Genomic DNA, 70,986 nt, shown 5'->3' with positions numbered 1-70,986 from the left:
AAGTTGTGGAATTATAAACCAATACAATAAATATTACATGACACTTGAAATTTACATAACTCAAAATTGAAAAGAACTGGGAGTGATATTGTCATTCGGGGTATAGCAATTTACGGGACTCCGTTGATGGGGTGGATGTTGGGGTGTATTGTATACATCAGGACGATTGGCAGCTGGATCAAACGTGGCCTGAGGCGGGGTGGAGTATAGTTATTACCGAACATATCAAATGATATCGATGGTTACTCTGGGTGATATAAACTCAAACCGCCCATGTCCGGGTGATATGAACTGCTCTGCTACCCATCATAACAAGCGTCAACCCATTGGTTCAATGTGTTCAAAAGTTAGTCATTAGAGTTGGGCTCCGCCATATGTTGATCCTCTAGCTCCCCCATAGGTTGACTTCCACGTTTGTAGCTGTGATCTGATACTATTATAAGTTGCCAACGACATAAATAAACACGCCATTGAGTCATGTACCACTGCATGTATTCAGCCGAGGGACTAAAGTCAAACATACAGGAGTGCATCTCAGGTCGCCTGTCATACCGAGCATTCCATAGTGCTACATAACATTGATGTTCCACGCTCCAATCTGTTGTATGTTCCCCCTTATGGTCTTACTGTGGACATCAGCAAATTGTTGTGACTCGACTGACATGAATTGTCTACACACAAACTGTCACATAACTCGATCGGCATTATACCACTCAACGGTTGAGAAGTTGAGCACTAGCGTGTTAATGCATCGTACATTAAGTAAACCCTATTAGACGTGTTGTTCGACTTAAGTACCCCCCAATTAGCTGCACAATATAGGCTCGAGCAGCACACATCACCTTGTGTTTAGTGGCGGTGCTCGATAACTCTTTAAAATTTACTCTCAACCATGCCAATGTCAAGCATGTGAAATTCTGTTCCCCATCATTAGGAGACCGTCCAAGCAATCTGTGGCATAGTACTAAAGGTTCCAACACTTTGCTTCGGCCTGTGACCACAGCATTGTCAACTCGTAACCCAAGTTGCATAGCGACATCTTCCAATGTGATAGTGCACTCCCCCAACTGTAACACCCCTAACCCTTATCCGTCGTCGAAACAGGATTACGAAGCATTACCGAAATATACAAATCAAGTAAACATATATTTCATTTTATACAGTATTCATGTCAAAAATCAAACATAAAGTCCCTTATATGAACCCTCGAGGTCCAAAATATGCATTAGAAATGAGTCGGGACTAAACCGGGTGCTCAGAGAATTTTTCGCAAAATCTCAAAAAATTTTCCTAAGTGTAGGGGCCACACGCTCGTGTGGTTCTCACAGCCAAAGAAAACGTACGTGTCTCAGGCCGTGTAACTCTCTGACTTGGGTCACACGGTCAAGCCACATGCCCATGTACTAGGCCGTGTGTAAATACCTGGGCATTTTCTTTTGAAATTTTAAAGATGCATATGACACACAGCCAGGTCACACGCCCATATATTTCATAAAATTCAGAATTTTTTTCCATGAATTTTACATCTTTTCAATTTAGTCCCTAAATCATAATTTCATCAAAATTCTCTTTATAAAAGTTGTTTATCTATCAAGAACCTTTCATTTTCTACCATAAAACTTCATAATTCATCTATGTTCATCCATGGAAAAACCCTAGTTCTTTAATAAATTTACAAATTAGTCCCCGAGATAGCTAGATTAAGCTATTATGATCTCGAAAATATAAAAATCATTAAAAACGGAACAAGAAAACATACCTAATTGGTCAAAGTAAGCTTGCTTGAGCTACTTTCTCTTAGCTAGGGTTTCCATGGAAATAATTTGGGAAAGATGATGAAAAAGATGATATTTTCATTATTTAATTAATTATCATCTTTTATTTTTTTACTTTCCAATTTCATCATCTTCTTTATTTTATTTTCCATAGATGAATCATCATCATTAACCACTAAGCATTTTTAAATGGTCTATTTACCATATAAAGACCTCCACTTTAAAGTTCTATAGTTATTTAATCCCTTTAGCTATTAGAACTTAACTTTTCACTTTGTGCAATTTGGTCATTTATCAAATTAAACATGTAATCGATAAAATTTCTTTACGAAATTTTTATACGATATTACTATCATACTATAGACCATAAAATAATATAAAAATAATTTTTCTTCCGAAATCAGATTTCTGGTCCCGAAACTATTGTTCTGATTTTACCGAAAACGGGCTGTTACAACTCTCCCCATTAAAAATTTTTGTCCTCGAAAATCTTACCAGTAAAGAGATTCAGATATTGCTTTCTCATAGTTTCCTCCGGTTCCCAGGTAGCTTCTTCTATATCGTGTCATTGTCGGAAAACTTTTACTAAAGCTACATTTATTTCTCAGTTCTTTCACTTCAAATGCCAGAATTTTGATCGGTTCTTCATTATAAGTCATGTCAGATTGAATTTTAATATCTATTGGAGAAATAACATGTGATGAATCTGATCGATATCGTCGTAACATAACATATGAAAAACATTATGAATTCTGTCAAATTCTGGCGGTAATGTTAATCTATACGCAACAGGTCCGATCCTTTCAATAATTTCATACTGCCCAATATATCGAGGACTCAATTTGCCTTTATGACCAAACCAGAAAATTTTCTTCTAAGGTGAAACTTTCAAGAATACCTTGTCATTAATTTGAAACTCTATTTATTTTCGTTTTAAATCCACATAGAATTTCTGACGATCAAATACTGCTTTTAAATTGTCTCGGATCACTTTCACCTTTCTTCAGTTTTACGAATCAAATCAACTCCATGTATCTTTTCTCACTGAGTTCAGTCTAATACAATGGAGTTCTACATTTACGACTATACAGAGCCTCGTACAGTGCTATTTTATACTTAACTGATAACTATTATTGTATGTGAATTCGACTAACGGCAATTATTTCTTTTCCAATTGCCTTCGAATTCTAAAACATAGCACCGAAGTATATCTTTAAAAATCTGAATCACACGTTCAGATTGACCATCCGTCTGAGGATGAAATACGATACTAAAATGTAACTGTGTACCTAGAGCTTCTTGTAATTTGTTCCAAAATCAGGATATGAACCGTGAATCTTTATCAGAAATAATAGAAACTGGCACACCATGTAATCTGACAATCTCAGAACCATATAATTCAGACAATCTATTAAGTGGGAAATTCATTCATACTAGGAATAAATATGCAGACTTTGTCAAAAGATCGATGATTACCCAATAGCATATTTCTTTTTCAGAGGTAGGGGTAATCCCGATACAAAATCTATAGTAACTTTATCCTATTTCCATTTCGGTATCGTCACTGACTGTAACAGTCTCAAAGGTATCAGTACCTAATGTTCAACTTTAACTTACTAGCATATCAAACAGTTAAATACAATTTCAGAAATATCACATTTCATTCCGGACTATCAGTACATCTGTTTTAAATCGTTATGCATTTTATTATGCCCCAGATGAACAGATATAGTACCACAGTGAGCATTCGTGTAAAATTTGTTGTACAAGCTATGAATCCTTCAGTACACAGGCTATACCTCGGAATAACAGACAATCATCGGGTCCTATTTGAAATTCTAAATCAGAAGTTAATTCACACTATACTCGTTTAATTTGTAACTCATTATCACTTTTCTAAGCTTCACTGAACTGTTGTAGCAACATCAGTTTAGCTTTAAGCTCAGCTAAAATTGAGCCATTGTCAGACAATTACAATCGGGTATCCATGGCTCGCAAGGCAAACAGAGACTTTCTACTCAGAGTATCTACAACCACATTCACTTTTCCCGAGTGATATTCAATTGTCAAATCATAATATTTCAACAGTTCAAGTCATCTTCGCTATCTCAAATTCAAATCTTTTTGCGACATCAGATAATTTAAACTTTTATGATCAATAAATATATGATATTTTTCACCAAACAGATAATGTCGGCAAATTTTTAGTGCAAATACAATAGTTGCAAATTCTAAACCATGTATCAGGTAATTCTTTTTATGTGGTTTTTAACTGTCTAGAAACACAAGCTATTATTGCCTTCCTGCATCAAAACATCGTCTAAACCATTCAATGATGAATCACTATAAATCACAAATTTCTTACCCGATTCAGGCTGAACCAGAACTAGTGCTTCGGTCAATAGAACTTTCATCTGGTCAAAACTTTACTGACATTTATCAGACCATTCAAATTTTATATCTTTCTGTAATAATTGTACCACTGACGTGGCTATCATAGAAAACACTTTCACGAAAATTAAAAAGGGGTCATTTAATAAAGCTATTTCAATTATTAACACTGAAGCTTTGAATCATTCCAAAGCCACAATCATCAGATAGATTAAAAACCATAGTGCCATAATAAGACCGACGTTTCAACAGTATAGATGGAACAATACTTCAACATCAATAGTACTCTCCAAATAGAAGAGAAAAATCGAAAGTAGTGCCAATAACAACCAGTACAGTAATACAACTTTTATAATATGAGATCCATATTACTGAACTCTCATGATCAAGTCAAGATTTATAACAGTAATAAATGTAATTACCTCCGACCAATGAATATCTTTCACAGATAAATCATGTTTACTATATAAGACTAGACCATAAAAATAACAAGAAAACATAGATAATGAAATCCAAAATATGAAGCTGTATTGAATTTTCGAGAATAAAAACCACATTGAATAATAAAAAATTGATGATATCCCAAAGAAAATCCAGAAGAGTAATATTGCACATACGCACTAGAAACAGCTGTGATAGAAACAATATAAATTGCATATTTGCAATTCAGAGCTTCAACCAGTAGAAGTAGAAAATAGTATCTTATGAATCTTATCATCAAGTCTTCTCTCAAACATAATTGATTAGAAAACCAAAGAAAAATAGAGTAATACCGCTCATAAATCAACCAGGCTTACAATAATTCCGTCTATTGTTATAATTAGTCAATCTTTCTATATGATAAGTGTCGCATCTGAACATGAACAATGTCATATGTCTCTAAGAATAACAGAACATATAGAATACCCAGAGGAGATCGTTGTAAGATACCCGATTATAACAGCTGTATTCAAATATCTTTGCAACTTCATCACTATTCCACTGACTACTAAAGTCATCAATAATCTCACATTATTTATTTCACTGAAGGAACCAATTTAGAAGAAATTTATGGTTAACCCATTCTATAGATACCATATCTGAATAAGTCAATTACTCATGAATAACTTATTCCTTAACAGTGACATTGCGTATCCTGAATAATCTTCAGAATAATTTGATATCTCTTTTAAAACCGCCTTTACTTGCTAACACATTCTCAGTTCTGACCACATTATTAATCATTTAACCACTGAACTCTTCGGTTTCATACTTGTGAATTTAATCAATATAAATATTGTGAATTTCATTGTATAAAACTGTACTGGTGAGGGGATGGAGGTTGTAAAGCCTCAAATTTTGACTTTCATATATACACACTTATAACATGACATTTGTCGTCAACATGTTCATTCCAAACATTTATTCATACCTTTATGAGTCTCTACTCATCATAAACAACCTTTTTAATCAGATACTTAAGTAACAGTTTCAACATTATTGAAATTAGCTCGGTTGGAAAGCATCTAGGTCTATTAGTAAAATAATTTTCATCTGATAACCGACTAAACCGTAACTCTGATACCAATAAATATTACACCCTTAACCTGTATCCGTCGCGAAACAGAGTTACGAAGCATTACCGAAATATATAGATTAAGTAAACAGATATTTCATTTTATACAATATTCATGTCAGAAATCAAACATAAAGTCTCTTATATAAACTCTCGAGGTCCAAAACATACATTAGAAACGAGTCGAGACTAAACCGGGTACTCAGAAAATTTTTCGCAAAATCTCAAAATTTTTCCTAAGTGTAGGGGTCACATGCCCATGTGGTCAGGCCGTGTGGTTCTCACGGCCAAGGGACATGCCCGTGTCTCAGGTTGTGTAACTCTCTGACTTGGGTCACACAGCCAAGCCACACACCCATGTGTAAATATCTGGGCATTCTGTTTTGAAATTTTAAAGATGCAGGGGACACACGGCTAGGTCACACACCCCATATATTTCATAAAATTCAAAAAAAATTTCATGAATTTTACATCTTTTCAATTTAGCCCCTAAATCATAATTTCATCAAAATTTTCATTACAAAAGTTGTTTATCTATCAACAACCTTTAATTTTCTACCATAAAACTTCATAATTCATCTATGTTCATCCATGGAAAACCTGATTTCTTTGATAACTTTACAAATTAGTCCCCGAGATAGCTAGATTAAGCTATTACGGTCTCGGAAATATAAAAATAAATAAAAACAGAACAAGAAAACATACCTAATTGATCAAAGTAAGCTTGCTTGGGCTACTTTCTCTTAGATAGGATTTCAATGGAAATAATTTGGGAAAGATGATGAAAAAGATGATATTTTCATTATTTAATTAATTATCATCTTTTATTTTTTTTTCACTTTTCAATTTCATTATTTTCTTTATTTTATTTTCCATGGATGAATCATCATCCTTAACCACTAAGCATTTTTAAATGATCTATTTACCATATAAGGACCTCCACTTTAAATTTCTATATTTATTTAATCCCTTTAGCTATTAGAACTCAATTTTTGCACTTTGTGCAATTTGGTCCTTTATCAAATTAAACATGTAATTGGTAAAATTTCTTTACGAAATTTTTATACGATATTACTATCATACTATAGACCATAAAATAATATAAAAATAATTTTTCTTTCGAAATCGGATTTGTGGTTCCGAAACCGCTGTTCTAATTTTACCGAAAACGGGCTGTTACACACACGACATAATGAAGGTGTGAGTCTCCGTACACCATCGCTCAACCAAGGTGAATATTAAGTTTGCCATCAAGCCAAACCTTCAGATCAATGCGACGTCCCCAAATCCTGCCAACTATAAGTATGGCATGATTCGCTCGTCCAGATCGTACTTGGGAAAATGAAACTGTGACCTCAAAACCCGATACTCATCCTATATAGTAAAATTTTTATAAAAATATGATAAATCAATTATCTATATAATTTAAACATAAAATTATATATTAAAGAGTAAAACTAAAAGGTTGAGAAAACAAAAACATCACACTTATACTATACCAACGTAGCCATTCTAAGTATTTTTTTATTTAAGTTAAATTAAATGAGTAATAAAATATTAATAGTAGAATGAAGATTTGTCATAAAATATTAATAATAACACGTAGAGATCAAATGTGATAATTATGTCCTAATCATTGTTAAGCATTAAAACAAAAGGCAACTATATAACTACAAAAAGTAAATCAAACAAAAAAAACAATAATGTCCTAAAAGAACATAGGTGGTATGAGTAAATATAAAAATAAAAAGACTTATTCTTTTGAATCGATATCTATAATAATTGATAGAGTTTTATATATAATATAAACCGACATATTCAAATTTGAAAATTTATCTTATATAGGAGAAGTTTTATAACAAACATATATATTCACTCGTTAAAGATAAATTTAATCGTAACTCTAATAATTTCGAGCTTGATTCAATCTGATTTCAACACTTATAATATGATATACAGATTAGTTGAAGCCAAATTAATATATATTCCTAGTTTTCTCGTGTGAATGTGATTTTTAGTTTTTATTTAGGTGGTGTCAATTTAGTGGAAGACAAATGTAACTTTTTTGTACCCCACAAATGGAACCAAGCATAGCAATAATGCAAAATTAAGTAGAAAGGCCGTCATATTAAAAAAGTTAATATATAAATTTATGAATGTGTCATAAATTAAAAAAATTATTATTAACACGTAGAGATCAATTTCATGCAAAAAGGAGTTAAAAAGGGTTAATAACAACTAAATAGAAATCAATTTCATGCAATCAAAACAATTTAAACAAAGTAGCGCTTAGCAAGAAAAAACGAGAAACTAAAACGAATTTTTTATTTAATTTATAATTAATTTTACTATTTTGTTGATCCTCAATGAAGTATGATCCGTATTTGCTCTAGAAGACATTTTGATATCTGCATAATTTTAAAAAATTACATAAATTAAATATAATTAATTATTATATTACAATAACTATAAAATACAAAATACAAACTATAAATAACTTACTAATTTTTTCTCTTTTCTTCCTTCTCTTCTTCTATAAAATATTTTAAGGGGACCAAAACTCTACCTTCTTAAATAGAGACGTTCTTCTTCTCTTTTTTCTTAAAACTAACAAGTCACATCACTGATGTCACTAATGCGATGTGACTAGTCATAATATATATTTTAATTTTTAATATATATTTGAAAAAAAAGCCATAGTTTTTCCTCAAATTTTCAATTTTTTAATCTTTTGGTCCTCCATTTTTATTTCTATAAAAGATGTCCCTTTAATTTTCTTGATTTCACATTAAAAATTATTACAAGCTTTTTTTATAAAACTAACTCAAAAATTAATTAATTACATAAATTACCTATTTTTTGATAAAATATGTAAATAACCTAAAATCTACCATAAATATACAAATATACATAAAATATTATAAGACAAATAATAAAAACAAATAAAAACAAACAAATAAATAAACAGAATAAATAAATAATAAATAAAGGACAAATAAAAAAACTGAAAAAGTAAATAAGGTAAAACAAAAAAAAATGAAAAAGGACAAACAAAAAAAAGAACAAATAAAAAAAAGCAGGGTGATGGAATCTAGTGGCGCCAAAATTATTTGGCTCCACCAGGAGGAAAAGGTAATATTGTTTAAAGCCCTCCATTTTTTTAAAAATCACAGTATTTCTCTAATATTTATACATGTGACGCCATTCTATATATCTCCACCAAAAATTTGATTTTTTTATCCAAATTACTGATGTGGCATGTTGGTAGTGCCAAACACTTTGGCTTTACCAACTTTTATTTTAGATTTTAGGTTATTTTCGTATTTGATTAAAAAATAAATCAGTTAAGTAATTTCTTTTTTTTGGGTTAGTTTTATAAAAAAAAATCTTCTTTTTTTGTTTCTTTCTTCCATTTCTGCCTACCATTGTTTCTTTGCTTTTTTTATAAAACTAGCTTAAAAATTTTAATTAATTATGTAAATGACCCATTTTTTTAATTAAACAAGTAAATAACCTAAAATCTATAGTGAAAGTTGGTGGATCCAAAGAGTTTGGCGCCACCAACATGCCATGTCAACAACCAGGATAAAAAAATTAATTTTTTGGTGGAGTCATATAAAATGAGACTACCTGTATAAATATCAAGAAAATATTATAATTTTTGAAAAACGGAGGGCTTTAAAAACTTTTTCCTTTTTTTAGTGAAGCCAAATAACATGGCGTCACCAATTTCCAAATTGCCTACATCATCCGAAGTTTTTTTTTAAAGTTTTTTTAAAATTTTAAATATATTAAAATTTTAAAATTGATTATATTTAACATTTTTCAACATACTTAAAATTTTAATATATTTAAAATTCTTTAAGTTTTAAAATTTTAAATATATTAAAAATATTTTTATTTTACGTATTAAAATATATTAAATATATTAAAATTTAATATATTTTAAAAATATATTGAATATATTAAAAATTTAATATATTACAATTTGAAAATTTGAAAATTGTTTATGCTTAACATTTTTTAATATATTTAATTTTTAAATATATTAAATATATTAAAATTTATTATACTTAACATTTTTAATATATTTAAATTTTTTAAGTTTTTTAAATTTTAAATATATTAACAAAATCTTTTTTGTCTTTACCTATTCAAAATATATATTAAGTATATTAAAATTTTAAATATGATAAAAATATATTAAAATTTTAAAATTGGTTATACTTAACATTTTTAAATATATTTAAAATTTTAAAAAAAATTTAAAAAAATCACATTGCAAAAAAGGATGACGAACAACTTTAAAACTGGTTGCATCAATTTATTTGGCTCCACAAGAAAAATGAATTTTTTTAAAGTCCCTCATTTTTTCATAAATTGTAGTATTTTTTTATATTTATACATGTGATACCATTCTACATGGTTCCACTAAAAAATTAATTTTTTATCTCGGTTACTGAGGTGGCATGTTGATGGTGCTAAACTCTTTGGCTCCACATGCCACCAACTTTTATTATAGATTTTAGATCATTTGTGTGTTTAATAAAAAAAAGGTCATTTACGTAATTAATTAAATTTTTTGAGTTAATTTTATAAAAAAAACCTTGGTTCTTTTCTGTAAATTCCACTTTCAGCAAATTTTAAAAACAGCATTGACAGCTTTGTGCTTTTATTAAGACAAGCTTTCCACATCTCCTTTCATGAGATAATTTTTTTACAATATAGGGTGGGTTTGGATGGACGATTGGATGCGGTGCGGTGTATTTAGCTTACTTTTTGTCTCACAGTATAGTATCGTTATAGTATTTAATCTCACCGCCACCGCCGTTTTTACACTAATCGCAACTAAACGCACCGCCATCCAAACTCCCTTATAGATTATAATAATAAGTTCAGTGTCAACGTGACTGAGCTACCACAAAATTACCCATAATATATAAACATACAAGAAGTAATCTCAGTTCACTACTGCCAGTGATTGAATCATTGAAATCAATGGAAAAAGCTTGCAACTCCCATTACCATAATCAATCTCTCCTGCTTCTTCCACTGTTCCTTTCATTGCTTGTTGCAGGTCTGGCATATCCAACCCAAGATGAGCAATCCCAAATCATATCGAGATTCCAACAATACCTTCAAATCAACACAACCCAACCTTCCCCAGACTATCAAAGCTCGACCCAGTTCCTTCTATCCCAAGCCAATTCCCTTTCTTTAGAATCCCAAGTCATAGAATTCGTCAAAGGCAAACCAGTAATTCTCCTCAAATGGCCAGGCTCCGACCTTTCCCTTCCTTCTATCCTCTTAAACTCTCACACGGACGTGGTTCCATTCGAACCTTCGAAATGGACCCATCCGCCTCTTGGGGCTTACATCGATGAAGGAGGTAATATTTTTGGTAGAGGCTCACAGGATATGAAAAGCGTTGGGATGCAATACCTTGAGGCCATTCGTAGGTTGAAGCTTTCTGGGTTTCAGCCAAAACGGTCTCTTTACTTATCGTTTGTACCTGATGAAGAGATTGGTGGCTATGATGGTGCTAAGAAGCTAGCTTACTCTGATGTTTTCAAGGATATGAATGTTGAAATAGTGCTTGATGAAGGTAATGAATGGATAATAAATTGGAAAATATATAATAGTTGGGTCTTTGAAGCTTATGTGTTTGATAATATGTGTTTTTGAAAAACAGGACTACCTTCTACCGACGAGAATTATAGGCTATTCTATGCGGAGATGGCTCCATGGTGGCTGGTGATAAAGAGTAACGGCGCCCCTGGACATGGGGCAAAGCTCTATGACAATAGTGCAATGGAGAACCTTTTGAAGAGCATTGAGAGCATAAGGAGGTTCCGGGCTTCACAATTCGATTTGCTTAAGGCTGGTTTGAAGTCTAAAGGGGATGTCATTTCGGTTAACATGGTCTTTCTCAAGGCTGGCACACCTTCTCCCACTGTAAGTCCACAAGTTTGGATCATCAGTTGCTGAAGGAACCTTTATAAGATTATGTTTTTCAGTCAGAATATATTGCTGTGTGCTCAAGCTAGAGTTTTTTTCCTTGATAGTTTAGCTTCGTATTTCGGTTTCGCAACCGCATATTGTTGTAGTGAAATCCATAACTGGAATCGCAAGTTTTCTGAGTAGAGCTGGTTTTGGTACATTAAAACCTTAATAACTGTGATGATTTACAAAGCTGAAGCTTGTATTGTTTCATCGATGATATCTTACAATGTGCACTACTAACCTTTGTCTGATAGTCCCTCAGAGCACTGGACTTGCTAAAGGAAAGAATCAAACTTTTATGCTAAAAATGCTCAATCATTTAAAGAATTGTCTGTTGGGCCTTTTCGCCTGTATTTCTTTCACACCATTGTGATCTTTCTGTCGATCTTGTGTGTCATGATGAGCCATACATACTCTTTAATTACATCCTCTAACTTGTACATATTCTTTATTATCGGTCTGCTAGGGTTTCGTCATGAACTTGCAGCCATCTGAAGCAGAAGCTGGTTTTGATATTCGAGCACCACCAACAGCTGACATAGAATCCTTGGAGAAACGGATAGAAGAGGAATGGGCACCTGCTTCAAGAAACATGACATTTGAGGTAGAGACACTGAAACATTTGTCTCTTGGAAAAACAAACCGGTATTGGGCAATAATATCTGTTAGTGTAAAACTTAATGGGATACTGCCCCCCTTTGAACAGAAGTAGAGACACTGATCCATTTTTATCAATGTGACATCTTATTTGCCGCTGTCTAAATCCTATTGGTGCATTCCTTTAGAAACAGAGGTGATAAAAAAAAGTTTAGGACAAGAAAAGGATTACAAAGCTAACCACTTTTACTAGTGTCACATGGTGGTTTGCCATTTGCATTGCATGAAGTTGTTTTCTGAACTAATTATTACTGTTTCCAGTTTAAGCAAAAGGTTACTCCACATGATGATCTTGGAAGGCCACTCATAACTGCCACTGATGATTCTAATCCATGGTGGACTCTAATAGAAGAAGCTATCAATAAAGCTAATGGAAAGATTGGGAAGCCGGAGATTCTTTCCGGTGCAACAGATGCTCGCTATTTCCGGCAACTAGGCCTTACAGCTATTGGCTTTTCACCAATGACCAACACCCCTTTTTTGCTTCACGACCATAATGAGGTCCATCTTTTAATATTATTGTCATATGCTGATGATGTGTATGCTTGTATGCATATGCCTTTTGCTTTCTGATGCTTGTTTTCTTTCTCTCTTTTCTTTTGAGTGTGGGTTAAGACTTAGGAGTGCTGTATCATAGAAAATTGATTTGGCTGAATGATGCATGTATTACAATTGCAAATAGGATTGAACCTGAAGTAGTGGTAGCCACGAATGGTTCTTTGTCAAGAATTCTAAAAGATATGCAATTGGAACTTTGTTGCATTGTGTTACTCAGACTTGGGTGTATGCCAAATACGAGTACGTGTTGGAGATGAACATATTCAATTCAGTTTAAGATTTTTCATGTACTTGGAAGGTCCTTAGAGGGTCATATCTCATTATTCATGTTTAGGTATGCATCAAACATAAGTATCGGAGAGGAGTATTTTCAAGAAAAAGAGTAGCCAACATAACTTCCATTTTATTATTCTGATTAGTGGAGCATTGTCTTTGATCTTCTGCCAGGCATGTGAATATGATGAATATGCCCTTTGGCAACTTAGGATGCTAATGCTAGGAAATTGCAGCTTTGTAATCTGATTGTTGTGTTTTCTACCTTATTGCAGTTTCTAAACAAAGCGGAGTACTTTAAAGGAATTAATGTTTACGAGTCCATTATTGAAGCTTATACATCATATATCCCACCTGGAAGAGATGGAGTTTCGAGAGATGAGTTGTAAGGAGCCAAAGAGGCACATCTTCACGTTCTTAGCTTCCCTTGCTTCCTTGTTTGTACCATTTCACAGAGGAGGTTGAGGATGTTCCCAGTAATGTATCAATAAAGGAAGCACTTTCACCACTTATCTATGCTGAAGAGAGCTGACTCATCATGTAACTGCTTGGATTACCAGGTAATTGAATGAGCCTTACTGTTATGCGTTCATGTTTCCTTCTTGTCATAGTATATAATTTTCCTAGTTCTAAATTGTCGAAGTTCTGCTCGGTGGTTAAACAATGTCTATGATGAAATGACATTTAATAAATCACTAGAATACGATCTTAGAAGAGCATTTGATGTTTGATCCTCATAATATTCTTCATTCTTTTGCATAGTTGAAGCTCAATAGCTACATTGAAGATTACAAACAAAAAAGAATGCTAGTAATTCTTGTGATCAAGTTACAAAGACTCTTAACTATTTCACTCTTTGGATGCTCCATTGCTCTTCTTCCCCTTCCCCTCCCCTTTTCCTTTCTTTTCGTTTTTACTGTGAAGGATTACTCTATGCTTTCAAGAAAGCGTATACCGATAAACAAACCGTAACTGGAGAATCTTCCTTAAAAGGAAACTTGTCCCTGTATTTGTAGTTTGAACGAAATTCGAACTCATGACCGTATGGCATCACTTGCTACCAATAGTCGCCACAGGAACATACTCCGTTCTGAAAATGATGGTAACGAATAGGATCTCTGATGACGATAACTCGACATTCCATCTTTGCGACAAGTTTTGCGAAGGTATGACAGTCTCCGCAGATTCTAAGGTTTTTCCTAATCCTAATAACACTGCCACTTGACAAACTCATTAAACCAAATACAATTGCCAACTTCTCACTATGATACCAAAGTGAGTCATCTCTTTGTTCCCCCTCAAGATCTTGCAGAACAAAATTAGTGTCTGGAACATAACCGATTCCCATTAGTTTGTGAATCAACTGATTTAGCCGCCTGTTGATTTCGTTAATCTTCGGATGAGCAGTATCCCCCACAATAAAAGCATGAATTTGTTTATTCACTTCAATCCAGCTGCAACCTGGCTCCTTTGTAATGCCTTTCTCTCTCATTTGCCTCCTAATTTCAGAGACATCTTCCCATCTCTGAGAATTTGCATAAATATTGGACAACAATACATACGTCCCTGCATCTTCAGGATCGAGTTTTAGAACTTGTTTACCTGCGTATATCGCTAAATCCACATTATGGTGAACCCTGCATGCACCAAGCAAAGTTCTCCATGTCACAGCATCTGGTTCACATTCCATTTCCTGAACCAATCTCACTGCTTCATCAACCTTACCGGCCCTTCCAAGAAGATCAATAATGCAACCATAGTGTTCCCTTCCAGGATCAATCCCATAAAGTCTCTTCATTGATCGAAAATAATACAACCCATCATCCACAAGTCCGGCATGACTACAAGCAAAAAGAACCCCAAGGATGGTGATATAATTTGGTTTGATACCTGAAGCTTTCATTAAATCAAAGAGCTTTAATGCCTCTTGGCTGAACCCATTTTGAGCTAACCCTGCAATCATTGTACTCCATGAAATCACATCCTTATGAACCATCCGTTCGAAAACCGACTTGGCATCCTCTAGGCTACCACTCTTACAATACATATCCAAAAGTGCATTATTGAGTATCAAATCCACATCAAACTTCAACACATGAACATGGACTTGCCTCCCTACTTCTAAAAGAGCTAAACCAGTACATGCTCTCAAAACGCTTGTTAGTGTCGCTTGATCAGCTGTAAAGCCAGCTCTTTTCATCCTCTTAAACTGATCCAAAGCTTCATCCCCATCATTATTCTGCGCCAACCCTCCAATAATGGAGTTCCAAACAACCAAGTCCTTAGTTTCCATTTCATTGAATACGCAAATTGCATCTTTTAACTCATCTAACTTTGAATAAACATCAATAAGAGCACTCCTAACAAAAACATCAGATTCTAACCCAAGCTTAATCATACCACAATGAAGCTGCCTAACGTTGAATAGCCCATTACAGGCTCTCAAAACCGAGGAGAAAGTAAACATATTAGGCAACACCCCTTCTCTAAGCATTAAAACGAAGAATTCCAACGCCTTGTCACTTAGCTTGGCATTAGCATAAGCAGATATCATCGTCGTCCACGAAACAACATTTCTTTCAGGCATTTGGTCGAACAATGCCTGCGCTTCATCTAATAATTTAAACTTAACATACATACCGATCAGAATGTTGACGAGAAACGTTTTTGGCTGATACCCATTTGAGAAAACGTGCTTGTGAACGAGTTTCCCTTGTTCAACAGCGTTGCGAGCTAGGCAGCACTTGATCAACTCAGAGTAGGTGATAGAATCAGCATAAATCCCGTGTCTTTCCATGGCAGCCATGGCATTCATAGCCTTAGGAAGGTCCCTTTGGTAGCAGAAGTTCACGAATTCATTTAGAAGAGTCGGTGAAGGCGGGTTTCTGGGTTTACCATGGGAGGAGGCAAGAGGAGTTAGAGAATAAGGACGTGATGATGAAGAAAGCGAAGTTCCTATGTGTTTTAGCTTTGCTGATACGGTTCTCATTGCTTTGTTTTAGCAGTTTCCCATTCTCTTTCTTCAAGAATTTCGATGGCTAACATACACGTTGAAATTCCTTTGGTGTCTCCATGTATTTCCTCAGCCCTGCAAATGACGAGAAATACAAGAGCAAAGAGAGGACTGAGAGCCTCTATGAAGAAGGAATCAATGGCGGGCTGTGTTCTAATAATTTTCTGAACATTTTATACTAGTTCAAAATGGGCCGGGGTTTGACGGTTTCGGCAGCCATATTTATTATTTAAAACTGGTTAAATTCTGCCAGTAGTCCTTGTACTTTTTAAATTTTAAATTTTCATATCTCATCAAAGAGTATCTATTAAATTCAACTATTCTAAAGTTCGATGTGTTAAACATATTATCATATGTGTAATACCATGTTAGCTTATTATTTCCACATATTACTCACTAAAATCCAATTAATTGATTAAAGATTGTCATTTTGCATTAAGATTGAAATTTCAAAATTGAAAAGTATAGAAACTTAGAATGATCCAATTGGAGAAAATGGACTAAATCTATAATTGCACACATAGTACAAGACTAGTAATTGAATTTAACCAAATAGATCTATTGTCACTGTTTGGGTTAGGACTAAATTTTAAATTTTGAAAAGTACAGCAACTAAAAGTGATCAATTCAAAAGCATAAAGACTAAAATTGATCAAATAAAAGTATAGAGACTAAATTTACAATTTTGCAAAGTACAAGGACTAATATTATAATTTAACCTTTAAAAGTTAATAAAATAGAATTTACTTTTTAAAGAAATTTGATGCAAAATACACTAATTTTTATAATTTGAAAAATATTCATTTATCCACTCGCCTTTCAAGAAAATCACATAAACCCGTTCACTTTCTAAAATATAATTATATTATTTATTTATTTATTTTATTTAATTCCATTTTTCTCAGTTTTACCTTGTTATTTATTTTATTTAAAAGTAAATATTTACAACATGATAAAAAAAGGTTTTTTATTTAAATAATAGAAAAAAATTAATTACTAAAATGGAATTGCCTTGCTATTATTTAGGCAGAAGTAACTGTGATACCACAGTGCCGTTTGAGCAATCGGCGACACCACACTTCCCTAGCAGCAATCATTTACACAATGATTAGATCTAAAATATATACATATTTTTGGTGCCGTATGAGCAATTGGCGGCACCGGTATGTTATTACCAAAAAAAATACGTGTATTTTATATTGTTGGACCCAAAAAAGATAAATTAGTTTATATTTTTTATTTTTAATCATCACTTAATAAATAAACAATATAAAAATAACGAAAATTACAAAATAAAAGAGAGATGAATTAAAATAAAAATTTGAAAATAATATATTTATTAATTAAAATATTAATTAAAAATAATAAAAAGCTTGAAATAACATGAAATAAAATTTATATATATAAATGCTTATAAGAAGAATCAAACTTAGAACTCAAGGATATAATCACAAATATTTAATCATCTAACCAAAAGAGATAATGTGGTAAAAAAATATTAATTAAAAATAATAAAAGCTTAAAACAACATGAAATAAAAAAAAGACAAATGTGAGTAGGAGAGGAATCAAACTCGGGACTCAAAGACAAAAACGCTAACATTTAACCATCTGACCAAAATAGTTAAGTTGTCAATATTTAGTGAAAGCGTGGTTGAAAGCGCTCCTTATGGGACGTGTTTTCACTAGCACGACGGTGAAAACACATCTTACTTTCCTTTCTCTCTCTAGAAACAGCATACATCAATAAATTTTAAAAATTCCAGCACACTTCCTCAATTTTTTTTTTAGCATATACATATAAACCACCCTATTTTAATACTGTAAAATTAATATATATTATTTTCCGACCACATATTTTATAATCATGGGTGAAGCCAAAAAATTTTTTTAGCAAGGTCAAAATTAAATTGTATATTTTTAAGGTAGTAAAAATGCAATTTCACCATTTTAATATTTATATCTTTATAATTTTAATAGATTAAATCAAATTTTTATCATTTGTAGTAGAGTCAAAGTGCAATTTTACCTTTACTAATTTAAATTTTTATAAATTTTAAAGATAACTAAATGGAGAATTTTCCATTTTAAGAGGGTCGGCCCTGCCTACCTCAGCTACACTCGTGTTTATAATCTAGATCAAATATATTCTAGTTATTATTTCAAAGATGCATTATAATAATTAATTCTAATTATAGTTATTCAAGGCTAATGTTTATGATTCTACTCATATACTCAAAATTAGGGGTGAGTAAAATCGGATTTGATTCAAAAAACTCGATAAGAAAATTTAAATTTTGAAATAAATAGTTCGAGTTATTGGAATTAATCGGATCAAATCGAATAAAAAATCAAAATTTTCAGTTAACTCGAATATGAATTACACAATTCGAGTTATCCGAAAATCTGAATAAGGAAAGACAAAACTATGTCATTTTGATAAATATTTTCATTTTGTGAAGTTAGAAGGAAAAGCTACTTCGTTTGGGATCTTCGAAAAGTTGATTATTATGAGCGTTACGATGAATTTGATGATTGGGAAATCCAACAGCAAAAAGAAGGAGATTCATTAGCTCGTTATTTAGTCTGAATCAGTGAAATGACAGAATCTATAAAAATAATTCAACAGGCCCTGGAAGGAATTCCGGGTGGTCCCTATGAGAATTTAGAAATCCGATGCTTTGATCAAGAAAGGGATTCAGAATGGAATGATTTTGTTTTGATAAATGTTTACCCATTAACTTAAAAGGCAAAACTATTATATTGTTTATGTATTAAATAATATATACTTTGTCTACTAGTTAAATAATTGGTGCATGTAAACGTAACATTGAGTATAAATAATAAGATTCGTCAATTTGACTTGACTTGACTCGAAATTTTTTTATTGGATACGATTCGACTTGACTCGATTGAATGCTCACCCCTCTCAAAATAATAATAACAAAGTATTTAAAACGAAATTACGAGGAATTTTTATTATAAGCAAAGGGACATTGGGCAGCAAATTTTGTGAGCATAGAAAAATAAAAAAAGCTTAAAAAGAGGAAGAAATCAAAGTTGAAGATCAGTTTTTCTTGGTGGGATAAGAAGCCATTTTGTTGATACCACAAAGGCCTTCAGCTTTGCCGGTGTTCCTCTTCATCCGTATGAACCCTTTTTCTCCCCATTTGGCTCCCCACGAGTTCTTCACTATTATGTAATCTGACCCCTTTGTTGTTCCGTACCCTACGGCTGCCACCCCATGATCCAGCTCTGTTCCACATGGCCCGTTGAATACACCCTAACATTTTTGTCAATAAAAAGGTCAATTTCTTGTTTTGGTCCCTCTCTTAGGACAATAGTTTTTATGTATTTTTCTTAAAAACACATTTTTTTTAAACCATGTTCATCGTATGATTTTTCTTTTCTTTTTTATTTTGTTGTTGGGATGAGCGAAGGTTTTATTCATGATTTCACCTCTGAAATATATTTGTTTTCCTATTTTAGTACTTGACGAAAACAATACTTCAAAGTAATAAAGTGAGACAAAAAAAAATTTTAAAGTACCGAAATCAGAAAACATGTATAATTTAGAAGCCAAAATCGTGAGATAACCATCAAATTATGCCAAATTAAAGTATAAAAATTAAATTTCAAATTTAACCAAAATTTAGGGACTAAAACTGCAATTTGACCTTGATAAAAATAAAAGGTGAATAAATAAGTATTTAACTTACCCCACTGTAGAACTGGAAATCTCTGCCGGAAGCTTCAATGGCGACACTGAGCGGTTGATGAGCCAAAGCTTTCAACAGACTTTGCTCGTCGTTTTCAGGGACGTCATGGTAACCAGTGATGGTCACCACTTCCATTTCTTCCTTCTTTTCTTCGCAGGTGCCTTCTTCCATTAGGTAAGGGTAGTCTTGTTCTTTATGGAGTCCGCCATTGGCGATGATGAACTGGAATGCGTAATCCATCAGACCTCCGTTGCACCCATTGTTGAACGATGTGTCGCAGTCGATCAGCTCTTGCTCCGATAACGACGTTAAGTTGCCGGTCACAATCTTGTTTATGCCCTCCACTGCTGCTACTGTTGAAAATGCCCAACAGCTACCTGCATATTCATGCTTTCCAATGTTACCATCAATTTTTCCAACTCCATAAATATATATATTAGATTGACGGTAAAAGAAATTATATAATAAATTTATAAAAATATATAAAATTCAAATATTATTTGCTATTCTCTTTTATATTATAGAGATACGTGGAATCGATACTATTTTTTTTATATTCTTGACTAATTATATTTTAATAAAAGTATGGTAAATTATATATTTTAAACCCTTGAAAATTTTAAAATTAAAATTTAATCCTTAAAACCAAAACTTTGATAATTTTATATTTTCATGCATGCATACCGCAAGAGCCTTGGTTCTTGACCGGAGTGACAGCTCCTTTATTTCGCCAATCAACGGATTTGGGCAACTCAACCACATCGCCATAACTAAAGTCTTTAGTCGACTGGGATTTTCGTCTAACATCTGGTCTGAGTCCCAAATACATTTTCTTGAACTCATCATGACTCAAATCAGCGAACTCATTCAACCCCAGCCAGTAGCTACTGATTTCCTTGTTCCTCTTATCGATGTGTTTAAGATTATCCTTAAAAACCTCGAACCTCATTAGCTTCTCCTCGATGGACTCGTAGATTTTTCCGTGCTTCGATATCCATGACTCGAAGAGCTCGATGAGTTTATCGGCAGAACCCAAATCTTCCGGCGAATAGCCCACGATGGAGAAATCGTGACCCAGAGCTGAAACTACGAAAATGGACGCAATGAGTAGGGTTTGAGTAGAGAACTTGGAAAGCAAAGAGATAGCCATTGTTGATGAGCACTGGAAGAAGAAGAAGAAGAAGAGATGGGTGGATGTTGAGGAGGGGGCATTGGGGTTATTTATATATGGATTTGTTTATGTTTTTTAAAGCTTTGAATGTTGCTTTCAAGTGAAGGTGGAGAAAATGAACAATGGAGGGGTAGAAAACTGAGTCTTTACGATTGGATCTTTATTGACTGACTTTTGTTCTAAGCATACTCATTAGGGTTTAAGTTTCTTCCAAGATTACATTATTCTTTTTATCATATTAATTTAATGTAAAAAAAATTCTAAGAATTTGTTTTTACCTGTTGAGTATAAAAGTAGTTATTGTTATGATGACTTCTATGCTCAGTTTTAATCCAAGTTTTTTGTTTTCTGACTCTCTTTGAGGTAAAAAATAAAAATTTGAGACTAAAATCGAATATAGATACTTCAAAGTAAATAACATTTGGAGTCGACCCCAAAAAAAAACAATCTTTCCTATCAAAAGAAGTAATTTTATTTTCAAACCTCAAACCAATCTAATATAGGAGATACATTTAGTCAGAAAACTGGGGCAAAGAAGCAATTATTGCATATACATGTGCCATTTCAAAAGTTTGTATATATTTCAATAGAAAGACAAAATGATGGCTTTTCAATTGATATTTTAGATTTATACAAGGAGGTGATTATTTGTCTAAATTAAAAACTATGATTTCACGTCATCAATAGGAGAATGACAATTTCATATAATCTCTTCTCTATATATATCTGGTAATTTTGAGAAAGGGTATACAAAATTTAAGATATAAACATAATCAAAACTTGTTATAGTATAATATCGATAACAAAAACTATTGATTTTGGTTGAGAGCTATAAGTAATATATCTCAAGGTTTTGGTTTCAACTTTGAGTACCTGAATAAAAGAAATCATGACCGCTGAAAAACTGTGTAAGAGATTAGAATCTATGATGTCTAAAATACATAGGTCAAGTGGGTAAATGTAGTATTACTTGCCGGTTGGGGCAAATCATTTAGTATAGATTTTGTAAAATTACATAAGTGAATTTACAAAAAATTTATAATTTATTTTTAGTTTTTTAACATAAGTTTCTAGCTTCTATCCCTATTCGGAGGCTTCAATTGCATTGTCGTTCACTAGATCCGTAATATTGAGCATTCTTGTCAACATTTAAAAAAAGAATATATATTATTATCAATGCCACCAAATTTGAGAGTATAAAAAATACAGACCACATTGTCTCTAGACTTGAGTATGAGTTGGATCGATGTTAAATTGTATATTCGTTTTTTAGGTTCAGATTTGACCCAAAAAAATGAGTTTAAAATTTTGTCTAAGTTCAGTCAAGATAAAAAAATGCTAAACTCGAGTCTAATCTGATCTACCCATATTAAATTTTTTTATATTATAAAATTAAAAATATAATACATCAAATACACTAAAAATATTAAAATAGTTGTTTTCCACCAAATTAAAAATACATTAAAAAATCTTTATACAGCATTAAGATGGTTGCAACTTAGCAAGCAAATGCCTCTAAAATAATAGTAAAAATTAACAAAACAAAAGTTATATAATATCCAAACAATAACAACAAAATAGTAACAATATAATAGCAAAAACAACAGCAAAACGGCAACAAACAACAATAAAAAAAAATTTTAGACAAATTCAATCCAAACTCGAACTAAAAATTCTTACTCAAGACCCGGCGTTTAAAAAATAAACCTTACACTTTTGTTCAAATCCTCCAATTTTTTATACTTACTAAACCTCCAACATTTCAAACGGGTGGCTAACGATCAAGTCTAATTGTCTCTTTAAATACTCACCTCATTGCTTTAACAAAAACCATTCTGATATACAATATATTAGTATTATTCTTTTATAATATATAATTTATTTTATATAAATTTAGATATATAACAATTCGAATAAACATTAACAAATATGTTAAATTATTTATGGGCTATTTCGTCGTCTGTTTATGTTTAAGAACTTAATAAATATATAATTATTATAAATAAATAAAAACAATATTTTAAAAATTAAAAACATAATCAGACAAAATATGTTCAGATTATTTATAAATATAAACGAATCTTAAATGAATTAAAGTATATATATTAACTTAAAAGATTTAAATGATGTTCTCAATACTATCAAATCATAATCATTTAAAATATCTTTAATATGTCAATAATTTATATTAATATAAATGACTAAAGATCATTAATTTTACAAATAATTATAAAAGTTCTAAACACCAGCTTAAACCCCTCAACTATGTAACTGCTGAAAAATAAATAAAGGTTAAACAATGAATAGAAAATCTGGGTACTTACCACCTTTAACAATGTTGAACTAAATGAACCATAATTTCAACAAAACTTATCTATGACTATTTCCACTTTGGCTATGAGATTATAAGGTAATAATATAACTATGTTGCTCGGATTCTTGCTTGAAGTAACTGCACCCGACCCATGTTAAGCACATATCTATATCCAGCATTCACACTCGAGTCCAAGTAGCATAGTGATTGAAGAAGTGGGAACAAATATGAAATGAAATAACCTCAGTGCACAAGACTTTACAATGTCAGCCCAACATAGCGCAGGAAGTCACTATCTTTGCAGCTTCCCGGCAGAGTGCAAGTATACTGATACCGATACAACACTGCAACAACAAGAGAAATACAGAAATTATACATAATTGCTACATGTTTTGATCCAGACGAAATGCTATACTCCCTATATGTATGTGCAGGACCAATTATCAAGCGGTGATGCTCTGAATTATGCTAGATGCCAGATTTGAAGCTTGAATACAAGAGAGACTATCTATTGTATGGATATTAAAATGTGGCCAGAGATAACTTACGTAGCACCGAGGAAGAAAGCAAGGGTAAGATTGAAGCCGAACAGAAGCACTGAAACAACGGCAGTGAGAAGCATTGCCACTGAAGTAGAATAGACCTGCACCACATTGAACAGACAATGGAACTTCAACTAAAGGATTCAAAATGGTTACTAATATGCTATGAATGTACCAATTGATCCCTTTTATCACTTCTCTGAATAGGCTGACGTTTACTTTATGCTAAAAAGTTAATTTGCATAAGGTTTGATCCATCGAAATAATTTTAGTTTCAAGTGTGGTTAAATAATTCACTGGACACTTGGAGTATATCATTAGGAAGCCACAAAGTCATTCCTTGGCTTCAATTTCTTTCGAGGAGGCTTCTAGTATGCAGCTAAAGATTCTTAACATATTATTAAACCGCATTCCACGTAGCTTGGGTTGCAGCAACGTTGTAAATAGTATAATCAAAAGACAGAAGATGACATTCTTGCTCATTAAAATAAAGCACCATACTTAGAGGTTTCAGCAGCAAGAAAACTGGATATTACATATAGTGCAAGCAGAGGAATAAACAAGTAACCCAATCAACTTAAGAAAGACAAGCAACCTCCTTCGTTATGCCATGCAAATGCATGAACATTACTGATAACCATGACATGCCTAACAAGTTTCTTTAAAAAATCAGAGAGATGGATGTAAATGCAGACAAATCAATGATTGACTAACATGAAATTTTGGGTCATATCTTACCTTCACAATATTGTCTGCAAATTTCATTACCATTGATACAGCAATTCCACTGCAAATGAAACAAATATAAGCATATTTCAGAAAGCAAAATATGGAAATTAAAAGGTCTTTAAAATAGTACGTCACTAGGAAAAGGAAAATTATCATACAAATCTAAGCTCTCATTGCAAAATGAAGATATACTTTGGCAGAAACCAGAGATTCTTCTTAGATCTACCTATAGTTAATTTGTTGAACATCAGAACTTCCATTTCTTGAAATATTGAAGGGGCAGATCAGAAGCGAAGAGTTAGTCACCCCTTGATTGCTAGTAGTGTAGCTCATTGCCTATTAAATATATTATTCCGAGTTCTGATAGTTATAAAATTGCAATCTGAACATTTTCTTGAGGTTCACAGTGTTCTCCAATAACAAACAAACTTTAATTCCATATATCGATCTGAAAAGATTGCAATATCTTCCTAAATACAATGTCAACAGCAAAACCGGAAATGGAGTCAGAAACTAGCTGCTAGCAAGCTTCCTTGAGCCAGAAAGGAGAATGTAATACCTTAGTGCATGATTAAGGATCATGAGAGTGGTAATTATCGAGTATCCATGGAAGAAGCCCCTGAGCAAACAAAACAAATTTCAAAATATAACTGAAAGAACTACCACGGAACTATGAAGTTATTAAAACAGAAGTCTATTTTAAGATGATTGTTCATTTTGTAAGACATATATCATATGCATCTACAAGTAATGAGTCGCATACAAGCACATGCACGATGACATGCAGAGTAAATAATAATGTTACTAAGATAAGAGACAGCAACAAATTTAAAGGCTCAGATTACTTGTTCATGACAGCATCAAAATCTTGTATCAGTATTGCTATAGCATTGAAGGCCATTCCGAAAATATACAACCAGAAATTCTGCACATTTATATTCCTTGATGGGCGCTTCTTAATTATAGCCTGCCAGCAGAAGTAAATAATCAACATGAATTTCTATGTCACAGTCAAGAATTTTGCTAGTTGAACTCAGCAGAAACTCTGTATGTTTTTAATTGAATTAAGACTTTTTCATTGATAGAGAAGAATTATAAATCAATTAATTCAACCAGAATCAGAACGGTCAACATTGGCAAAACACCTTAACTATCATCCAAAAACAATTTTCAGCTTAGAAAAGAAGAAATGGAACAAGTATCTAAAAAAGCTTACCTCGGTGTACACTCCAGCAAATCCACTCAAAAGGGCCATCACCTGCAAAGGAAATAAAGATAAATGATTAACAATTTTGATTCTGAAGCAATAAATCAGTTTCACTTTTATCCTTTATTGGACTAAAAGACAAATATTTTGGCAACTTACAATTGCCATTATCCAACCTGGCAGAGATGTTTGAAGTACATGATCAGAACTGCAAAATGTAATGCAAATTGAATAAGGCACGGCCAAGTGATAAATCTTATAAATATTTCAAATTGAGAACAGCATGTCCCCATTTCAAATACTCTACTCATAACCATATAAAGTATACAAGAACAAATGGTTCAATCATTAGAAAGCAATTTTAGGCATTCATCGTCCACGTAAACCATCAGAAAACAGCAGTAAGACAATCTCCAAGGGCAATAAGTTTCCATCAAAGTAACAAGCATGTGCTCAGAAAAAAACTGTGGATCCATCCAATCAAGGGAACAATTAGAAAGGTTTTATGATTCTTACCGAGAATTCAGTTGTGCTGTGGTGCAGCCAGCACATAGAAGAATAAAAGCTGCCCATTGAATATCACTTAACCTGAATCAAAGTAAATAAGAGCAAAATGAATGGAATCCAAAATGTTCAGAATATATGTTTAGTTAAGCATATTTTCCACTTGAATGTATATTGAGGTTTATTTCATAGAACTTATCATAACTGAGAAGTTCCATTGCCATGCTAAGCTATACTGAACAATCAGCAGATGTTATCCATCAACTCTTTTCTATGAAAAACATCAACATGCATGGTTTTAAGAAACTTACTTTTTCTTAAGGATGATACGATACAAAACACCAGTACTGATAATATTCAGGTTCTTTAGTATCTGATAACCCGGTGCATCAACATAGGCAAAGATATAATACTGCAACATAAAATTGAAAAGCACATACAATTACAATGTGGAAAATAAGAACTTCGTAACATTACTCGCAAGAAAAACAAACAATAAAAGAAATCCACCTGCAGCAAATTCTTGACAAGATAAAGTAAAGCAGGAATGGGATAAACAATAACTTCATCAAGGGTTGTACTCAACCTGGTTCAATGAAAATGAAGGAAAAAAAATATGTCAATCATCTCCATAGTCCATATTAATAAAAAAAATAGATTTAAGCAATCTCAAGTAAACTTACCTGTTATCTTCTGTAACACCTTCACTTTTCCATATTCTTGCCAGGGCTGCAAGTGACAAAGCACATTTCAAAGTCTCCACCTGTTTCCCAAAATAAAAGTTGAAGGTCAATCCCATGAGCATCATGTCAAGTGGAAACACAAGATGACCATTCCACTCACCAAAAAGTTGGCTGTGGTAACACTGTACTCGTACTTCCCAGCTCTCTTTGACCAGACAATAAGTATTGCTTGTGAACTTGTAAGAAAAGTCAATGCAACTGTAACAACTGTCCTACTCAAGAGAAAAAAGAAACCATCAGAACTTATATTTTCTGTTTACTTGTTTTTTCTTGCTTGAAGCTAATATTAGTAAAAACAAAATAGATAAGCAGATCTTACTTGCGTTTCCACTTGGCCTGTTCCCTTGGAGGAACATTACTTACAGAAGCTGCATATCAGTGGAAATCATAACAGAAACGAAAAAACAAAGTCAGGATAAAATTCGTAAAATTGAAATTGCACAGCAATCGAATTGCACTTTAACCAAAACATACCAACCCCCGAAAACCCTATGCCTCGTAGATTCTCAATGTCATTACTTACTGTTCCTCCATCATTATCCTACAAGTCAAAATTCATTCAAAATCATAATAAAAGATCGGATTAAGCCTCTTAATCTTGAACAAATTCCACATATCAGCAAGTAAACAAAATTTCTTTATTTTTACGAGATCAAAAATTAACGAGATCGAAAAACTAAATTTACTATAATCGGAAACACTTTAAATTAACATTTCTACACTCCAGTAAACAAAACAAAACAATCACATCAAAATTTTGAGGAATTCAAGGAGAAAAATAGCCACTAGATTCACATAATAAACTAAAGGAAAAAATAAAGTATAATGCCGTTAAATAAAACAAACTAGAATTGTAGCCAAAATCAACCTAAAAATATCAGTGACGACGGATTCAATTTGGCATCCAGATATGATAATGAAGAACGTTGCAAGGTATGATTGATGAGAAAAAAAATATAAAGAAAAAAAAGAATACCTCATCTTTGATTTTGCGATACTCCATTTTCGAATCAGCTCGTAGCAGATCTCACTGTTTTTTTTTTTTTTTGCTAAAGACTGTTTTGTTTTTGGGTGAAGGGAAACTATGGAAAAGAACAATGGCCAGATTTGAACCGTACTTTGAGTTCAGTTCATGGGCTTTTTTGATTTGTATTCCAAAGGCAAATGATGAGATTCAGCCCATTATTTTCAGCCCATTATTTAAGGGTGCTTCTGGATAAACGATGGTTATGATGCGGTAAAATAATTTACCTTACAATTATAGTAATTAATTTTACTATTATTATTATTTTTAGTCTTGCCGGAGATAAACATACCGTCCATCCAAAGGCTACCTGAAATAACATCGAGCTGCAATTGAGTACTTTTGAAAATAAAGCTGGATTAAGGGGCAGTTGTGAAAAATCAAAGCTATTTGAGGCTATTGTTTGGCAGCTCCTTTTTAGAAAATTATTTTAGTGAAATATTTGATATTTTGTGTATAAAATCTCATGTAATAATTAAAGGTGAATAATGCTTTAAAAAATTTAAAGGTGTATAATTGATTTATTTGGTCGATTGAACCGATTTTTAATACATAACCAACCGACCTACCGACCTTCAACAATAGTTAGGTCAACTCATCTTGGTTTTAATTGATTTAACTAAACTACATTGACATTAATCAAGTGTATCAGTGAAATTATCTATACTATACTTAAAACCTTTTATTAAATTAGTTTAATGAGTTATTCGAAAATCATACTTTTTTATATATATAAAATGGGTAAAAATCCTTGCATAGTAAAAATATCATGATTTTCTTAATCAAAATTTCATTTGGTTTTACATAAATTTTAATAGATATAAATTATGAATATATTAAAATAAATTAAATTTATAAATATAATTCAAAAATTTTAATCAAAGACATTGCTAATAATAACTTGGTAGTATAATTTACAAAGTTTACGATTGGTCATGCTATAATTTATATTAAACCAATAGCATTTCAGTAAAAATGTTCAACACAGAACTTTGAATAACCATCAATTTCTTGTGGGTCAGAAAAAAGTCCCTCAACACCATAGCCTAGTTTGCTTCAAAGCTTTATCACCAACCATCTTCTTCTTTGCTTTGCTGTACAATCTGCCAAACACCAAGCAAAACCTTCAGTTTTCTGGATTGGGTTATTACCTATTAGCAAATGGTTAAAAACTCCAGCTACCAAATACGAGGAAAAAATTTGACAACCCTACGGATTTATAGTTGCCAGTGTGATGGTATCTAAATGCACAGCTATATAATGCAACACTAACACGAAAATATCGAATCGGTTCATTATCATTCTATACAAGTTATCGACTTCTCTATTTGTGTATTACTCCGATCTATATCGTATATAGATTAAACCGCAAGCTGTTTCTTTTACTTGAGCTTCAACTATCCGGAAACAGAAAAAAAAATGATGCTTCTGGAAACCAGAAAGAGGATATAACGAGACAGTTCGAAGATACCTGTACATGATGTGCGTGGCTGGAAATTATTGAGAATCGTGTGAATTTCTCATGCTAATATTCAGACTGTTTCGCATGGTTTGTCTACCGATCCATCCATTGCCTTTTTTCATCATGTCAACAAATTCACCATAATCAATTCTTCCGTCCTGAAATAAGGCAGAAAGTCGTAAAATTTGACACTTCGTCAACAAAATTTGCACAAACACCACTTTTTAGGCTAATGTAAACAAAGATCAATGAATAAATTAGCTATGCCAATCCAGTCATGCTGGCGAAATGACATACATTATCTTGATCAACTTCTCTAATAATATCCTCAAAGAAAACATCTGTCAAGTTATACTCAGCCCAAGCTTGTTGAAGCTCATCAACCGTAATATAGCCGCTTCTATCCTTGTCGAAGTATTGGAACGCAGCAACGAGATGTTCCTCATGCTCTAGTTTATTAAGGTGAACTGTTGCAGCTATAAATTCTCCGTAATCAATGGTCCCACTATTGTCGATATCAGCCTGAGAACAAATAAAACAAGCTCAGATTGTTAGTAACTTATGGCAAAAGAACATAAAACTAATATTTAGATATCTGCTTCATAACAAACTTACGGCATCCATAAGGGCCCTTATCTCTGCATCTTTCAAGGTTGAACCATATCTTCGCAAACCAGCTTTGAGTTCATCGAATGTGATTGCACCACTGTTATCAGTATCCATTGATTTAAACATTTCTCTCAAACCAGCAATCTCCTCCTCTGATAGACTTTCGGCTATTACCTGATTGCACAGATACATTAACTCTAAACCCCAGCATGTTTAAATCGAATATGAAGCTCAATGTGTTTGAAACTAAACTCTTATGATATTAAGTGCAAAGATGAGCCAGAAATATAAAGAAAACGCCATTGTACACAGATGCAGCCTTGAGAATCTTACCCGTAAAGCCAGCTTCTTTAGTTTATTCATCGCCGAGAATTGTTTAAGACGAGAAAGTATAGCTGGATCCAGTGCCTTATCGGGGGCAACCCCATTTTCACAAATCCAAGGATGACCTAATCAAATAAAAGGAGGCAAAAGATATCACAATTTGATCTTTTATTTATTTATCAAGTATGAAATGATACTACGTACATAATACTTTGTGAGCAGTGAGCCGCTCTGAAGGTTGAGAGCATAACATCTTCCGGATTAGGTCCTTTGCACTATCAGATATTAGGGGCCATGGTTCTGAATCGAAGTCAATAAACCCTTTCAACACGGCATCGAATATTCCTTGCTGTGTTTCTGAAGAACATAAGAAGAAAAACTTATAAGTATAGATTTCCTTGAAAACTCGTAATAATACAATACCACGAAACATCATAAATACCGCCCCAAAATGGTGGAATGCCACTTAGCAATATATAGAGTATAACTCCTGCAGTCCATACGTCAGCTTCTGGTCCATAATGTTTTTGGAGTACTTCAGGAGCGACATAATATGGGCTTCCGACCACATCAGTAAAAACTTGTCCTAAAGTAGCAAATAACACATTATGTCAATCAACTCGATTCTAGCTAAAGGGGCTTAATTACTCCATGTTAATCAACACATTGTGTTTAACAGGCGTTCACAATATAGAATATACCGCATAATGTCGTACTTGTATGCATTCAGTAGAAATATAAGATTGCAAAACTCAGAATATTTCATTTCGTACCTGGTTTAAAGAATACAGAGAGTCCGAAATCAATCGCCTTGAGAGAGAAATCATCGTCCTTGTTAACTAACAAGAAATTCTCCGGCTTTAAATCCCTATGCATAACCCCGAGGGAATGACAAGCCTCAACGACCCCAACAATGATCCTAGTCAATTCAGCTGCCTTCCTCTCGGTGTAATGCCCCCTCTGGATAATCCGGTCAAACAACTCCCCTCCAGAGCAAAGCTCCATCACGATATGCACATACAAGGAATCCTCGTACGTGCCTTTAATCGTCACAATATTATTATGACCGGCTAAATGATACATTATCTGAATCTCCCTCCTAACATCATCCAAATCCTCTTTGGCAACCAACTTCCTCTTCGATATCGACTTACAAGCGTACTCGATCCCCGTGGAAAGCTCGGTACACAAATACGTAGTCCCGAACTGTCCTTGTCCTAACTTAGGACCTAAAGTGTAAAGGTCACGAATGTTGGGAGTCTTATGACCCATAACAAAATAGGTCTGGTTATCATTACCAAGTTTCATGATGCTTTCTTGTTCGCTGGCACTAATAGAAGCCGAATGATTATCGTTTTCGCCGGTTTCTTCGCCGGATTCTCGGGGAATTAATGGCTTAGAAGGGGGATTATTATTATTGTTATTAGAACTAGAGCGATGTGAAGAAGTGTTGTAACCCTTATAAAGATTCCCCTTGGAAGGTCCACGGCATGTATTGCCCATCAAACAAACAAAGTTTCCCCCACAACAACACTGTTTTCCTCATCCAAGCATATATATATATATAAATAATCATCAAAATCCCACACTGCAACAATAAAAATGGAATATAAAATAAGAAAATTTGGGACGAACCCATCATTGGGAACTTCATTACCATCATAAAAAATGAGCTTTAAATCTAAACATTGAAACAATCCCACATCGGATCAGAGCTTCAAACATGCAAAGTTACCATCTTTCTAACATAACATCAATCAAAAAGGAAAAATAAGAACAGAAATCCAGAAAAAGAAAATATGAAAGAGAAAATCAAGCTAGAAACATGTAAAAACACAACACAAGAATCAAAATTAAAAAGAAAAGGAAAAAAAGAATCCAGAGATAGGAAGAATTACCAGTTTGGAGTAAAAGAAAAAGAGAAAAAGAGATGACAGAAGGAGAGACGAAGAAGGAAATGGCTATGGTGGGGTGATGGATTGCTTTTAATGTTTGAATTTTGATTCCGTTTTTCATGTTTGTTTATTTTTGGGTTGCTGTTTTAAGAAACATCGGTTCAGCTGACTGACTGGATGTGTAGTTTTATTTTTTATTTTTATGTTTAGACATTAATTCAATATATAAAAAAAATTAATATTTTGTTTTTGTGGAATTTCTTTTAGGTAAAAGTACCTTCTCGGTCCCTCTTAATCTTGATATTAAGCAAATTGGTTCCCTTTAAAAAAATTAGAACAATTTAATCTATGTCAATTTCAAAACGAGTAATTAAAGACAATTGATCACAACATTATTGTTTTCCATATAATTTTGGTTGGTATAATAATAAATTTAGCTCTCGATTTTTATATATTTTTGCGTAAATTAGAGGTAATATCCATTCGATTTGGTCGGATTTTTGGATTTTATGAACCATCTATCGTAATTTGGTTCAGTTTGGTTTGATTCTCAGTTTTTTCATATTAATTTTTGGTTTAAGATTTTTAGACTTATTTTGAAAAATTGAGTTTTATTTTATGGCTTTTAATATTATTTGACAAAATTTCAAAATATTTTTCAAAATATTTCTAAAAAACCAAAAATTTTTCAAGAACTCTTAAATTATTTTCACTATTTTAAATAAAATATTTATTTCTATATCATAAAAATTAAAATTAATTATATATTAAATAAAAATAGAATTCAATTTGGTTTCGAGTAACCGTAGTTTTTAACTTGTATTCTATAAGTCGTCCAAACACCTCAATTTGAATCAATTTTCAATTTTCCTTACTTAACCCTAGCATAAATATTGACAAAACGTATAGATGTTGCGAATTAAATTTTAAATGCCTGTTAAAATATGTAAAAAGCTTAATATTTTTAATGAATATAAAATAAATAAATATTTGTATTTGTAGGTTTAATCTTTTTTCCTTTTTCTTTTTAATGTGATTTATATTGGTTTGGTTTTACTTTATAATTATCTAGATTTGTATTTGCAATTATATTATACTTATATTTATAATATTAAAATTTTCAAGAAAAATAACTAATATATATATATATATATTTTTTTTTGGTGAATAAAACCTAACCTAACTTCCTAACACTAACATATAGCTACCCTACCATTCCAATAATTACTTAAGGAGCACCCATAATCAAAATTACGTTCTCTATTTTGATCTCAGTCATGTGCTATACTGTATTGTATCGACTAACATACGAATGTCTTAATAGCTTCTAAAAAGCTCCAAGATAGACTTTGAAAAATTTAAAAAAAATTCTATTTTTCCATATGTGACAAGCCATCTGACCAAAAAGAGCAGGCTAAAGAACCCCATTATTCACTATCCACCTTGAATTCCTCAAATTTATCCTAATCCAGTTTGAGAGATTCCCTAAGTACTTCCAAACATTTTTAACAATCGGATAATTTCTAAGGACATGCAAAATAACTTCTGTCTCATGGTGGCAGGTTGGGTATGACATATTTTATCCAATACCCCTACGTACACTTTCCAGATACATGCATACTATACCAACTATGATAACAATGAAGTTTTCTTTATTTATAAATGAATAAAAAAATTATCTCATGATTAATTTTTTTACATTTTTAAATACAAAAATATATGACAATTTATACTTATTTATATCTCATAATAATTAAAAATTTAAAAAATCTCATAATAATTAACTTGTATATTGTATCATGTTTATATATAATTTTTTATATAGTTAATAATATTTATTATATTTTTGTACTTTACATAATAAAATATATGTTATTATGATAAAAAATACAAAAATACGATTTTATTTAAGTTTACTTTTTGGTCATTCAACTTCAAAATGTTACAAAATGGTCATTGAATTATTCGAAAGTTTTATTTAAGTTACTAAACTATTAGACAGCTTTTATCAAAATCACTGGGTTGTTAAGATTTTTTTTTTAAGTTTGGCTAGGGAGCTCTAATCAACGATTTGACGATTGGTATAGTGGATCAATACCATTGGCGAGTAAAACAACATACCTTAGATCTAAGTCAATTTGACAGTTAATGTCAAAGACCATATAAGAAATATGTTTAGATTTTAGTTCACAAATTCAAGGCGTTCAAAGTTATTTTCATGAAAAAAGATTTCACTGTAGAAGAGAAGATGAATAAGAGCTTTTAATTAGTGCAGACGGAGCATGCAAAGGCCACACAATAATGATTTTAAGATCCTGACGATTTAAAAGAAAACGGTTGAATAATTCAATTACTATTTTATAACTTTTTAAAGTTAAATGACCAAAACGTAAATTTACTAATAGTTTAGTGACTTTAGATGCAGTTTACCCTAAAAATAAAACCTATAACTAAAATTATTTTTAAAAAAACACTAACCTTAATAAAGTTACGTGGATTTTGATCGATCTTATCAGTTTAGACCGTTGACTCGTATATCCTTGCTAAATCTACAAATGAAGTTTCCTTGCAACGACAACTTGTGGTTGACTAATAGATCCTCTTTATTCTACTCATTGTTTCGTTGACTATAACCCATGCTGCCCAAACGATATATATTGACATCAATTTCCAACATCTCTTTTCAGGTTTCTAAGCATTTCCCTTCAAAAAAGTCAACGGCTCAAAATCTTCACTAACATAAAAGAAAAGTAATTTACTAATAATATTAAATAAGTAATTTAATTTTTATTCCCAATTGTGTAATCAATAATATATATTTATGTTTAAGTGTTAGAGAAATAAAGCTAGATTGATCATGAAGTGTTTGGGTTAAAATTTGATCTGAACTTTGGATAGATTTGCGAGAGGAAAGTGAACAATGGGAGCGAGAGTTGGCATTCCAAATCGCTCTCAATGTATAAATGAGTGAGGGCTCAAGAACAATAGAGGATGATTTGGTGAAATAAAGTTGAATAATGACTAAATGAAAAAGGTAATGAGAAGAGGAAATACCTAATATTATACCTGTGGGAGCTAACCAGGGCGCAACCCTAAAATGAAAAATTGAAACTTTAGCCCTCAAAATTCATAAAATCTTAAGGTAATATATGATAAAATTATAGTCTGGTCTCCTAAAAATGCTAGAATTTCAAATGTGTCCTTTTGAAAACCGTAAAGATATAAGTTAATACAATAATAAAATTACATTTTAACTCTCATAACAATACATAACTTAATCTCACCCCCCTAAACAAAAATTTTGCTTCGCCCCCAAAACTTAACCTAAGGTCCAAGGAAGTATGGGAATTGGTTAATTTCTTTTGGACACCTAAGGAGGAGAATGTGCGCTCCTGACACTACAGGCTAGTTTAACATTGCTTCTTAGAACACTTTTGGGCCAAAAACCACTTTTGAGATAAAATCATTACTACACATAATGCTTTTGAGCTTTTAAAACTGCTTTTGAGACCCAAAAAAAAAAGATTTGTAAAAGCACTTTTTTGGCCAAAAGTAAAAAATTTTAACTTTTGCTCAAAAGTATTTTTTGGCCCAAAAGTACTTCTGAGGAACAATACTGAGCTGACTCTACGTCAATCATTAATGTAAACTTCTAAAACCTTCAATGAACATGGGGATTGGCTAATTCCTTTTTGTCTTTAGTTAACTTCCATGACATGTCAATATCATAGGCTTCCACTTCGATTCTATACACATATTATGATCTCTTCATTTAATCTTCTTGTTGATACACGAGATTACCTTCTCTGTGTGGAGCTCCTTCATTAGCTTAAATCACATCCAACTTACTTATGAAAGTCTTGACACTTTCATCTCGTATTTCAAAGAAACATCTTAGCTTTTAAGGGTTAAGAAATACTTTAATACCAGTGACACCTTTATCCAGACCATCTCTTACTTGAAAGGCCTTAGCTTTGAATGAGGTGATTGTTACGGTGTTCAACTACCATAGACTTGTTCTAGGACCCATTGTCAGTGACAATAAACTAATGTTTTTAGAATCGGATCGGTGGTTAAATTGGGCAAGTCTTCAATTCATCGATTCAAGAAAAAAATAAAAGATGAGCTCAATTTTCATGATCAATTTCAAACTGAATTATATATACTTAAACCTATATTCAAGTTCATATTAATTAAAATAAAAATTTTTAATTAACTTTACAAGTTACTTAAATATTTAAATTTAATTAACTCAAACTCGACTCGATAATAACAAAAACCGAATAATGTGGGTGTATCCTCATGTAAATTGCACCAATTAAAGGGAAAATGTAAGCCTCCCTTCGTATTGGGCTTTGGATTTCTCCTGTAAATTGAGCTTTCCTTGTTAGCCTAGGCCCAACTATATTTTTGGTACGTTTTCTTTATGTAATGTTTTTTTTTTCTTTGTATAATAATTAATAGTCTAGGCCTACTTTGATCAATGGTGGCTGTGGTGTGCAAGCTTCGCTTTTGGGTTGTTTGAGAGTACAATTGTCCAAAGTCTAGGGTCGGAAGAGATTTTAAAAAAATAATTTTTTAACTTTTAATATGGGGAAAAAATATTTTCGGACTAAAATTAATTAATTAAATGCATAGGCCTTTCAATTTTTTATCATAAATACTTCATCTATTGGGACCCCAAAATTCTTTTAGTGTTTATTATATTACATTTTATAATTCTTTTAAAAGGGCTTCAATTTATTATTTCTTCTTGGGTTTAAAAATGTCAAGAATGAACTTCATGGTGCGGTGGAATATTTTATCTAATTTCATCGTTATCGTTGTTTTTAACCTTACCAGAAGTAAACACACCGCCATCTGAACTAAGCCTAAGTAATTATTTGTGTATATTTCCTCTTATATCAGCTAATTATATTTAAGTAGTTTAATACTTTTATAATTTTTTATATGTTCATAATTTGTGTAACATAAATTTTAGTACGTTTGTGTATTTATATCATATTTATATAATTTTTGTCCTTTTCGTATAATGTTTTTAGTTTCTTAGGCATAATTATAAACTTCAATATTTACAATTTTTTATTTTAATTCTTATTAATTTTTAAGTTAAATTTCATCGTTAATCTTAAAAAAATTAAATTATTTTTTAATATAAATATTTATTAAAATATTACTCTAGTAAAGATTGTGTGGCAACTCATATGGCAGTCCACGGGTATTTTTATGCTGCCATGACAATATTTATTTTATATGCCGCTACATCAAAAAATAATTTAAAAATAAATTTAAAATTACAAAAATTATAAAATTATAAAAAAGAAAAGAAAAGAATAAGAGCACATGCAAAATGCCATGTGAGCTACCATGTTAAAAAATTTAACGTTTTAGTTCACATTTCCGTTAAAAAAATAGTTTAAATTTCTTTTTGAAATTCTGATGGTAAAATTCAACTCATTTTAAAATATTGAGACCCAAATTTAACTTAAAAAATTCTTATCATATCTACTCTTTTTGATACAATACATATAACCATCCATAGCTCATCTACAACCTTTAAATATCCTCACTCGAACCCACATCCTTCTGCACTGAAAATAATATCAATATTAATCGAGATAACCCAATCGACATATAATATTTCTTTTTTACCCATCATAACAATTATAATTAAACATAATTTTTAAATTTAGTTCAATTAAATCATACAAATATTTATAAAATGTTACATTCATAATAAATTACCATAAATTTTATTTTTGTTTAAAATTATATTTCATTTATCTCTAACCCCACCATAATCCTTTTGCCCTTTACTATATAATCAATGATTAATCTAAAAGCCTAATGACACACCAACAACTGGGCGATACCTTTAAGCTTTTTATTTGATTCTAAATTATCAATGAAAAGACTACTTACGTGTTTTTTGGCTAAGAAATAGTAAATTTCACTTTCAAAAATAGGTTTAACTACTAAAATTAATTCGAAAATCATTTGATTTTTAGTTTAAAAAATGCAATCAATCGAATCCTTAATTCAAATAATAATAATTAATTGGGTCCTCTGAATTATTATTTTCGTTAAGATCTTTGATGGACTGTTAAGTGCTTATATGGCGGGTGATATTGAGGTTGAAATAAAAATTTTGATGATGTGATGTCTGACATGAAAAAATGTTGATTTTGGGGATTTAAATTAATTTTTTTATTATTTTACAAGGGCTTAATAATTTTAATAATTTTTATAGAATCGCTAAAAAACAATTAAACCCTCGTAAAATTTAAAAAAAATTAAACCCTCATGTCAGCTGTTATATTATCAAAATTTTTAAGTCATCCGTCGCGTTAGCACTTAATTGTTCATTAGGAGTCTTAACAGAAGTGACGATTCAGAGCATCCAATTGATTGTAATTTTTAGATTAAGGACCCAATTCATTGCACTTTTCAACTAGGGGCTCAATTGATTTTCGAATTATTTTCAAGATTCATCTAGAGGCCTTAAAAATATTTCATGTTTGGATCATGCAATCTCATTTTGAGAATATATTATCTTTGAATAAACCTGATTAAGAGCAATCTCATTTAAGTAAACTCGAATATTTGAGTACGATGATAAGGCACATTGTACTCTCAAAGAGAGAATATAAATTCAAACTTTAAAGACGATATTGTTAAAGAGGTAACCCTAAACATTAAAAATGAATCATAAAACAACATAAAAGATACTAAAAAACCCAAATTAGTAGATACCTGGGCCGACTCTCTTTTGAGAGAAATTTTTAAAGTGTTGTCTACTAGAGGTGTTCATGGGCCGGGTGACCCGGCCCGGCCCGACGGCCCGCCCGAAATATGGGAGGGTTTGGGTAAAAATATAGGCCCGAAATATGGGCTTGGGCAAAAAAATAAGGCCCGATTAAAAAATGGGCCGGGCCTCGGGCACCACTTTTTTGGCCCGGGCCCGGCCCGGCCCGGCCCGGCCCGAATAATAAATATTTTTATTTTTTTAATTTTAAAATACTTTTAAAATATTTTTTTTAATTTTTTTAATTTTAAAATTTTTTTAAAATACTTTTTTTAATTTTTTTAATTTTAAAATATTTTTAAAATACTTTTTTTATTTTTATTTTAATTTTTAAAATAAAGTTTTGGTATTTATTTAAAAAACGGGCCGGGCCTGGCCTGGGCTTATGAATTTTTTCCGGGCCGGGCCTGGGCAAAATTCTAGGCCCATATTTCGGGCTGGGCCGGTCCTAGGACCCGGGCCAAAATTTTTTCCCGAACCCGGCCCGGCCCGACCCATGAACACCTCTATTGTCTACCGAGCAGCCAATTAAACCCTTAAATAGTGGGGTTATTATATCCAAAATTTATCGTTTAATTTCGAAAAGAGCTCAAATGGGTACATAGCTACGATAGCTTCACCATATAAAAATCTAATCGTTTACTCAACATACGATATTTCAAAAACTTTTTCCGAGAAAGAATCAATCCCTCAATTAAAAAGAAGCAGCTATTATGAGATTTTATAGTGACAAATGATCATAATAAGCAATTAAGCATTGTAAGGTCATAGTGGATGGCTGGGTGCAATCATTAGTAATAGAATTATTCTTTCTTTTTATTATTTTATTATCATCATCATTATTATTATTATTAAGTTGAAGGTTCTTTTTCCTTAAAATTATTATTCACAATTTTCAATCAAAGATTAAAATTAAAATTAGTACCAATATTTTTTATAATTAATAATAATTAATATGTAATTTATTAAACGAAATTAATATAATGAAATATAATTAATAATAAATAAGTGTATGAATTAAACTAAGAAAAGGGATTGTATAAAGCGTAATTCCACGTCATTCTTATATTTTTCTAATAGAAGAATGACAAATCGATTTAGAAAGAAAAATCTAATTTATCATTCTCCTATTAAAAAGGATAAAAATGACGTAAAATCACAATTTCATATAATTATTTTTCGATAAACTAAAGCTACTTTTATGTTATTCCAAAACAATTTAGAAGTTTTAAATATTATAGTACAAATATAAGAAGCTAAAGCTTCTTTGAGGCCAGTCTAGTTTCCCATTAAAGGAAGCTTTAATTGTGTCCTCAGTTTCTATTCTCCTTAAATATTTTAATTTTAATTCTTTTGTATTTAATTTTAGGAATTTATAAATTCTCTCTATTTATGTGATTTAATAATTAAATAATTTTATTTTGAAATAATGTTATATCAACTAGACTTTTGAATACTAAAATGTTATTTTTAAATAAAGAAGCAGATAAACTAAGTTACTAAAAATAAAATAAAAGGAACTAAGGTTATGTTTGGTTTATGAAAATATTTTTTTAATTTTAAAAATATTTTTATTTTATTTTTAAAAATATTAAAAATATATGTTAAATTGGCAAAATATTTTCTTTTTTCACTTTTTAAGAAATATTTTATATTTATTTTTTAATTTTAGAAAGAATTTTAAGGAAAGCAATTATTTTTTAATTTTCACCCTTTCATTTTATTTTCTAAAATAAGTTTTAAAATTTTAACCAAATTTGTTTCCTATGTATTTTCCACTTAAAAAAAAAAACTAAAATGAAAGTTATCTTATTTTTTTTAACGATCTCATTAAAATTCTAATCATATCTGTTCTTTTTGACACAATGTCTAGAACTACTCAAAATCCCCCCCCAAACCCATAAGTAGGAGGAAAATGTGCTTCAATGCACTCAAAACCCACGTCCTCTTGCATTAGCATCAACGCCTTTGCTAACTCAATTGGCAAGTCATCTTATTTTTTAAACTAAGTAAATTTTAAAAATAAAAAAAAAGTAAAATGATAAATAATCACGGTTAAATTAGCCAAATATGCTGAAAAAAAATATTAATTGGAAAATAGGATGATTTTTTCGAATTTTAGAGAAATAGGTCGTTTTTAGAGAGAGTGTGTGAAAGAGTGTCTAGCTTAGCGAGCTTTCTTGCTAACATGTCAGGAAAAGCACACCTAATTAGACGTGTTTTCTTCGTAATTATAGAAAAACGCATCTAGTTGGTACATGTCAGTAAAAAAGCTCGCCCAGCTAGATACGTTTTCACACACACTCTAAAAAAACAACCTATTTCCCTAAATTTAAAAAAATCAATTTATTTTATCAATTAATATTTCTTTTTCAAATATACTCAGTCAACAAATACAACTAAAAGAACCTCTAAAAAGTTGAAAACCAGTGAAACAACTCTAGAATAAAATAGAAAAATGGTGGTGATTTTTTTTCCTTGAAGGAAGAAAGCATCAAACTTTCAATTTTCAAACTCAGTGACCTCTCTATTTGTCTTGTTCGTAATGAAATTTGCATAATGACGGCAAATCAGATCAAGACAATTAGTTCGTAAAAACTAATATTATTTATTTATTTATTTATTTATTATGTGAAAACGCCAGAAGATTCCCATGTTTAATGTCTTTTTCGACTCTTCCCCATTATTCTTCATCAAGTAAACAATTTCTATATAACTACGACTATGGGTTCCATCTAGGTTTCTCCTCCACTTATTGCTGGTAAATATATTGTGCGTTAAATTATATTTTGTTTTCTTTATTCGAAAATAGATAAATTAATATTAGATTTAAAAAGAGATTCAGTCTTTCTGTTAAAATTTTTATCTATTTGTACTGTTAAAAACTGGCATAACTAATAAAATAACTAGAAAATGATACGTGACGTATTACGTATACCTCATGTTGATGTACAATAACCAATTTTTAACTAAAAAAATAGATGGAATTTTTAACTGGAGGGCAAGTTTGCTTTTTGATTTAATGTACAATGGCAAAACTGTCTGTTCTTTAGTAAAGGGAGGCAAAATGCAATTTTACTCCCAGTGAAGCACCAATTTTTAATTGGAGGACAAGTTTATACTTTGATTTGATGTACAACGAAAAATTTGTCCATTTTTAATAGAGGGGGACAAAATGCAAGCCTACTCCTAGTATAATGTTTTTACCATTGGTTATTTGTTTGTATCAAGTTATAAAGTAAAAATTGAAGTTTAAAATAGAGTCTATGCCCCTTTACATTTTATACATTTGGAATTTAGTCCTCTATTTTATTTTTGAAACTTAATTACTCTATTTAATGGATTTAAAATTCAGGTTCAATTGTCATTCTTGTTCAAAATTTTCTATTAAATCTATTGATTTGATTTTTAAAATTTTTAAAAAATTATTCAAGAATCATGTAACGAAAGAAACGTTGAAAAGATTGATGTGGATTTTTCTTAAAAAACCCATTTGAACTCGTCATTATAATTTTTTTGTTGGAACAATATTTTAAGACGTCAACATTTTGATCCAAATAATTAATAATATTAATTATTTAGACTAACTAATTACATTATAAAAATAGAAATCAAATTACGTCAAGAATTAAAATATATTGATTAATTGTATATATATAAACGCAGTGTTTTAATGACAAAGTTAACTTATTAAATAATTAAGTTAATTAATATATTTTAAAATATATGGATGAAATTATGCGAAGAAATAAAATATAGATATTAAATCTTAGATGAAAATTTAATTATTTTTATATGTAAAAGAAAAGGAGAATATGATGATACATGTGTCAATACAAAAAAAAAAAACCTTTCGAACTTTCTTTTACACGTAATTATATTATATTTTAATTCATAACATATTTCATATAATTTATTATATTAATTTATTTTAAAATTAACGTATTTATATTTGTTATGTGCTCAAAATATCATAAATTTATATTTCATCTCGTTTATTTAAAATTAAATAATATCGCGTGAATTAAGTTTTAGCTCGATTGACATGAGCATTGTTGCTAATGTAAAAGGACGTGGATTCAAGTGGACTGAAGCACATTATCCTCCTACTTATGGGTTGGGGAGAGACTATGGGTAGTTCTAAATATTATATTAAAAAAACATATATAATCAGTACAGTTAAAAAAATTAAATAATGCGATATACATTAATATAATTAATATAAATATTATATTTATATTCAAAATATTCTATTCTAGTTCCATTTAGTATCTTCTTGTATATTGACATGATGCCAAATGGCAAACCAGCATTTGACCTAAATACTTTTTAATTACAATTATTTAGCCACATAGGGTTAATCACTTGAAAACATAGATTTTATAAAATATTTTTAGTGGGTTTTATAAGATTTAAAATTGTAAATAGTTAATTGCAATGGTAGGTGAAATGCTTACTATTTGAAAAGTGTTTTATACTTTTTAAATTAAGGTTTGAGCTTGAAAAAGAAAAGAAAAGAAAAATCTAAAAGGAAGATTAAAGTCATTTTAAAAAATAATTTTAAAAATACATTGTATACGTCAATTGAGTTTTAGTTAGGTTGACATCAACTTTGTTATATCGGTGTAATAGAACATAATTTACACTCGCTCAAGTATATTTTATCCTACTATTTAAGAGTTAGGGAAATATATGTCATATAAAATTTAAATAAGAATAAAATTTTATGAAAAAATTAGTTTCATATGAAAATTAGTTACATGAAGTTTAATTTGGTGCAATTATATACAAGAAAATTTGATTTTAGTTCTATTATATACATAAAATTTTAATTTTGATTCGACTGTATACGTTTAAAAAGTAAATATATCAATTTATTTTTATGTTGGATAAATATAATAATTTGTATATGCAATATGCAAACGTAAAATAGTACCACGTCGATAATGAAGATGTTAGTAATTTGTGAAAATTGAATCAAATCAAATATTATGTATACAATTGCACAAAATAAAAGTTTATGTATCATATTGCACATTAATCTAAATTTTATACACAATTTTAAATTTGATCCCTTGAATTATAAAAAAGAACTCCTATTTTTAAAAATTTATCTACACAATAATATTTTTAAAAAGAAAGAGCTACCAACAAGTGGTTGTGTGCAATGATAAGACACATTGCACTCCAAAAGAGAGAACAAAGTCTCAAACCTTGGAGAAGAAAATGTTGGAAGGGATAGCTACAAACCTTAAACATGGATCATGTCACACAAGAGTGTATGTCCTACATGTTAGAAGCAATGGACTACAAAGTATAATCAACAATACTCAAAATATTAATTTAAACATAAAATTTGACAAATAACATACCCTAACCCATTTAATACAAAGAAAAATTCGAAAATCATGGGAGTCAACTTTCTTTTCTATATATACCTTAACCCATTTCCCTTCTCTTCCCATTGAAAATCTTCTCAAACTCTCCACCACATGGTTGGAAAGGTGTCTCAAGCTGTTCCCTTCACCACATGTAACTGTAGAAGAGATGGACTAATATGTTAGATTGGATGCTTTCTTTGGTAGGAGGAATGCAGTTGCTAGAGAAGACTGATAACAAGGTTCATACCATATATCTTCCTTTATTAAAGTCTTTTGAGTTTGTCGGTACATTTAGCTAGGTACAACGACTCTAGTGGATTGGTAAAATGCAATTTGCAAGACAACTCGAGAACCAATCAATGAAATAATAATTGTTGTTTGCTTCTACAAACATGGGCATGGATACAAATGCCATAGTCAGTGTTACAAAAGTTTTTGTCGAAAACACTTATGGTAGGCACAAGAAGCAATTTCTTAACAAAAAATTAGCATAAATATCTATTTATGGAATAAGGATTCTTATTTAAAGAATCTGAGTATATTAACAGCATACCTATAAATTAAGACTTTTCCTTATTTATTATATGTTTCTATTTTCAAGGTTGTAAAACTTTATTTAACAGAGTCGTTACTTTCTTATAATAAAGTGAAAAGAATTTATACTTGTGAGATTTGGGTCTCTCTCTAACGAGTTATAAGGTATCAACTCCCTTTAACAAGTTGAATTCTATACATGATAAGTCACTCAAGAAAAAAGAACAAGGGAGATAATCCCTCTCCTTAATGTAACTTAGATGTAAACTGTCTAGTGACTCGATCCGTATCCAAGGAACATAACAAATTGGTATCGGAGCCAAGCACCATGGGAAATCAAACATATGAGGAACTAAAGGCTTTGTTCCAATAAGCGATTACGAAATTTAAAGCTAGAATATGGAAGCTAGAATGCATCAATTGACACAACAATTGGAAGTGGAAATAGCGGTGGAGGAATAGTACCACATTTCACCAAGTTAGATTTTCCAACTTATGACAAGTTTGAGGATCATTTGATTTAGCTTCATTGATGTGAATAATTTTTTGCCAAGCAACGAACACTAGAGATAAATCAAGTCAGTCAAGTAGCCTTTCACTTGTTGGGTATCCTACAGTGGTATCACGTTACCCAGCTCCCAAGAAAGACCTTTATTTTTAGATTGTCAATGATATCGCGATATCCGACTCTGGATATCGTGATATCATTGTTGTGAGGGGACAAAAAAAAGACATCGGGTGTTGTCCTTATCCAATTGAAGCACCAATCAAAATTAGACGTCCAGGGGAATTTTGGTCACTAAAACTTAGGTTGTAATCAACTTTAAAAAGCCAAAAGTTGGCTTAAGAAAAGAGAGGTTGTAGTTTAGGTTAGAAAGCTTTTTAGTTTAGGGTTTCTCTCCATCTTTTAGTTTAGGTTTAGGATAGTTTTCTTCTTCATAGTTTAGGGTCTCAATTCTTTGTTTGTTTCTTTATTTTCCTTGTATTTTCTTAGTTAGTTAAGTTAGTTTTTTTACTGTAGTTAAGTGTTATTTGTTTAGTAACCCTTTAAACTTTCTTTTAGATACATTTTAATCTCACTTTAGTGTTATTCAGTGTCCTTAAATTTCTTCTATTAAAAATAATTTTTTTAGCATTTTCGTTTATTGTTCTTGCTTCCATTGTGCTATCCAAGCTTTTGCAAGAAAGCTTAGATTTTTTTATTCACGTTTAGTTAAGTTTAAGTTAATGCTTTATTATCTTGATTATTTGTTGTTTGTATGTTTAGATATGAGTAGGAGTAGCTAAATCTAAGGTGGTTGGTTGATGAAAATGTTGGGTAGTTGATTTTAGGGTTTAAGGACTAAATTGCAAAATTTAAACTAAATTGAATAAACTTCAAAACTTAAGATTGACGTCCTAAGGGAAAATCAAGATAAGTGAGACCGAGAGGTAACCTAACTGGACACAAATTTATTAGTCCCAATTTAGCCGGTGAGATCGAGAGATAAACCAAACTAATTTGTTTAAGTTGGTAAAGTTGAGATCGAGAGGTAAAATGGAACCAATTTATGAGTGTTAGTGATTTAGATCCGTAATTCGAAGATTAATTAACCACATGGAAATCAACCAACCACTGTCTGTTATCGTATTTAGTAGTTTTATATTTTATATTATTTACAATTTAGTCCTTTTCTATTGTAGGTAGTTAATTAGTTTTAATCAACCTCATTTATGGCCTATCGTAATATAGTGCTTTGCGAGTAGCTAGCTAGACTCTTTTCTTGCATGCATTTTTAAATAGAAATCACTAAATCCTGACTCCTTTGGGTTTGATTCTTGAAATACTCTGGTATTCTATTGTAACATTATAAATATTACAACTGACCCGCCACACTTGCAGACACCGCAAGATAGTATATATTTTGATTTCTTTGTTTGTTGTATTTGTGTTGATTTCCTCCCGTCACTCGCGAGGGCAATCACGATGCCAAAGTATTTATGCCTACTAGAGATGAAAAAAGACTAAGAAAACTAAGTGTTGGCTCAATAATTTAAATTTGACATACAAAGAAAGATTAACTAAGAAGGATTTAGACAATATTAGGTAATAACGATAACTAATAAAGGGAGGCTTGATTTTAGTGAAGTAAAAATGAATAGAATAACCTTATCTATTTCTAGGATGTTAACTCAAGTAAACATTTTTCCATAACCATCTCAAACCTTTAGGTCTCCTATAAAAAGACTCATGTTTTTCATCTTTTTTTCTCTCCATGGTACAATACTAATACAACAAAGTTGACAATTAACTAAGCTTTTCTTACCATATTGTTCAAAGCTCAAAGGCTATAATTGATCTTAAATCTGTTGTCATCTATCCTTTTATTAAAGTTTAGGTCATTCGACTCATATAACTATATAAATCTCAACTTTTTGTTATTAACTAGCATAACAAAAATGGCGTAAGCCCTAAATCGATCTAAACTCAACACAACCCTATTCCCTATCCCATCGAACCTCTTTGTAATAAATCTCAACCTTTTGTTATTAACTATCATAACAAAAATGACGTAAACCCTAAATCGATCTAAACTCAACACAACCTTATTCCCTATCCCATCGAACCTCTTTGTAATAAATCTCAACCTTTTGTTATTAACTATCATAACAAAAACGGCGTAAACCCTAAATCGATCTAAACTCAACACAACCCTATTTCCTATCCCATCCAACCTCTTTGTAATAAATCCCAACCTTTTGTTATTAACTAGCATAACAAAAATAACATAAACCCTAAATTGATCTAAACTCAACACAACCCTATTCCCTATCCCATCCAACCTCTTTGTAATAAATCCCAATATTTTGTTATTAACTAGCATAACAAAAATGACGTAAACCCTAAATCGATCTAAACTCAACACAACCTTATTCCCTATCCCATCCAACCTTTTTGTAATAAATCTCAACCTTTTGTTATTAATTAGCATAACGAAAATGACGTAAACCCTAAATCGATTTAAACTAAACACAACCCTATTCCCTAACCCATCCAACCTCTTTGTATATAACTAAATATTGCATACCCAATTAAAAAATGTTATAAAGGTTAATAGTATTTTAAAACGAAAATTTATTTAACCCCCCAAAAAAAAAGTGCTTTAAACTATTGATGATACAAAGATGAGCAAGTAAAGTGAAACACAAATTTTAGATATTGAGTGTGACCAGTAAAGTGCAATATAATACGTGCAAATTAAGGAGAGGTATAAGGGTTGGGGCAAGTTGCAATTAACCCATTCTTTCTCTTTTGGGTTTTCTTCTCTTTTGCTTTAACCTTTGCCTTTCTCTGCCTCCCTTGTTGATGAGGTCACTTTACCCTTAATATATATATTGCTTTATTGTGAAAAATAAATAAATAAAATCTCATCACTCCTCAGTCACCAAGTACCTCTTTTTTATTCAATTCCAAAGGTGATGACAGTCTGTTATGGCCTTTTCTATATCTGATGATTCCTGAAACTCTTTTATCAGCAGCTTTTTGCTTCTGTTTCTTCTATATCTGCCTTTGCTTTGCTTCCCTAGGTAAAGTTAACAGCTTTTTTTGGCTCTATATTGAGCTTAGACACCTGGGTTTTTTTTTTTGATTTTTTTGTTTTTTTCCTATCTTGGGTTTTCTCTCTTTTGATACATAGTCAAGTTTGTTCTTTGGGGAGGGGGGTGTATGGAGACTGTGATCTGATACCTGTTCAGATGCTGTATCTAGCACTGTTTTTTTTTTTTTTAAATTTTGATCCATGATCTTGGTTTGGTTTATTTAACTTTCAGGTTACTTAGTTTAGTGCTCAGTGTTTAAAGGATTGGGGGTTTTTCTTTTTTGTGCGTGAAAAATGAGTGGAGCTGTGCTTGTAGCTGTTGCAGCAGCTATTGGTAACTTATTGCAAGGATGGGATAATGCCACCATTGCAGGTAATTCATTTACTTCCTTAAATTGTTATACATATCTAGTTCAACATAAAAAAAAATCAGTTTTTTGGACTAAAAATGATAGCTTTCATGGGTCAAAGATCTATGGTGAATTTGAGGTGACTGATGATCTAATTGGATTTATGGGGTTGCTCTTTCCTTAATTATTAATTTATACAGTTATTCTCTACTTCAGTGTAAAGGGTGTTTTGCTATCTTTCTAGATTGATATCATGTTTGGTTTCATCAACTGCTATATGTAATTCAACATTGAAAATTCACTCTTTTGGACTAAAATGATAGCTTTCATATGTCAAAGATCTATGGTGGTGATGATCTAATTGGATTGATGGTGTTTTTCTTGACTGTATGATTAATATGTACAGTTCTTCTCTACTTAAATGTAGAGGGTGTTTTGCCATCTCTTCACATTGAATAATTAGTTTTTTTTATTTATCAAATTACATTGAATATTAGTTGATTCAGTCTTGTTGGACCAAAATGATAGATTTCATATGTCAAAGATCTATGGTGAATTTGAGGTGATGATCCAATTGGATTGATGGGGTTTTCCGTCCCTTAATGATTAATATATATAGTTCTTCTCTACTTCAGAGTTACGGGTGTTTTCCCATCTCTTTAGATTGATTAAGATATGTATTGCAACATCGAAAAATTCATACTTTTGGACTAAAATGAAAACTTTCATATGTCAAAGATCTATTTGTAAATTTGAGTTGATCTAATTGGATTGATGGGGTTTACTCGATGATTAACATATGCAGTTATCCTCTTTGGTTTCATGAACTGCTATGTATATGTAGTTCAACATTGAAAATTCAGTTTTTTGTACCAAAATGATAGCTTTCATATGTCAAAAATCTGCGGTGAATTCGAGTTGATGATATAATTGGATGAATGGGGTTTTTCTTCCCTTAATGATTAACATATACAGTTCTTCTCTACGTCAGTATAAAGGGTGTTTTGCCATCTCTTTAGATCAATTGATTAGTTTTGCTCTTTGTGTTCCACGTTGCAGGTGCTGTTCTATACATAAAGAGAGAGTTTAGTTTGGAAAGCGAACCAACTATAGAAGGCCTGATTGTAGCCATGTCTCTTATTGGAGCCACCTGCATTACTACCTGCTCGGGAGGCATATCGGACTGGCTAGGCCGCCGTCCAATGCTAATTATCTCGTCTGTTCTTTATTGTGTTAGTGGTCTTGTAATGTTATGGTCTCCTAATGTTTATATCTTACTTTTGGCAAGACTTTTGGATGGTTTTGGGGTTGGTTTGGCAGTAACTCTGGTCCCAGTTTACATATCCGAAACTGCACCACCCGAAATAAGGGGGTTGCTAAATACCCTTCCGCAGTTTACTGGTTCCATCGGAATGTTTTTGTCATATTGCATGGTTTTTGGAATGTCATTATCGGAATTACCGAATTGGAGATTGATGCTTGGAGTTCTTTCTATTCCATCTCTTATATATTTTATATTAACCATTTTCTTCTTGCCTGAGTCTCCAAGATGGCTTGTAAGTAAAGGACGAATGATTGAGGCAAAAAAAGTTTTGCAGAGACTACGTGGCAGGGAAGATGTTGCTGGTTAGTTCATCCTCGGTCTCTTTTAATCTTTCCCCTACCTCTATTTACATTGCGCTTGCCATCTGAAGCTATCCTGCTGATGGTACTAATATTATTTGAAATGAACAGGTGAGATGGCATTGTTAGTGGAGGGACTTGGTGTTGGAGGTGAAACATCGATAGAGGAGTATATAATTGGCCCGGCCAATGAGGACATAGAAGACCAAGATATATCAGATGATAAGGATCAAATCAAGTTATATGGACCTGAAGAAGGTCTTTCCTGGGTGGCCAGACCTGTCACAGGACAGAGTACTCTTGGTATCGTGTCACGGCATGGAAGCATGGCTAGTCAGAGCGCTCTTGGTCTTGTTGATCCTCTTGTCACCCTCTTTGGAAGTGTCCATGAGAAGGTTCCAGAAACGGGAAGTATGCGTAGCGCACTTTTTCCGCACTTTGGTAGCATGTTCAGCGTGGGAGGTAATCAAGCTAGAAATGAAGAGTGGGATGACGATATTGTTCCCAGAGAGGGCGAGGACTACCCATCTGATGGTGGTGGTGGTGATTCTGATGACAATTTACATAGTCCTTTGATCTCACGACAAACAACCAGTTTGGATAAGGACATAGTTCCAACTAACCACGGAAGCCTTACGAGCTTAAGACACGGTAGTCTAATGCAATCAACTACCGGAGAACAAGTTGGTAGCATGGGTATTGGTGGAGGTTGGCAGATTGCATGGCAATTGTCTGAAAAAGTAGGCCCAGATGGAAAAAAGGAAGGGGGCTTTAAAAGAATTTATTTGCACCAAGAGGGTGTACCCGGCTCGAGGCGTGGATCACTGGTTTCTCTTCCTGGTAATGATGCCCCTGTAGACAGTGAGTATGTCCAGGCTGCTGCCTTGGTGAGTCAGCCAGCCCTCTATGCCAGTGAGCTTATGAAACAGCATCCGGTTGGACCGGCTATGATTCATCCAGCTGAAACTCCAAAGGGACCAAGTTGGAAAGATATCTTTGAACCAGGAGTCAAGCATGCTTTAGTAGTAGGGATCGGAATTCAAATACTTCAGCAGGTAACTCAGAGAACCTAACCACAATTATCTTTCTAGCAAATGGCTCGAATAGCCTTTTTTGCTTGTTATCTTCATGTTTTTCATCTTAAAATCACTTCTTTACGGCTCTGCATTACATCCTGCTTTACTGTTTCAGGAATCAGTCGGGTTCGATGTAGTACACACACACACACACACACACACACACACACACACACACACACACACACACACACACACATGTATATATATATTGCCTTGATCGCACAAATGTGTGGTAATGGTGTACACGGGATAGTACATTTGCAATACTGTTTTCCGGCTTTGCATTATTGGCTTATTGAGGACCGTTCTTTATTCTTTCCTTTTTACATGCAGTTTTCTGGTATAAATGGAGTTCTATACTACACTCCACAAATTCTCGAGCAGGCGGGAGTTGGAGTTCTTCTTTCAAACTTGGGGATTAGTTCATCTTCTGCCTCATTGCTTATCAGTGGTATTACAACCTTGCTGATGCTTCCAAGTATAGCGGTTGCTATGCGGCTTATGGATATTGCCGGTAGAAGGTATGTTTTTTTTTTCCTTTTCGGGTTCCTTTGAAATTATAAGAAAGCTCACCTGGAAACACTCAATATCTGTTGGCACTCAGAATTTAAAGATTTAGTTTTGAGCGGAAATTGCTCAACCTTTATTTGTGTGCCTTTCTGTTGGCAAACTTGCGGTTATTGTCTCTAATTTTCTGATATTATGATGGTGGATTTTGTTGATTACCAATGTCTTCCCCCGTTGCAGGAGTTTGCTACTCTCCACACTCCCGGTCCTGATAATATCCCTTCTCGTCTTAGTCATCGGAAGTGTGGTAAAAATGGGGAATGTTGTGCATGCAGCGATCTCAACCGTTAGTGTTGTTCTCTACTTCTGTTTCTTCGTCATGGGATTCGGGCCAATCCCAAACATACTCTGTGCTGAGATCTTCCCGACACGGGTTCGTGGCATATGCATTGCTATGTGCGCCCTTACATTCTGGATTTGCGACATCATCGTCACGTATTCACTCCCAGTGCTGCTCAAATCAGTCGGTTTAGCCGGTGTTTTCGGGATGTACGCGGTCGTGTGTGTTATATCGTGGGTGTTTGTGTTCTTAAAAGTACCCGAAACCAAAGGCATGCCTCTCGAAGTCATTACGGAGTTCTTTTCTGTTGGTGCGAAGCAAGTTGCAGCTGCCAAGAACAACTGAGTTTGGTTACATGTATTTGATGGATAGTTTGAAAGTTTTGACGGCTGTTCAAATTTATCTTTTTTTTTCCTTATCATTTTATTGTCAATTAGGCAGTTCGATTTGTGTAGAAAGATTAAAAAAAGAACAAAAAAACAAACATGATTTTCTATTTGTTACAGTTTTCTAAATGACATTTAAAGTTTTCTTCAAATGCTCTCCTTTGGTTTGAAATTTAAGATTCAAAGTTTTGTTCGAGTTTAATCGACTACGAAGTAAACGTTTTAGCTTAATTCGAGTCAATTGTTGAGATGTTCTAACTTAACCAATCGATAAATTGGGCTTGTTTCAACAATGGCGGCCGGATATTTTTTTTTTCAACTTTATAAGTAAAAATAGGGTTTTTCTTAAAATGCTCATGTATGACATTTATATCTTGAACGAGTATGAGATATAACCCATGGATCCTCCAAACACATGACAACTTGGAATAAAATAAACATACTCGTATCCGACACTCATATCTAACATAGTCATGAAGAACGGTGGTCCTGTAAAATGGCCAGTCATAAGAAGCAAATTTGTAGAACCACCACGGCCACCACTAGCAGCCACCGCTCATCCACCATCTTCACAACTATACATCAAATTGATTCAAGCACAGGGTTAAGTAGAAACAACAAAAAATTACTAACATCATAGGTAATTATCAGAAGCATGATGTCCCCACTGCATTCATAATAGCAACTTGCTTGGCTTGAGTTCTCATATGCATAAATTTGAAGTGAAATAATCCAGCTAATCTCACTGTTAAATAAAAAATAAACACATAAGCTCTTCAGGTTAACAATCAAAAAAATGATTTCTAATACCTACTGGTTTGTGTTGATTGCTTTTTGACCTTCTATACTATTCTGAAATTAAATATATTTGTCCCAGGAAGGGTTTAGATTTCATGACATCAGAGACCTCACCAATCACAACGACCGATTTGCGTGTGAAGCCCTTGATGATTTATGGCTATACCAAGTAAAAACTTAGACGTGTGCAGGGCTTATTTCAGTCAAAAATCCTCTCCCCCGTTGAGAATAGCAAGAATATGAAAGAGCTAAATACGCAGAGCAATCCCGGGATGACAAAGACTGTTCTCCAGCTTTCTGGACTAGAAAGATCTGAATATTCAGCTTTAGCAGCTTCGAGAAGCTTTCCAGTCATATCAACCCCAATGATCCCAGCTAGGGTGCCGGCTGTATTAGAGACACCCATTACAATTCCTGCATATTTGGGTGCAATATCCATATGATTCACTGCAAACCCAGCCCTTCCGAGCGCCAAGAAACCAAGAGCCACAGAAGAACAGAAAATGGCTCCAGCTGATGTTCTGAAGATTGGTAGTGCCATCAATGCAAGAGAAGAGACTATAAATCCTACAGTGTTCAAGAACTTCCTAGTTTTAGTCACGGACATTATTCTTTTGGTGATCAAGTGGTCAGCAAGAACCCCACCGATATTTGAGAATATGAACATGTTGAAATACGGCAACATCTTGGAAGAACCCATTTCCTGAAGACTGAGCTGGAGGCCCAGCTCAAAGTATGTTGGCAGCCAGTTCATTAATACATAAAGTGCATAGTGGAATGTGAAATTATTTACCACGATTGCCCAAACTGGCCTGCTGGCTAAAATTCTCTTCCATGGGATTTCGGAAGTTCGGGCTGTGGTTCCTCCATTCTCCACTTTTATCTTCTGACTTGCTTTGGTAGGTAATAAAGATTCTCCAAAACCAGTGGCAGTGGCTTTCTGATGCTCAGATCGAGGGGGGTCAGTTGCATATTTAAACCAAAAGAAAGACCAGATGACACCTAATGCTGCTTCTGCAATAAATACAGATTGGGGACCTCTGAACTTCACCAGGCTAGGAAGGACAAGCATTCCCATAGCTGCACCTAGGTACATCCCCGAAGTTGTAAGCGAAACAGATCTTGACCTCTCATGTGGTGGTACCCACTGTGCTAGGACAGTGTGAATAGAAGGGAAGATGAAACCTTGTGCCACACCAACAAGCAAGCGAGCAACAACCAAGATAGTGACTCTATTGGGATCTAATGGAACCAAAAAACAAGTTGATGACCATAAAACGAATGAGAGAAGAAGAACCTGCCTTCCCCCGATCTTTTGAGCCGCCCATCCCCCAGGTACCTGAGAACAAGCATAACCGTAATAGAATGTTGATAGTATTGTCCCTTTGCTTGATTGGTTAATCCCAGCAGCATCAGCTGCAACTGTGTATGCTATGGAGAAACCCACACGTTCTATATAACATACGCATGTGCTGACAAAGGTTAAAAGGACAATTAAGTATCGCTTTGGGAATTTCATCGACTTCATAATTCAATTTTATATAGGAATCTTTATTTTGTCAACTGTCTTCAAGCAAATCAACTATCTTAGGCTTTCGACCCCAATTAACAAGCATTTCATCAAAGACAGCAGTTTCTTCGTCACTGCCTCATAGCTTCAATAAACTCCCAAGGCCTGGATGGAAAAAAAAATCATTCAAATATTAAAAATGACGGGACAAAGCACCATCAAATCAGCTTGCAAAAGCTAAATGTTACGTAGACATAAGTCAAGAAGGAATCCCTGCTTAATTTGCTTTATTTGTGAAAGTTCAAGTGAAAACCTTCACTAACTTGACTTCTTAGGGATGGATGACACATAAAAATGGTCCAAGATATCAGATAAAAAAATTGTTATGACCATGAAAAGAGTTTCCCCAGCATATCTCACCCAAAATATTGAATCCAAAGATAGAAAAAGGGATAGAAATGACATCCATATTTAGACACAAGTAAAAGTTTACAAGCTGCAGTGTTTGCAAAAGCCAATCATGAAAAAATTGGTCAACAGATTGTTGCAGCACATCAAAATCTTGTTGTAAAAGATTGTTGATATTAGCAAGAAGTAAACTTTGGCCTCTAGCCTTAACAAGTAATGTGATAAGAGAAGTTTCCAACCTAACTTAAGTGTTAAAAAAATCATATAAAAGGAAAAAGAAAATGAGGGAAGCAAATGTTTTAGTCGTTCACATCTGAGCCTAAGAATCAAAAGAAGTTTATAAGAAGAAACTCATTAACAGACATTACAAACAATAGGCTAAAAACAAACAGATCTGATAATATGGGTCAAACCATCTAGCCAATGGAACTGATTGGTCAAGAAATTTACATTAGACGTTTCTAACTTTATGAACTTTGAACAATGGATAATGACCAGCATTTGCAACTCCATGACACCATGATATTTTACCATTAAAATGGGGTTTAAAATTTTAATCAATATCTTGTGAAGTGCATTGATTTAATTATGTTAACCATTATATCAAATATCTACTACATGAATGAACTAATCCACCCAGTACTAACAAATTCAAGAACAAAACAAACATTTTCAAGCCCAGTCCAAATACAGGAGGAAATGATCACTTCGGATCTCATCATATGAAACGGGGATCAAATAATCAAAGAGCTGAGTTTCAGTTAAAATTCGTTTTCTTTCCCTGAATGAACGAGAAAAGCAAGAACCCAAAAAATCTTAGTAACAAACAACCCCACATTTCTTAAGAAAAAAGAAGAAGCAAGAAATGGAATTAATTGGGGAATTTCAACAAACAGAAGGAGAGCAAAATAAAACAAGGAGAGAAAGGAAGATTGAAACAAGAAAAGAAGAAAGACCCGAAAGCAGGAAGACGTTAAAAACATACCTTGTAAAATTTGGGTGTCATTGGGAATCCATGGAAGAAGCTAAATCCAAGAAAGAAAAGCACATTGGTAAGAAAGAAAAACCCTAAGACAGAAAGAGGGAGAGGGAGAGGGGAGGAAGTCAACGTGGTGAAAGTGCTTGTCCTACTGAAGAAAACTACTAAATTTCTAAAATTCACGTGTTCGTTTGCTTCTTCTCTATCGCTGGTTGCAATGCGATGTGATGCCCCCACCCATCTCATTCCAATTTTCTAGTTTTTTTCCTTCGTATTTTTTTTTTGTTTGGATTCAAAGAAAAAGATGGAAATGGAAACTTGTTTCTAATTTAACCAATTTAAGATTTAAAAAAAAAACAAATCGAATCACTTTTTAAGTTAAATTTTCTAATTTATCAAAGTCCAATAAAAATATGAAAACTGATTGTATAAAATTGTAATTTTAGGTCATTCTCTTATTGTAATTTTATCAAGTCGAATCATTCCTATTTCTTTAATGAAGTAAAAAGTTGAAAATGAGAAGGAAAAATCTGATTTGTCATTCTCTTATTAGAAAATGATAGGAATAACGTGAAATGACAGTTACATATAACCCTTTCTCTTACTCAAATAGATTCAATTCATAACATAAGGATCTTGAAGCACATTATCCTCTTGTTTCATGTTTTATTCATGTAAATTATGCATGTCAAATTTGAAATAAATTAAAAATGTCTAACTATCTGCTTATATATATAAAAACTTTCAATAATAAAATATATATATTAACGTGGTAGATATATTATATTGATTCTAATAATTACATGCACGATAAATATAATTACATTGATAAATTTAACGATTAAAATATTAAAATATTAGTCGAAATATAATAAAATATATGAAACTACCTAATTTTATACCTATGTAAGATACTTTTTTGAGAGAAATTATTTAATTTAAAGCCAGCACCTAATTTATGTTAAATTTTAAATTTGAGTAACGTTATGGTATTGGTCAAATTCAAGTTTTCATCCTTATATTAGATTTAAAATTACAGATTAATCTTTATACTATTTTTATTAGGCATATTTTTTCCTCCTTATTATTATTAATAATATTATGTCTTAGTCCAAATTACTAATCCTCGAAATTTCAATTTATTGGTTGATGTGATTTTTTCATGAACATGAAACTCGAATTTTTCTTATGTAATTTAAAAATGAAATTTTATTACAAAATTATTTTTAATTAATTTATTTTAAAAATATTTTAGAGCTCAACCTCATTTTGATTTTTTTAAAATTCAGATTAACCGACTAAAGTAATTTTATATCAGTATACTGATTTGGAATATAATTATTTTTTTTATAAATTAGTACTTAAATTATACTCTTTTTTTCATTTGGGTATCTAAACTTTCTTTTTGTCTCAAGTGGTATTTTAATTTTTTTTAAAATTAGTACACTTGTTAGTCAAACCATTAAGTCTATTTTAAAAAATGCTAAACATACAAATTGGTGCCTGAACTATGTCATTTTTCTCATTTTGGTCTCAAAACATTTTTTTTATCATAAGTGGTACTTAAACTATTTTCCCCCTAAGTTGGTACCTAAACTATTTTTTCCCCCAAGTTGGAACTTTTGTCATTAGTCAAACCATTAAGTCTATTTAAAAAAAGATAACCAATTAAAGATTACTATGTAGCAAAAAAAAAATTATTTTCTTTATATATTTATTAAAAAATCATAAAAAAATATTTTTAAAATAAAAAATTGTTTGTAACCTCTCTAACCCGGCCTAGACGTTAGACTCAAATTCGGAAGATTACATCAACCACCGAGATGGCCTAGCAGGGTTATCGGAGTTTTGAAAACAACCATCTTAAAGCATTTGTTTGATTTAGTAGAAAATCTAGTTACACACCGTTTTATTTATTAGAATAACAGTCTAACTGTCTTAGTTAGCGTATGGTATAATGCAGTTACTAAGTAGTTGTAATCAGCTGCTGTATAAATATGTATGAACAATATATGAATGAATTTCTCAATTCTTGAGATTTCAACATGGTATCAGAGTGTATTTCTTTTTGTTGATTGTTGAGTTGAGTTCACAATGGAGTCGGCTGAAAACTTTCTTAATTCGTTTGCCTTTGCATCTCAGAAGGTGGCAATACTTGTTGACGAAGGAAATTTCTTAGCCTGGAAGCAGCACGTTTTATTAGTGATTAAGACGCATAGGTTACAATCATTTGCCGATGTAACTATTGCTATACCACCACGAGTAGTGGTTGATGATGAGGGTGTGTCCAGTGAGAATCTGACGTTTATTCAATACGAGCAGTAGGATTCGGCGTTGGTAGCATGGCTTCTCTCAACTGTAAGTGCTTCTCTTCATAACCAATTAGTTGGGAGTTCTGGCTCTGCTTTTGAGTTATGTGAAGCACTCATGCGTTTATTTGGTAGTCATTCAACTACTAAAGCTATGCGCTATATGTTTTTGCTCTATAGTCTTAAAAAGAATGATCTTTCAATGTCTGTCTATCTCGCCAAGGTTAAACATCTTTGGGACTCTTTAGCGGGTGTGGTTAGAGTATGCCTCTGGAGGAGCAACAATCAGCCATTCTCAACAGCCTTCCATCGGAGTTAGATCACGTGGTTTTGATTATTACCACGAGTAGGATTCCAATTTATCTTCAGGGTATTTAGACGACTCTTTTGGATGCTGAAGCCTGACAACAAGGGTATCTATCTCAGAATTCTTTTTTTTTTTTGCAAATCTTAATGTGTCAAACAAATCTAAGTCATCGGCGGTGATTGTTTCTTCATATGCTGGACAACCACCATTGCAGATGTTTCGCTCCTTTTGTGCGTTGGGTTTTTCTCGCCCTGGACATGGTCGGGGTCAGCATGGTGGCGGTGCTAGGCCGTAGTGTTAGATCTGTAACAAAATTGGTCATATTGCTTGGTGATGTTTCTACCGTTATGATTCAGCTTGAGATGACGGTGAGGCTGAAAACCCTAAAATAAGGTTTGATAAGAGGAACTCTAATTGGGGTGAGCCTAAGAACTCAACTTGGGGAGAGACTTCTTATTATATGGGCCACAAGCCTTTTTGGTGTATGTTGATGATATTATAGTAACAGGTGATGCTGGTGTTGAGTTAGATGATGCGATTTGTTGTCTTGATCGAAAGTTCTCCCTTAAAGACTTGGGTGAGCTGAATTATTTTCTTGGACTTGAAATTTTGAGACATAATGGTTGTATGCATATTTCTCAACAAAAGTATGCTCGAGAATCGTTAGAGCGTGCCAATATGTCAAATGCTAAACCAGTAGACACTCTTATGGTGAGTTATCCCACTCTTACATCATTAATCGGTTCTCCACTTTCCTATGGAACACTCTATCGACAAGTTGTGGAGAGCCTGCAATAGTTGTGTTTGACCAGGCTTTACTTGTCATTTGTTGTCAATAAAGTCAGTCAATATCTGCATCAACCACATAATTTGCACTGGCTAGCAATGAAGCTTATTCTTCAGTATGTTAGGGGCACAATTGTTTATGGGTTGTTGTTTCAAAAGTCAAGTATGAGCTTACCTGGGTTTTGTGATGATAACTGGACTAGTTCTTTAGAAGATCGCAAGTCTACCTCCGGGTTTTGTTTGTATCTTGGTGATAATCTTATTGGTTGGATGTCAAAAAAATAAAGTGTTGTATCTCAGTTTACTTCTGAGTTGGAATATTGGAGTTTAGTAAATGCCACATCTGAGTTGATGTGGTTTCGCTCCCTAATGGATGAGATCGGTGTCAAGCTGAGTAGTACACCAGTCATTTTGTTTGATAATGCTAGCACTATCTCCTTAGCTACAAATTTAGTTCTACATTCTAAAGTCAAGCATGTTGAATTAGATATGCATTTTGTTTGTAAAAAGGTTCTTAGTGATCAGCTTCATGTGTGTTTTGTACCTGGTTGTGAACAGGTTGCAGATGTTTTAACTAAACCATTAACGGTGGGTGTTTTTTTCTCGTTATCGCTGACGTATGCATGTTGTTGCTGCGAGTGTTCTTTCTCAAGATGCTGAAGGGGGAATATTAGAATAACAGCTTAACTGTTTTAGTTAGCGTCTAGTATAATGCATTTAGTAAGTAGTTGTAATAAGTTATTGTATAAATATGTATACTATATATGAACAATATATGAATGAATTTCTCAATTCTTGAGATTTCAACATTATTATTCCTCCAAATCTTAATTCTAATTTAGCAGCAGAAAAATAATTTGTTTGCTTTTAATAAAAACCAAGGTTCATGTATACTTAATCAATAATCATAACATAATCTTGAATAATTTAAATCAAATGTCATACAAAATAAAACAAACTTAAATCCTAAGTCTCATGTCATAGTTTGAAATAGAATAAAACAAACTTTAAAAATAGAGTAAATAAATTAATAAGTCTTAATAAATCGAAAAATAAAGACCGAGCTGAGACCTTTCGGGTGTCACGTCTACGTCCTAACCTGGTGGGTTATCTGTAAGGATAAAAATTTAAGGGGGAGTGAGTTATAACGCTCTATGTAAGTTCATTCACAAGAAAGTTAGTGCAAACAGTTGGTAAGACACATTAAATAATATCGCATAAAATAATCACAATCAGGCACAGTTCAGAGTATCTATTTTTCAATGCAACCATCATTAATATATCAGAACACACAATAATAGTCCTTAGAATAACCAATTTTCATATTTGCCCACAATATACATATATTAACACATATATTGATATCATAACAGAATTTTCATATTTGAATGCACATGATTTTTAAATATGCAATACAATTTTAGTTTTTAACAGAATAGATCATACCCACCACTACACACCACAATGTGAGTTCCCCTGAATGTCCTTCTCCAACACATCGGGATATGGATAAATCACTACTGGTTTGCAGATAAATGATAATAACTGTCAATTGGCTGTAAATTACACAACATAATCCCACAGTTGGAATCTACCTTTGGCTATGGATACATAGCATTACTTGCAGATGGAATCTACCTTTGGCTATGTGTAACACCCCTTACGCGAGACCGTTGCCGGAGTCGAGCACGAGGTATTACCTGACTTAACTTACTAGTTCAGAGTATAAAAATTTGCTTTTAAAATTAATTCACTCACGTTCATTCAATATGTCCCTCAAAGGAAACCTAAAGACCCTAAATCATGCAATAAAAATGGTTCAGGTCCAAACCGAAAATATTAAAAATTTTCCGAATACTTAATCAAATTAAAACAATTTATTTCACTATTCACAATAAAATTATCCACCTACGCAATAGTCACTAATTTAATTATAACTCGAGTTGAAAAAATCAAAATTTAGATCTGTAAATTTTCCCTAAAACTAGGCTCATATATCTTCTTACCATAAAATTTTCAGAATTTTTGGTTCAGCCAATTAGTACAATTTATTCTTTAAAGTTTCCCCTATTTCACTATTCAACAGCTCTGACTTCTCTTCACTAAAATTAATTATATCAATGTACAGAATTTAGATAACATTCTTGTTTGTTTCTATTGAAAATAGACTCACTAAGGAATCTAAACATATAAATTATAACTCCAAATTATTTTTGTACAATTTTAATGATTTTCTACAGTCATAACAGGGGATTTCAAAAGCTATTCTGATCCCATCTCACTAAAATTCAAATATCTAAAATATACAACTCTTTTGCTTACTCTATTTCTTTCATATGAAAATAGACTCATTCAGATTTAATTCTATATCTTATTCACTCTCTAATTAAACTTCCACCATTGTTTGTGATTTTTCAAAGTCACATCAACGCTGCTGTTCAAAAACTGTCTCATTGCAAATTTTTACTCTTTTATAATTTCTTTGTATTAACTATCATTTAAGCATACAGAACACCAAATCATGTTCTTATATAGCCATTTCAATAGTTAATCATTATCAAATATTTACTTGCTACTTATTAGCCATATCACAAGGATACACACAAAATGACCAAGTCTCTATACATGCCATATAAATCAAAAAGTTGTTTAACAAAATCTACCGGAGTAAATCTGGATAGTGTGATCGTTGATGTAGATCTGATCCTCCTAACATATATATATATATATATCAATCTACAAGAAACAATAAACACACACAAGTAAGCTTACAGAAAGCTTAGTAAGTTCATAGGCTCATAATAAAATCTTACCGTAATTTCACTAACAATATTAATAAACAAATAAAAAATTCAACATTTCCTGCCAACCACAATCTCAAACAGTGAATCTATCCAATCGAGCTCAATATCAGATGTCAACTTATATTCTGACATTTAGCTTCAATTGCACTTACAAATACCTGTCAAATTAAGGATCGTCTTACGAATTTGAGTACATCGTTTGCCCGGTGCCACGATTTGCTTTAATATTTCACATTACTATAACTCAGTATGGTTTTCTTCACCGAAACACCATACCTACTTTTCACAACTCAGTATGGTTTTCTTTATCAAAATAACATACCTAATTTTCAGACTTTGCCATGGATCCACCATGGACTTATCCGTCAATTCATCACTGGTTACCGAACGTATGTACTCAATCCTGCGTATCCCTTAATTTAAACTAACAATCTCATTTTATTCTTATTTTTACTATAATCATAATTCAACAACAATATACGAATTGATACATTATATCATACCCAAATTAACAATTAATCATAAAATTTCAGCCATATGAACTTACCTGGGCTAATTTGCAGGAGTTATAAAAGTTCAGAAACTAGTTCGATACTTTCTCTTTTCCGCGTTTATCTTCGGATTCCTGATCTATAATATAAATTTTTCCATTCATTAGCATCTAGTTCAATGCTAATTTACTTCAAATTTTATGCCTTTCAATTTTTAAAATTACACTTTTACCCACAAAATTTACAATTTTTACAATTTGGTCCCTACTCAATTAAACCTTCAATTGATCTAATTTTTCTCAATTAACACCTTGTCCAACCATTTTAGACTACTATATTGCCTTTTATATTCAAAACCGCAACACCAAACCCTAATTCTAAACTTTTTCACAATTAGGTCCTTAAAATCAATTTCTATAACAGCCTAATTTTCAGTGGTGTCGGAAACAGTGATTCGAGATCACTAAATCCGACCAGTGAGTTTTAAAATTTAATAAATTAATAACTATGGGTCAAGTGTGAATTTAGAAGAATTTTTGAATTAGTGAATTTTGTGATTTAAGAAGAATTTAATAGGTAAATTGGGTCTAAAATGAGGTATCGATACCTCGAGTTCATAAACCGAGCCATAAATATTTTTATAAATATTTATAGAGTGTCATTGAGTTAGTATAAAAGTTTCATTAGAAAATTTTAACGTTTGGATAGTCAATTAATTAAAAAGGACTAAATTGAAAATAGTACAAAATTTGTTAAATTGTGATTAAATAGCTTAAGTGATAAATAAGGAGGGACTTAAGGCAAAAATATGCCAATAAGGGATATTTGAGGCGGCATAAGAAAAGGAAAATCTGGAAAAGTGATGTAATAAGGGCAAAATTAGAAATTTTGTAAAAGTTAACAAATAAAAATCTTAATTAAATGAGTTTCTAGGCAATTCTTCATATTTTTCAGCCAAAAACGCCATTGAAGAGTCCCTCCAAGCTGGTTTTTCATATATTTGAACCATGTAAGTTTAATTCTTGAGGTGCTATATTGTTTAAACTAGTTTGATCGTTTTTTAGCTCAATTGAACTGACTTATATTGATTTGTGAGTCAACCTGTTCAACCTCTAGACCAATTCCCGATCTAACCAATTGATCCAATCCAGTTTTGGAAACACTGATTTTGATCAATGAAAGAATTTTTCGATCCTGTAAGGTTGAGCAAGTAGGCGACGAAGTACAAAAATATAGAATTAATTGCTAACATCTCAACCTCGAGAGGGTCAATTTTGAGCATTATTGCCATTGTTAGACATTATAAAGGAAGAAGAAAAAAAAAAACAAAGAGGTAGAAATAATGTAAAAGAAAATAAAAAAATAAAAAACTATTTTTAAAAAGTTTATATAACGTGACAAATTATTATTAGTTGAATTTTTTAATGGAGACTACATTTTAGTGTAAAATGGGTAATGGGAGAATAGTTGAGGTATCAATTTGAAAAAAAGAATATTATTTAGGAACCAATTTATGGATTAAGTCTTAATAATAGCAAGAGGCATAAATTATATAAATTAAAGTAAAATGAATAAATACTCAATTTAAATTTAGTACAAAATGAAAAGTATAACTTACTGGTGTAGTATAAATCATATTTAAAGTATATATTTTTATAGTAATATTTAAAATACTATATATTATGATAATAATTAATAATTTATGTTGTTTCAAAAAATATTTTTTGTTTTATAAAATTAAATATAGTTTTGGATATTTATTAATTTATAATGTTGAAAAATTAATATCACGAATGAATTAGACATTAATTTAATTAAAATTGATTAAAAGAATTTTATTTAAAGAACAATAAATATTATTACGAGGATTTTATGTCTTTTTATATTTTTATATAAATAAATAAAATACAATTTAAACCTAAAATAAAATCTACAATTAGTGAGCTTTAAACTTTAGGGTATCAAAACTCTAAAACACGAGTTTTGTCATTTCAACCAAATGTTTTATTAAAAAAATTAGAGGTCTTTATTTTTTACATATTTTTTATAAATGTATATTTTTTCATATTCTAGCTAACATTATATTTATATTTTAAATTATTTTTAATATTCAGCTTATTACCAATTATGCCTAATATTATAACATCAACAATCGTCCAATTATGTGTAAGTTTTCGTTTTAGTAATTTAAATAAAATAAGTTACAACTTGATTACCAATGTTTTCGAGTTAATCACAGTTAAGTGACCAAAGAAATAATCTCAAAACAATTGTGACCAAATTGCATTTTTTAATTGAGTGATTAAAATGGAAACTTATACATAGTTGAATCCCAATAGTTTTAACTCATAAATTTTATTAAAAAAACCATTATTTTCATAATGAATCAAATTGATCCTTAAAAATATCGATTTGAAATAAAATATTTAATCGATTAATGTGCAAATTGATATTAGCGATCATTAAATCAAACTAAAAACCTATTAAATATTTTTTAATTTTAATAATTTATTCAATTCAAACGATTTAACCACAACTAAATAAGGTATTTATCCCCTTTTTTTTTATTTGGCCTTTTAGGTCTTTTTTTTGAAAATTAAGAAATAGGCCAATTTTGGAGAGAGAGTATGAAAGCGCGTCCAGTTGGGCACGCTTTCACACATTCTCTCCTAGGGTTAGAGTTCTTTAATTTTGTTAGGGTTAGGGTTTGTGTTTTTAGGGTTTAAGGTTATAGTTCTAGGGGTGAAACTGTGAAAGTTTATAGGGAGATTTGAGGGATTGGGGATGCAATAATGCGCCTCAGAAGCCATACATTTCATATGTCATGCCGAGTTAGGACCATTACCTCAGAAACCCATCCTATGGAAGTGAGGTTTTGGGGTGCTAGTGCTTGATACGAACACATGTTGAAGTCTAAGTGGAGGTCCCGATTGTCCACTGTGATGCGGTCACTAGTTCGAGTATAACTAGGGGCCAGTTGGCGGTCGTTATGCGGTCACGAGTTTAAGCTTTTTGGATACTAGCAAATGATGCCTTATATATATCATACATAAGATTGAGGTCATAATTATAAGGAAAAATAGAGGGTTTTCTGGTGTAATCAAAGTAATTTTTTCTCTATTTCCAGGCAACCAGTATTTTTAACCTTTCATTCTTATATGAAGGTTGACACCAAGGTGGATACAAGAGGGCTCCCAGGCAGAAAACGGATGTTTCGACAGAAGTAAAGATCAAACTTGAGTCGACGCGGCAGTGATTGTAGTTATTAACGGGTTGTTTAATAATGACAACCATTGTCGCCCCGAAAGGAGCATCAACTTTACTCCACCAAAACAGCCGCTGCCCGCCTAAGAATCCTCCTGCATCCACTAAGGTGTCGACCTTCAGATAAGAAGAAAGTTTAAAGATACCAACTGCCTGGAAATGGAGAAAAAAATTACGCCGGTTTTAACGAGAAGCTCCACAGTTTTTCCCTATGATTATACCTTCAAATTTCTATATGGTATTTATAAGGCAACATTTTCGGGTATCCAAAAAGTTTGAGCTCGTGGCCACATAACGACTGTCAACTGGCTCCCCAGTTATACTTTGATCCATAACCGTATAACGGCCGTCGATTGAGACATCTACGTAGACTTCCATCTGTGATCATACAAAACAAAATAACCTAGGAACCTGACTTCCACAGAATAGGTTTCGGAGGTAATGGTATCAGCTCTGCAGAATATATGAAATGTGTGCGATTCGAAGTGATATCGCATTATCGATGACTAAAGAATACCTCAAACCGAAAAATATATTAGCAACGTAAATTTTTTAACACTGAAGCGGGGGAGAAAACAGAGAGAGAAATATTGTAAAGTGGAGGGATGAAGGCCGAGAGAGATGATATTTTTGAGATGATGGAGTATGAAGGGAACTTTGTTATGTATGAAATTTTATTTTACAAATCAGTGCATAATTATTATAGGTTTGAACAAATAAGTAACTAACATCAACTTTTGAGCGTTGATCTAACAACAAACGAATATCTTCGACCTGCTTGAGTAGTCCCATGTAACTCGGTCAATGGTTCCACCTATACAAGCAATATCTTAATTCAAACATATAATAAATAAACAACATTTACTATACAAACTACATATTTATTAAGAAATGATTTCTACCTTGTCATGAATGAGAACATATATAGGTTGTTCACTCGGGGATGTAAAAATGGTAGTTGCCACCAGGCCCATTATTGTAGCAAGAGAAGACAACCATCGATTGACATCTTATCTGGTTTTGTCGCCCAACACAACTCTCGGTACAGTGTGGCCAACACAGATGATCCCCAACTCATTCGTCTGCTTTCTTTGAAGTCGACTAGGTGTAGTAGCCACTTATATTTACCAAATTTTGAGATTTATCACGTATTAGAATGCCCCCGATTAACCTCAAAATGATTGCTTGGGTGTATTGTTCTTTGATGATGTCGGGTGCGTTCAGAGGAAGATATTTGAGATTGGTTTCCAATCACTTCATATCTATTCGGCCACCGTAAAACTTATTTGATGCATTCCCCAAAACTGTCTCGCAAAGGTCCTCTTTACCGAGAACGACCGTTGACCCCGTGACTACTGGCCCATCTACCGATAAATCGAGTTGTAAAGTTACGTCCTTGAGTGTGATTGTACACTTGTCGTATGGAAGATGGAAAGTGTGACTTGAGCCTCCATCTTTCCACCAACGCGTTGATAAGTGTAGGACCGAGTTTGCAACCATTAAGCATATGGGACTCATACAAGAATCTCGTGTCTTGCAAGTAACCACGAATTTCTATATCTAAGCTCCTTGACAGGTTATGTATGAACCCCTCCAAAACACGATCATCCGGCTATTTATATCGACAAAAAAAAAATTTTAAAATATTTTAAAAATAAAATACTTCAAATTTAACTTAATTGAAAATAATAAAATTTAAAATTTTGTCTTACCATTATGGCTTGAGCGGCGAAAATGTACTTGTCGTCGAAATGAATCAGAAAGATTGTCATTCATGAAAATTTAATGGAAACGAATAGTATACGAAATAATTAAATAAAACTATAATATTTTTAAACAAGTGTATCAAAAATTTAAAACAAAACTTGAGAAAATTGAGAGAGTTGAGAATTTAGAAATAATTGAGAGAGTTGGATTTGAGAGAAAAGAATAAAAAAATGGTATGATATTTATAGGAAAAAAATTACCGTTGGATCCCTTAAAAAATTTTACTGTTGCCAATATTAAAAAGAATGACAGTTGGTGGAAAGCGCGTCCAGCTGGGTGCGCTTTCCTACAAATTGTAGTTGGTCACGCTTTCATATATTCTCTCTAAAATCGACCTATTTTCCTAATTTTAAAAAACGACTTAAAAAACTCAAAAAAAGGTTTAATGACAAATTTGACCATTAACGTTTACATGTTTTGTCAAAATAACCCTAATTGTATTTTTTAGCCTTTTTTTAAATTACTTTTTTTTTAACAATTTTGATTAAAGTACCGTTAAAAAAGTCGACGGGATTATGTGAAATTTTATATGTGAAATATTTTAATGAGATATAATTTATTATTTAGTTAACCCAATAAAATAATTACATGTGGAAAATAATAAAATAAATAAATAATTCATAAAATTTAAAGATTAACTCTTAATTTAAAGAAAATAAACATAATTATCTAAAAATTCAAAATGAATGCACACATTCAAGATTTTCGGTTTGATTTATTATATATCTTTTGAAACCTCTCAATAAAAATAAACGTATTCATTCATTTTCAAATATTTTTTAGATAATTACGTTTATTTTTTAAATTAAGAGTTATTTTTTAATTTCATGTATGATTTATTTATTTAATTATTTTCATATGTAGTCATTTTATTGGGTTATCTAAATAATAAATTACATCTCATCAAAAATATTTTACATCATCCCGCTAATTTTTGTAATGTTAATTTAATGAAATCAGTTAAAAAAACAATTTAAAAAAAGGAATAAAAATGGATAGAAAAAAAATTCAAAAATATAATTAGGACCATTTTGACAAAATATATAAATGGTAGGGACCAAATTTATCATTAACAACCTAATTTAGCCTTTAACCACGACTAGTTAAAAAAAGCAGCCGATGATTTGAGCGATTGAAGGGGAAAGTAAAAGAGTGCGCACCCACACGCTGCAGCTCAGCAGCTGTCTCCAGCCCATTTCCCTCCCTTTCGCGCGACCCCATTCCCCTCTTTATATGCACCCGAAATCCCCCCATTTCTCTATACCTCCTCCTCCTCCTCCACCGCCACCGCCATCGCCGCCACCACCACCACCACCACCACCAACCCATTTTCTCTTTCATCTCCACCGCTCAAAATGTCTCTTCACCATTTGCTCTTTCCCATTCTAATACTCGCATTCTCCACTGCTTCTTCATTAGCTGCCACTGCAGAAGACCAAACTTTAAACACTCATCAAGCTGAGTTCTTTAACCCCAAGCTTCCACCCAGAATCCTTTCCTCTTCCAAAAAGTTCGAAGGCTCATCGGACATTGTCGACCTCCGTTACCACATGGGTCCCGTCCTTTCCTCGTCGCCAATCAATATCTACCTCATTTGGTACGGTCGTTGGTCTGTTTCCCAAAAACTCCTCATCAAAGACTTCATAAACTCAATTTCCCCTTCCGCGACGCCGTCATTTCCGCCGTCTCCTTCCGTTTCCGACTGGTGGAAAACCGTCTCTCTTTACACTGACCAGACTGGAGCCAACGTTTCGCGGACCGTCGTCATTGCTAAAGAACACTCCGATACGGGTTACTCCCACGGTTCTCACCTCACGCGCCTTTCAGTCCAACAAGTTATCGCCACCGCCGTCGAAGCCGCTCCTTTCCCTGTCGACCACCGTAATGGGATCTACTTAATCCTTACCTCCCACGACGTTACCGTTGAAGATTTTTGCCGTGCCGTTTGTGGCTTCCATTACTTCACGTTCCCATCCATGGTGGGTCACACTTTGCCCTACGCTTGGATCGGCAACTCGGGTAAACAATGCCCCGAGGTCTGCGCTTACCCCTTCGCCGTCCCGGGCTATATGGGCGGCGGCGGTCCGGGTTCGTTGGCCCCACCGAACGGAGACGTCGGGTTGGACGGCATGATCAGTGTGATCGCCCACGAGTTAGCCGAGCTCTCCACAAACCCACTGGTGAACGCATGGTACGCCGGAGAGGACCCCACCGCACCGACGGAGATAGGAGACCTCTGTGAAGGGTTGTACGGTACCGGCGGCGGCGGAGGGTACATCGGTCAAGTCATGAGAGACCAGAAAGGGAAAACGTATAACATGAACGGCAACAAAGGAAGGAAATTCATGGTGCAATGGATTTGGAGCCCTGTTTTGAAAGCTTGTGCTGGTCCCAATGCTTTGGATTAAATTTAATATTATTTTTCTGGGTTTTTTTTTTCCATTGAAATCATCAGATTCATTTCCATGGAATCTTGATTTTTGCATGTCAATTTAGGGTTTGAGATAGTTATA

General features: G+C 32.4%; 8 protein-coding genes across 11 annotated transcripts in view; 3 read left to right on the top strand and 5 right to left on the bottom strand.

Moving 5' to 3' along the window:
* The first annotated feature begins 10,665 nt into the window (after positions 1-10,665).
* On the top strand, positions 10,666-16,542 carry LOC105779666 (uncharacterized). Of its 2 annotated transcripts, XR_008195039.1 has the most exons (6): positions 10,666-11,326; positions 11,414-11,676; positions 12,191-12,328; positions 12,643-12,882; positions 13,488-13,772; positions 16,299-16,542. XR_008195039.1 is itself a non-coding variant. In XM_012603520.2 (5 exons), the coding sequence occupies exons 1-5, from the start codon at positions 10,720-10,722 to the stop codon at positions 13,599-13,601; spliced, it is 1,362 nt and encodes a 453-aa protein (XP_012458974.1). In that variant the 5' UTR covers positions 10,666-10,719; the 3' UTR covers positions 13,602-13,931. The 2 variants fall into 2 exon arrangements, 1 of the variants encoding a protein (XP_012458974.1); XM_012603520.2 differs by lacking the exon at positions 16,299-16,542 and having other exon boundaries at positions 13,488-13,931.
* On the bottom strand, positions 14,069-16,360 carry LOC105779665 (pentatricopeptide repeat-containing protein At2g03880, mitochondrial). The gene has a single exon (XM_012603519.2). It carries the CDS (start codon positions 16,199-16,201, stop codon positions 14,270-14,272), a length of 1,932 nt encoding a protein of 643 aa, XP_012458973.1. The 5' UTR covers positions 16,202-16,360; the 3' UTR covers positions 14,069-14,269.
* Positions 16,543-19,175: 2,633 nt separating the features above from the next.
* On the bottom strand, positions 19,176-21,140 carry LOC105779667 (cysteine protease XCP1). Its single transcript, XM_012603521.2, has 3 exons — positions 20,628-21,140; positions 19,944-20,320; positions 19,176-19,507 (listed from the first exon to the last, which is right to left on the bottom strand). Exons 1-3 carry the CDS (start codon positions 21,091-21,093, stop codon positions 19,292-19,294), a joined length of 1,059 nt encoding a protein of 352 aa, XP_012458975.1. The 5' UTR covers positions 21,094-21,140; the 3' UTR covers positions 19,176-19,291.
* A 2,129-nt stretch (positions 21,141-23,269) lies between these two features.
* LOC105779668 (CMP-sialic acid transporter 4) lies at positions 23,270-28,267 on the bottom strand. Its single transcript, XM_012603522.2, has 15 exons — positions 28,130-28,267; positions 27,628-27,694; positions 27,473-27,521; positions 27,254-27,365; positions 27,094-27,173; positions 26,921-26,996; positions 26,722-26,822; positions 26,423-26,494; positions 26,066-26,114; positions 25,916-25,957; positions 25,545-25,666; positions 25,259-25,318; positions 24,709-24,757; positions 23,977-24,071; positions 23,270-23,772 (listed from the first exon to the last, which is right to left on the bottom strand). Exons 1-15 carry the CDS (start codon positions 28,154-28,156, stop codon positions 23,721-23,723), a joined length of 1,053 nt encoding a protein of 350 aa, XP_012458976.1. The 5' UTR covers positions 28,157-28,267; the 3' UTR covers positions 23,270-23,720.
* Positions 28,268-29,049: 782 nt separating this feature from the next.
* On the bottom strand, positions 29,050-32,641 carry LOC105780501 (calcium-dependent protein kinase 26). Its single transcript, XM_012604881.2, has 9 exons — positions 32,471-32,641; positions 31,346-32,160; positions 31,015-31,158; positions 30,777-30,929; positions 30,582-30,697; positions 30,255-30,422; positions 29,937-30,161; positions 29,649-29,797; positions 29,050-29,280 (listed from the first exon to the last, which is right to left on the bottom strand). The coding sequence occupies exons 2-8, from the start codon at positions 32,073-32,075 to the stop codon at positions 29,675-29,677; spliced, it is 1,659 nt and encodes a 552-aa protein (XP_012460335.1). The 5' UTR covers positions 32,076-32,160; positions 32,471-32,641; the 3' UTR covers positions 29,050-29,280; positions 29,649-29,674.
* Positions 32,642-48,531: 15,890 nt separating this feature from the next.
* LOC105779697 (monosaccharide-sensing protein 2) lies at positions 48,532-53,202 on the top strand. The gene is made up of 6 exons (XM_012603576.2): positions 48,532-48,754; positions 48,998-49,138; positions 50,175-50,741; positions 50,850-51,793; positions 52,151-52,338; positions 52,565-53,202. Exons 2-6 carry the CDS (start codon positions 49,060-49,062, stop codon positions 53,007-53,009), a joined length of 2,223 nt encoding a protein of 740 aa, XP_012459030.1. The 5' UTR covers positions 48,532-48,754; positions 48,998-49,059; the 3' UTR covers positions 53,010-53,202.
* A 247-nt stretch (positions 53,203-53,449) lies between these two features.
* Positions 53,450-57,025, bottom strand: LOC105779698 (probable anion transporter 5). Of its 3 annotated transcripts, none has more exons than XR_008195038.1 (3): positions 56,752-57,025; positions 53,963-55,523; positions 53,450-53,625 (listed from the first exon to the last, which is right to left on the bottom strand). XR_008195038.1 is itself a non-coding variant. In XM_012603578.2 (2 exons), the coding sequence occupies exon 2, from the start codon at positions 55,374-55,376 to the stop codon at positions 54,048-54,050; it is 1,329 nt and encodes a 442-aa protein (XP_012459032.1). In that variant the 5' UTR covers positions 55,377-55,523; positions 56,752-57,024; the 3' UTR covers positions 53,676-54,047. The 3 variants fall into 3 exon arrangements, 1 of the variants encoding a protein (XP_012459032.1); XR_008195037.1 differs by lacking the exon at positions 53,450-53,625 and adding an exon at positions 53,676-53,795; XM_012603578.2 differs by lacking the exon at positions 53,450-53,625 and having other exon boundaries at positions 53,676-55,523; positions 56,752-57,024.
* Positions 57,026-69,636: 12,611 nt separating this feature from the next.
* The window catches only part of LOC105779803 (protein EXORDIUM-like 5), a 1,462-nt gene continuing 112 nt past the window's right edge, over positions 69,637-70,986 (top strand). Inside the window, exon 1 of the mRNA XM_012603735.2 lies at positions 69,637-70,986. This exon is cut by the window's right edge and continues 112 nt beyond it. Within this exon, the coding sequence (XP_012459189.1) occupies positions 69,829-70,881 (1,053 nt within the window). The 5' untranslated portion in view covers positions 69,637-69,828 and the 3' untranslated portion in view covers positions 70,882-70,986.

The sequence above is a fragment of the Gossypium raimondii genome, chromosome 4 (assembly GCF_025698545.1).
Source record: "Gossypium raimondii isolate GPD5lz chromosome 4, ASM2569854v1, whole genome shotgun sequence".
Taxonomy (NCBI): Eukaryota; Viridiplantae; Streptophyta; class Magnoliopsida; order Malvales; family Malvaceae; genus Gossypium; species Gossypium raimondii.
The sequence above is the reverse complement of the archived record's forward strand: the minus strand, read 5'-3'. Positions and strand labels throughout refer to the sequence as shown.

What these genes read in the sequence shown, in the direction of transcription:
- LOC105779667 (XM_012603521.2), bottom strand. Translation starts at nt 21,093, where the DNA reads ATGGCTATCTCTTTGCTTTCCAAGTTCTCTACTCAAACCCTACTCATT. An exon ending in CAAGAACCAAGGCTCTTGCG is followed by an intron (nt 20,321 to 20,627) that starts GTATGCATGCAT and finishes ATGAATATGCAG; the next exon opens with GTAGCTGTTGGGCATTTTCA. An exon ending in ATTTCCAGTTCTACAGTGGG is followed by an intron (nt 19,508 to 19,943) that starts GTAAGTTAAATA and finishes CAAAAATGTTAG; the next exon opens with GGTGTATTCAACGGGCCATG.
- LOC105779697 (XM_012603576.2), top strand. Translation starts at nt 49,060, where the DNA reads ATGAGTGGAGCTGTGCTTGTAGCTGTTGCAGCAGCTATTGGTAACTTA. An exon ending in GGATAATGCCACCATTGCAG is followed by an intron (nt 49,139 to 50,174) that starts GTAATTCATTTA and finishes TCCACGTTGCAG; the next exon opens with GTGCTGTTCTATACATAAAG. An exon ending in ATGGATATTGCCGGTAGAAG is followed by an intron (nt 52,339 to 52,564) that starts GTATGTTTTTTT and finishes CCCCCGTTGCAG; the next exon opens with GAGTTTGCTACTCTCCACAC.
- LOC105780501 (XM_012604881.2), bottom strand. Translation starts at nt 32,075, where the DNA reads ATGGGCAATACATGCCGTGGACCTTCCAAGGGGAATCTTTATAAGGGT. An exon ending in CACTGCTCACAAAGTATTAT is followed by an intron (nt 30,698 to 30,776) that starts GTACGTAGTATC and finishes TTATTTGATTAG; the next exon opens with GTCATCCTTGGATTTGTGAA. An exon ending in GAGAAGTTGATCAAGATAAT is followed by an intron (nt 29,798 to 29,936) that starts GTATGTCATTTC and finishes GCCTTATTTCAG; the next exon opens with GACGGAAGAATTGATTATGG.
- LOC105779698 (XM_012603578.2), bottom strand. Translation starts at nt 55,376, where the DNA reads ATGAAGTCGATGAAATTCCCAAAGCGATACTTAATTGTCCTTTTAACC.
- LOC105779666 (XM_012603520.2), top strand. Translation starts at nt 10,720, where the DNA reads ATGGAAAAAGCTTGCAACTCCCATTACCATAATCAATCTCTCCTGCTT. An exon ending in CTGGCACACCTTCTCCCACT is followed by an intron (nt 11,677 to 12,190) that starts GTAAGTCCACAA and finishes TCGGTCTGCTAG; the next exon opens with GGTTTCGTCATGAACTTGCA. An exon ending in CAAGAAACATGACATTTGAG is followed by an intron (nt 12,329 to 12,642) that starts GTAGAGACACTG and finishes TACTGTTTCCAG; the next exon opens with TTTAAGCAAAAGGTTACTCC.
- LOC105779665 (XM_012603519.2), bottom strand. Translation starts at nt 16,201, where the DNA reads ATGAGAACCGTATCAGCAAAGCTAAAACACATAGGAACTTCGCTTTCT.
- LOC105779668 (XM_012603522.2), bottom strand. Translation starts at nt 28,156, where the DNA reads ATGGAGTATCGCAAAATCAAAGATGAG. An exon ending in ATCGCAAAATCAAAGATGAG is followed by an intron (nt 27,695 to 28,129) that starts GTATTCTTTTTT and finishes TTTGACTTGTAG; the next exon opens with GATAATGATGGAGGAACAGT. An exon ending in CAGGTTGGATAATGGCAATT is followed by an intron (nt 25,958 to 26,065) that starts GTAAGTTGCCAA and finishes TTTCCTTTGCAG; the next exon opens with GTGATGGCCCTTTTGAGTGG.